This window comes from Muscardinus avellanarius, assembly GCF_963383645.1.
Source record: "Muscardinus avellanarius genome assembly, chromosome: 16".
In the NCBI taxonomy this organism is placed as follows: domain Eukaryota; kingdom Metazoa; phylum Chordata; class Mammalia; order Rodentia; family Gliridae; genus Muscardinus; species Muscardinus avellanarius.
Genome location: NC_137802.1, coordinates 22,467,099 through 22,537,700, shown reverse-complemented (window position 1 = coordinate 22,537,700; position 70,602 = coordinate 22,467,099). Strand labels below are relative to the sequence as shown.

The 70,602-nt window shown below is 50.3% G+C and overlaps 1 protein-coding gene across 3 annotated transcripts; it reads right to left on the bottom strand.

Annotated features, from left to right (window-relative positions):
* Window positions 1–15,923: 15,923 nt before the first annotated feature.
* SLC43A2 (solute carrier family 43 member 2) lies at window positions 15,924–68,493 on the bottom strand (the record flags this gene model as incomplete). Of its 3 annotated transcripts, none has more annotated exons than XM_080712585.1 (14): window positions 15,924–16,085; window positions 16,976–17,099; window positions 18,212–18,285; window positions 20,865–20,997; window positions 22,516–22,654; window positions 28,899–29,045; window positions 29,414–29,616; window positions 29,700–29,833; window positions 31,243–31,335; window positions 49,074–49,150; window positions 49,941–49,996; window positions 52,714–52,921; window positions 67,304–67,507; window positions 68,369–68,493. In XM_080712585.1, 13 exons carry the CDS (start codon window positions 67,461–67,463, stop codon window positions 15,924–15,926), a joined length of 1,710 nt encoding a protein of 569 aa, XP_080568711.1. The 3 variants fall into 3 exon arrangements, with proteins under 3 accessions (XP_080568711.1, XP_080568709.1, XP_080568710.1); XM_080712583.1 differs by lacking the exon at window positions 68,369–68,493 and adding an exon at window positions 67,865–68,013; XM_080712584.1 differs by lacking the exon at window positions 68,369–68,493 and adding an exon at window positions 67,774–67,820 and having other exon boundaries at window positions 67,304–67,497.
* Window positions 68,494–70,602: the final 2,109 nt, after the last annotated feature.

Here is a 70,602-nt window from a genome sequence, read left to right as displayed (position 1 = left end):
AAAGAATTCCTGAGCATGTGCGGCAGGGGCAGTCTACTTTCTGTTCTCTTCTAGGATGTTCTTCCAAAAACCACTTTTCTCGCAGTAACGGGCACCACGCTGCCATCTTGCTTCTAATTCCACCATTTTCCACTCTCTCTCTCTCTCTCATATTTTAGATAGGAAGCCATGACTGGAAATGTCTCTGTATGTTGTCCCAATCAGATATTAACCCAAAATCTCCTGCCTAGGTTTCTCAGAGAAATACATGTCCTATTTGGCCCCTGCCAACTGTTGCTGCTGTGGTCATGGCCGCTGCCATCTTGCTCACCAAATGTTTTTTTTACCTGCTACTTTCTTTCTTTCTTTTTTTGCGGGTCTGGGGATGGAACCCAGGGGCATTTGACCTCCGAGCTACACCCCCTGCCCTAATTTTTATTCTTTATTTTGAAACCGGGTCTCACTGAGTTGCAGAGGGCCTCACTAAGTAGCTGAGGCTGTCCGCGAACCGTGATCCTCCGGTCTCAGCCTCCCGATTGCTGGGATTACAAGCGTGTGCCACCACGCCTGGCTGTCTTTTCTTAAATTTTCTATTGGTTCAATACCTGCTATTTTCTTTTCTTTCTTTCTTTCTTTTTTTTTTTTTTTTTTTTTGGTACCAGGGATGGAACCCAGGGGCCTTCTACCTCAGGCTCCACTCCCAGACCTATTTTATATTTTTATTTGGAAACAGGGTCTCTTAAGCCAGTTGAGGCTGGCTTTGAACCTGCGTGATCCTCCTGTCTCAGCCTCCCAAGTGCGGGGATTACAAGCGTGCGCCACCACGCCCGGCTAACACCTGCTATTTTCTAGTTGAGTATTGTTCCTCTTCATGATGCCGACTGCTTCTTGAATGTTAATTGGCTTCTGGTTAAATCTTTTATTTATTTTTCATTTTGAGACAGAGACTCACTAAGTTGTGAAAGGCCTTGCTAAGATGCTGAAGTTGTCCTCAACCTGAGATCCTCATGTCTCAGCTTCCCAAGTACTGGATTACAGGCCTGAACCGCCACGCCCAGTTCATATATATATATATATATATATATATATATATAATGTTGCTGGGATTACAAGTGTGTGCCACCATGCCTGGCTCCTCTTTTGTTTTTAATTAATTAATTAATTTATCTATTTTGGTGGTCCTAAGCCAGGCGTGGTGGTGCACATTTGTAATTTCAGCATTCAGGAGGCTGAGACCTGAGGATCATGGTTCATGGACAGCCTCAGCTACTTAGTGAGGCCCTCTGCAACTCAGTGAGACCCTGTTTCAGAATAAAGAATAAGCCGGGCGTGGTGGCGCACGCTTGTAATCCCCGCGCTTGGGAGGCAGAGACAGGAGGATCGTGCAGGTTCGAAGCCAGCCGTGCTGGTTTAAGAGACCCTGTTTTCAAATATAAAGTATAAAATAGGTCTGGGAGTGTAGCCTGGAGGTAGAAGGGCTTCCAGGAACTCCAGTACCGCAAAATAAATAAATAAATAAATAAATAAATAAAAACATGGCAGGGGGTGTAGCTTGGAGGTCAAATGCCCCCTGGGCTCCATCCCCAGACCCACAACAAAAAACAAATAAATAAATAAATAATAAATAAATAATATTTTGGTGGACCTGGGGTTTGAACCCAGGGGCATTCTACCTCTGAGATACACCTCTAGCCCTATTTTCTATTCTTTATTTTATTTTTTGCAGTACTGGAGATGAAACCCAGGGGCATTTTACCTCTGAACTACACCCCCAGCCCTATTTTTACATTCTTTATTATTTATTTATTTATTTGGTGGTACTGGGGTTCCTGGAAGCCCTTCTACCTCGGGGCTACACTCCCAGACCTATTTTTACATTTTTCATTTTGGAAACAGGGTCTCCTAAGCCAGCGCGCGGCTGGCTTCGACCCTGTGCGATCCTCCTGTCTCCGCCTCCCAAGCGTGGGGTTTACAAGCGTGCGCCACCATGCCCGGCTATATATATATTCTTTATTTTGAAACAGGTTCTCACTGAGTTGCAAAGGGCCTCACTTAAGTAACTGAGGCTGTTTACAAACCAGGATCCTCCTGTCTCAGCCTTCCAAATGTGATTACAAGCATGCGCCACCACACCTGGGTTTTTACTTTTTATTTTGAAACAGGGTCTTACTACGTTGCAGAGGGCCTCACCAAGTAGCTGAGGATGGCCATGATCCTTCAATCCCCCTGTCTCAGCCTCCCAAGTACTGATATTGCAAGTGTGTGCCACCATGCCTGGCTTCCGGCTTCCTATTTTTTATTTTGAAACAGAGTCTCGCTAAGTTGGGGAGGGCCTCACTAAGTAGCTGAGGCTGGCTCTGAACCTGTGAACCTCCTCTCTCAGGCTCCCAAGTACTGGGAGCATGTACCACCACACCTGGCTTATTTTTTTATTTTGAAACAGAGTCCTGTTAACTTACTGAGGCTGTCCTCACACCTGCAATCCTGTTTCAGGCTCCCAAGTACTGAGGTTCTAGCCGTGACCACCATGCCCAGCTTTGTCTCAGCCTTTGTTAACCGCCCCTCTCCACTGCATCATGTACCTTAGCCCTATTTCTTTCCTCTTATCAGCTGCCCCTCTCCCCTCCCCCTTCTCTCGTCCCTTGTCCTTCCTTTTAGTGTCTGTGGCCCCAGTCCCTGCTGTCTCTCCTGGCTGGCTGGCCCTTGTTACCACCTCAGTTAGAACCACAAGTTAGCGCCGCACCTGTAACCCATCCCTGCGTATCTCAGGGAGACTGTGTTTCACAGTTTCCATCTCCTGCTCTGTCCCCTCCTGGCTGGTGAGAGCCTGCTCCTCTCCTCGTCTCCGTCTCTGTTTCAGCTCTCTCTGTTTATTTCTGGCTGACTCTTTAAATTTCATCCCTATGATATTTATTGAGCCAGGCATATTTATTCATGCCAGGCGCCATTGGAGCCACTGGAGCTTAGTGATGACCAAGGAAGGGATGTGACAGCTTTCAAGGAACATTTGCTCTGGTGGGCAGACAGACATCAGACAAAAGAGCACACTGACGTTGAAATGTGACCCCAGCCGCCCAGCTCGTCCCGCCGGCCACAGAAGTTGGCCAGGGCTGGCTCGGGGTGGGGAGACTTAGGCCTGTGACAGCAACCTGGCTCTGTTCTGAGCTTCCCTGACAACCCACTATCCCTTAACAGGGACTTTCCCACCCAGGAAGCTAGAGTAGACAATTTAGTCCATCTGAGCGCCAACAGCCTTCCTCACTAGCCTCACTGAGGGAGACAAAAGTAAACAGAAAAGGGCCCTGACCACGCAGGACCACAATCTGGTGCAGGAGAGAAGCAAGGGCCATGTCTGCCAGGCAGAGGAACCCCACAGCAGGTACCCCTGTCCTGGAGGAGCCCAGGGGGCCCTCACCTCCTCCTCTTGCTTCTCCCTACCTCCGACAGCTTTGGCCTAGAGAGGGTTAAAAATGATTTGAGCAGCTGTGATGTTTTTCTAAAAATTCTTTTGAACCAGCATTTGAAAAGAGGAATCACCAGCCGTGGTGGAGCACGCTTATAATCCCAGCATTTGGGAGGCTGAGACAGAAGGATCACGGTTCACGGACAACCTCAGCTACTTCGCAAGGTCCTCTGCAACTATAATAGGACAGGGGGTGTAGCTTGGAGGTTGAATGCCCCTGGGTTCCATCCCAGACCCGCAAAAAAAATAAAAATAAAAAATAAAAAATAGGACTGGGCTAGCCGGGCGTGGTAGTGCACACTTATAATCCCAGCATTTGGGAGGCTGAGACAGGAGGATCATGGTTCAAGGGCAGCCTCAGCTACTACTTAGTGAGGCCCTTTGCAACTCAGTGAGACCCTGTTTCAAAATAAAGAATAAGCCCACCCAGAAGGGCCCGGAGGTCCTGGCCGCAAGGCCTAACCCTGGGCGGGTGGGGGGGCTCCAACGGGGCACCCTTAGGTGACCTCCCCCACCCAGAAAGGCCCGGAGGTCCTGGCCGCAAGGCCTGACCCCGGGTGGGTGAGCGGGTGCAGGCGGAGCACCCTTAGGCGACCCCCCCACACCTGGAAAGGCTCGTAGGTCCTGGTCACAAGGCCGGACCCCAGGCAGGTGGGCGGGCGCAGGCAGGGCACCCTTAGGTGACCCCCCCCACCCGGAAAGAAAAAATTTTTTTCATCACTACTGAGTGCCTGATCCCACATCCTCCCAAAACCACACACTTTCTTCTCTTAGTTAAAAAAAAAAAAAAAGAAAAAGGGAGAAGAAAAAAGAAAAATATTCGAGAGGGGTTAAGATGGCCACGGTGGCAGTTAGAATATTGGAGATGTATGCCGGGCGTGGTGGCGCACGCTTGTAATCCCCGCGCTTGGGAGGCGGAGACAGGAGGATCGCGCAGGTTTGAAGCCAGCCGCGCTGGCATAAGAAGAGACCCTGTTTCAAAAAAAAAAAAAAAATAGGTCTGGGAGTGTAGCCCGGAGGAAGAAGGGCTTCCAGGAACCCCAGTACCACCAAAAAAAAAAAAAAAAAAAGAATATTGGAGATGTAGACAAAACGTATCCATCTGAACTGGAACTTTTGGAAAAATTCCCCGCGAAGGAGGACTGCTGCTTCTCTACATCGTTAAGAATCCTGGACATCACCTGTAAGGAGAGAGTCTAGCGGAGACCTAGGAGGAAGGCGGTGGTGGCAGCAGTGGCCGAGGTGGCGGTGGAGACTTGTCTTTGGGAGAGGCAGACAGCTGATCCAACCCACCCTGATCCTCTGAAGAAATTACCCCAAAGGTCGAATGCTACTGTCCCGCATGCTTAGGAACACTGGACATTATGCGATATGGGAAAAAAGCTTGGGAAAGATTTGAAACGGTGGAGGCAGTCGCATTGCCAGTGGCAAGTACTCAGGGGAGGCAGAGATTTGACATAATACACCTGGAACTTCTGAAGAAATTACCTCAGAGGCAGAATACTACCACGACGCACCCTTGAGAACGTGGGACAACCTGCTGGGTGAAGAGGGTGCTTGGATCGGAGCCTGCTGTGAGGTAAGGCAAGTGATGGGGCCTCCGAGGTGGGGACCACAGCCTGCCGAGGGCTTAGGTCGGTGGTGGGGCCAGCGAGGCTGGGATCAGAGCCTGCTGTGAGGAAAGGCCGCTACTGAGGCCTAAGAGGCCAGTATTGGAGCCTGCCGAGGGGTTAGGCAGGTCCCGTGGTCAGCGAGGCCGGGGTCAGAGCCTGCCGTGAGGCAAGGCTGGTGCTGGGGCCTCCGAGGCCGGGATTGGAGCCTGCTGAGTGTTTAGGCTGGTGCTGGGGCCAGCGAGGCCAGGTTTGGAGCCTGCTGCGAGACAAGGCCAGTGCCGGGGCCAACGAGGCTGGGATCTCAAGTCTTGTATTCCAAAGTGATGTATGATTACAAACAAACAAACAAACAAAAACAAACAAACAAAAAATAAAGAAAGAATAAAAATAGGACTGGGGGGTATAGCTCGGAGGTAGAATGCCCGTGGGTTCCATCCCCAATACTGCAAAAGTAAAAAAGAAAAAGAAAGAGGAATATTTTATGTGAAATGCAGGGTTTCCAGTTTCTTTTTTGGGGAAAAAAAGAATCAGGAGTGGTGGCACAGAGCTCATCAACACACAGTGGTAACTGGCTGGAGCCATGTCAAGGCTGTCCACTTGGGTGGGGGCTGTGGTCTCTAGGTCCTCATCAGGTCCCCTTGTGTCCCCAACATGGAGGTCAAGGTCCAACTGCCCCTGTATGACCACCGAGCTTATGCTATATCTCTCCTGGTAGAGGAGAAATAATTTTCTCAGTTGACTCCATCAAAAATGGAGACCAGGTGTGGTGGCACAAGCTTGTAATCTCAGTACTTGGGAGGCTGAGATAGGAGGATTGCAGGTTCAAGGCCAGCGTCAGCTACTTAGTGAGGCCCTCCACAACTTAGTGAAAACCTGTTTCAAAATAAAAGAAAGCTAGGCTGGGAGTGGTAGCGCACGCTTGTAATCCCCGCACTTGGGAGGCAGAGACAGGAGGATCGCGCAGGTTCTAAGCCAGCCGCGCGCGCTGGCTTAGGAGACCCTGTTTCCAAATAAAAATGTAAAAATAGGTCTGGGAGTGTAGCCCGGAGGTAGAAGGGCTTCCAGGAACCTCAGTACCACCAATAAATAAATAAATAAATAAATAAATAAATAAATAAATGATAAAGCTGAGTGTGGTGGCACACGCTTGTAATCCCCGGGCTTGAGAGGCGGAGACAGGAGGATCGGGCTGGTTCAGAGCCAGCCTTGTTGGCTTAAGAGACCCTGTTTCCAAATAAAAAATCTTAAAAAAATAGGTCTGGGAGTGTAGCTCAGAGGTAGAAGGGCTTCCAGGAACTGCAGTACCAAAAAAAAAAAAAAAAAAAAAAAAAGAAAGAAAGAAAAGAAAAGAAAAGAAAAAAAAAAGAGAGAGAGACCCTGTTTCCTGTTTCCAAATAAAACTATAAAAAATGGGTCTGAGAGTGTAGCCCAAAGGTAGAAGGGTTTCCAGGAACCTCAGTACCACCAAAAAATAAAATAAAATAAAATAAAATATTAAAAAACAGGGCTGGTAATGTAACTCAAAGGTAGAATGCCCTTGGGCTCCATTCCTGGTACCACACACACAATAAACTGGGGGAATGAGGCAGATGTTGTGATCCAGCACTTGGCAGGCGGAGACAGGAAGATTGCAGGTTCAAAGCCAGCCTTGGCAACTTAGCAAGACCCTACTTAAAACTGAATAAAAAGGGCTGGGGGTATAGCTCAGAGATAGAGCACCCCTGGGTTCAACCCCAGTACCCCCACCAAAAGAGGGATGTGGCAGAGCTCAGCTTTGGGGGTTGTGGTCCAGACAAGAAGCCAAGAAGCAGCCCCCATACTCATCCATGTAGTACCTCTCCACCTGGGCTCATCCCTTCCTGAGCTGCCTCCTGCCACCCATATTCTCCCCTGGGCCCCAAGCCACCTCTACCCCAGCAGGGTTGGGCCTCAGATAGTCAGGCAGCCCCTCCCATCCCATCCAGCAGAATCTCCCTGGGAGTGCTCTCCCTGTAGCCACTGCTCAGGGCCCTAGTGTGAGGGCGGCCACCTGGTGGGAAGACTGGAGGATGAGGATCAAGGAGGCACTCCCTGTGGAACCGGAGCTCAGCAGCAGCCTTGGCTGTCCACTGGAGACCCCTCACTCTGTCCTGCCTGTGCTCTTAAATTTTTGGCGGTACTGAGGATTGAAGCCAGGTGCATTCTACCTTCGAGCTACACCCCCAGCCCTATTTTTTAGTCTTTTTATTTTTTATTATTTATTTATTATTTTCTTGGTGGTACTAGGGTTCCTGGAAGCCCTTCTACCTCCGGGCTACACTCCCAGATCTATTTTTTATATTTTTGTTTGGAAACAGGGTCTCTTAAGCCAGCGCAGCTGGCTTAGAACCTGCGTGATCCTCCTGTCTCTGCCTCCCAAGCGCGGGGATTACAAGTGTGCACCACCACGCCCGGCTAGTCTTTTTATTTTATTTATTTCTTTATTTCTTTATTTCTTTATTTTTGGTGGTACTGGGGGTGGAACCCAGAGGCTTTCTACCTCTGGGCTATACTCCCAGACCTTTTTTATATTTTATTTGGAAACAGGGTCTCACTAAGCTGCTGAAAGCCTCACTAAGTAGCCGAGGCTGGCTTCGAACCTGTGCGATCCTCCTGTCTCAGCCTCCCAAGCACGGGGATTACAAGCTTGCGCCACCACGCCTGGCTAGTCTTTTTATTTTTGAAACAGGGTCTCACTGAGTTGCAAAGGGCCTCACTAAGTAGTAGCTGAGGCTGTCCACAAACCGAGATCCTCCTGTCTTAGCCTCTCAAATGCTGCGATTACAAGTGTGCGCCACCATGCCCTGCTCCAGCCCTATTTTTTATTCTTTTTTTGGAAACAGGGTACCACTAATTTTCGAAGGGCCTCACTAAGGCTGGCTGCAAACCTGCAATTTTATCTCAGCTTCCCAAGTACTGGGATTACAAGCGTGCACCACCACACCTGGCTCATTTTTTTATTTTGAAACAGGATCTCATGAGTTGCCCAGACTAGCCTTGAGCTGGAGATCCTCTTGCTTCAACCTCCTGAGTTGCTGGGATTTCTGCAAACAGTGCAGAAAGTCAGGCCAGTTAGCACGTGTAGGGGAGGGCGAGGAGCACATTTCAGGCAAGGCACAGGGAGCCTGGGTGAGAGATGTGCGATCCTGGAAGAGACAGTAGCAATAGAGGGAAGGCTGTTCTTAGTCATTCACAGCGTACATTTATTGAATGCTTATGTGTGCCCAGGAGTAAGCCAGGTGCTAGAAACAACAAAAGAACAGGACCGGGTCAGCTGCTAAGTTACCAGTGACACTGTATTGACCGGGAAACAGATTAACCCTTCAGGTACCACCCTGAGGGCCTGGGCTGGGCCATGGACCCTGGACACCACTTGCCTAGAGGATCCTTCTAGTGCTGGAAAGAGATCCACTGAGACAAGGTTCATTTTCTCTGTCCAGGTGGAGAGGCACACAGGCTGTCCCTGCACACTCCTCTAAACATGTACGTACCTGATGTGCCCAGAACACATCCCGGGCTCGCGCACACACCTATGTGCACACACATGCACAGCTAAGCAGTTGTTCGAGGGGAGGTTATGTGGAGGAGCTGCCCCATGGCTGAGACCCAAGCCACTCCACTCCCGATACACCTGCCTACCACTTGATGATCTTGAGATCTTAGACCTTTGACTAAGTCTCGTACCAAAGTGTGAAGCGTGAAAGACATAGAGGAGTGATGAGGGCCGTGTGTGTGTGTGTTACTGGGGATGGGACCCAGGGGCATTCTACCTGTGAGCTATACCCCCAGACCTATTTATTCTTTTATTTTTAAACAGGGTTTCACTCAGTCGCAGATGGACTCACTGAGTTGCTGAGGCTGGCCTCAAACCTGCGATTCCTCCTGTCTCAGCCTCCCAAGTACTGGGATTACAAGTGTGTAACACTATGCTGGCAGGGCTAACTTCTTAAGGCTTTGCTGAGAGGGACCACAAGAGGAGGGCTTGGTAGAATCAGACCTCGCTTTCTTTCTTTACTCGGCCCCAAGTCTGACCTGGTCAGAGCCTTAGCAGGTGTCCTGACCTAATGGCAATGGCGGTGGTGCCTTCTTCCTGTGGTGTCTGCTCTTTTCCAGGGCCATTAAATAATGCTGCTGTGGTCAGGTCCCTGTCCAATGCCAGGCACGCCACTGCACAGGTACCTCACCCAGGCCCAACCAGCAGCACCACAAGGACGACCTTAGCTCCCTTTCACACACAGGGAAACTGAGGCTTGTGATTTGCCTAAGACCACAAAGAGAGCCTGTGGCAGGGCTTCTGGCCTTCACTCTTGCTGACTCCTTGGCACGGGGAGGCCGAGCCACTCTGAGCAGGGTCAGGTCAGGAGCTGTCTGCACAGAGGCCGATTGGATCTCAGGTCTGCTCAGGGGGTGAAAATGACTAACTTCAGAGGCCACTGGGCACAGGTGGTGGCCCCAGGCTGGCAGGGGAGGCCAGAGCCAGGACAGGACATCCTGATGAAGAATGCTGTACCTCTGACGCTTGGGGAGCCAGCCATGCCCCAGGGCTTGGGGTAAGTCAGTGAATGGGGGGACAGTCTCTCAAAACCCTCCTGTTCCACCTGACCTGCCCACCCTAGGGGAGGGCTGTGCCTGAGGAGACACAACTCCCTTATATTGGGAATCCTGGGCCCCTAACCCTCATAAGCCCATGATCTATATTGGGGGATATGGGTTACCACCCTTAAGTTAGGCCCCTGGTAGTGGCACAGTTAAGGCACCTCGCTGCCCAAGAGCCTCTGGGGACCCATCATATTACTCTTCAGGGGCAGGAGGCTGCTGTCGAAATGGCCCGTATTCTGCTCTTGAAGGATCCCCCGCCCCCACAGGCCCCTCAGCACCTGCTCAAATGCACACCAGCTGGCATGCAAGTGTGTCAAAGGCTGTGGTCTGCAGGGCTGGTGGTGGTGTGTGCCTGTAATCCCAGTCCTGGTGGGGGCCAACACAAGAGGATGGCAGGTTTGAGACCAGTGAGCAGTAATTCAGCAATACTATTTCAAAATTAAAAAATAAAACCAGCTGGGCGTGGTGGCGTACGCTTGTAATCCCCGTGCTTGGGAGGCTGAGACAGGAGGATCGCACAGGTTCAAAGCCAGCCTCAGCTACTGAGTGAGGCTCTCAGCAACTTAGTGAGACCCTGTTTCCAAATAAAATATAAAAAAGGTCTGGGAGTATAGCCCAGAGGTAGAAAGCCTTTGGGTTCCACCCCTAGTACCACCAAAAAAATTAAAAAATTAAAAAAAAATCAGTGTGGTGGCACATGCTTGTAATCTTAGTACTTGGGAGGCTGAGACAGGAGGATTGCAGGTTCATAGCCAGTCTCAGCTACTTAGTAAGGCCATCTTCAACTTAGTGAGATCCTGTTTCAAAATAAAGAATAAAAAAACAAGCCAGGCATGTTGGCACATGCTTGTAATCTCAGTACTTGGGAGGCTGAGACAGGAGATCACACAGGTTCAAAGCCAGCCTCAGGTACTTAGGCCCTCAGCAATTTAGTGAGACCCTATTTCCAAAATAAAAATATAAAACAGGTCTGGGAGTGTAGCTCAGAGGTAGAAGGCCTCTGGGTTCTATCCCTAGTACCACAAAAAAAAAAAAAAAAAAGAATAAAAAAAGAATAAAAAACAGAGCAGAGAGTATAGCTCAGAGGTAGAATGCCCACGGGTTGGGTTCCATTTCCAGTTCTGTGAGGGAAAAAGAAAAAAAAGAAAGAAAAAGAAAAAAAAAGCTGAAAAGCTGGGTGTGGTGGTACATACCTGTAATTTTGTAATTTGTTTGTGGGAGGCTGAGAGAAGAGGATTGATGGTTTGAGGCCAGCCCTTGATAACTTAATGAGATCTTGTTTCAAAATAAAAAATAAGCCGGGGGTGGTGGCACACACTTGTAATCCCAGCATTCAGGAGGCCGAGACCGGAAGATCGTGGTTCACGGACAGTCTCAGCTACTTAGCGAGGCCCTTCGCAACTCAGTGAGACCCTATTTCAAAAAGTAAAAAGTCTAGCCGGGCATGGTGGCTCATGCTTGTAATCCCAACGTTTGGAAGGCTAAGACAGGAGGGTCGTGGTTCACAGCCAGCCTCGGCTACTTAGGCTCTTTGCAACTCAGTGAGATCCTGTTTCAAAAGAATTAAAAAATAGAGCTGGGGGTGTAGCTCGGAATTAGAATGCCCCTGGATTCCATCCCCAGTACTGAAAAAAAATAAATAAAAAGTAAAAAACTAAAAAATAGGGCTGGGAGTGTAACTAGTAGGTAGAATGCTCCTGGGTTCCATCACCAGTACTGCACACGCTTGTAATCCCAGCATTTGGGAGGCTGAGACAGGAGGATCGCGGTTCGCGGACAACCTCAACTACTTAGGCCCGCCACAACTTGGACCCTATTTCAAAATAAGGAATAAGCCGGGCATAGTGGTAATCCCCTCACTTGGGATCGTAATCCCCTCACTTGGGAGGCTGAGACAGGAGGATCGCACAAGTTCAAAGCCAGCCTCAGCTACTGAGTGAGGCTCTCAGCAGCTTTGTGAGACCCTGTTTCCAAATAAAGTATAAAATAGGTCTGTGAGTATAGCCTGGAGGTAGAAAAGCCCCTGGGTTCCTCCCCCAGTACCACCAAAGAAAATAAATAAACAAAATAAAGAATAAAAAATAAGGCAAGGGTGTAGCTTGGAGGTCAAATGCCCCTGGGTTTCATCCCCAGACCCGCAAAAAATAAAATAAAATAAAATAAAATGGGTCTGGAGATGTAGCTCAAAAGTAGAACACTCCTGCATCTAATCTCCAGTATCAAAAAATAAAAAATAAAAAGGATTGTAGGCTGGGAAGGGGGGGGGGCGCACGCTTGTAATCCCAGTGCTTGAGAGGCTGAGACAGGAGGATCGCAGAGGTTTGAAGCCAGCCTCAGCTACTTAGTGAGGCTCTCAGCAACTTAGTGAGACCCTGTTTCCAAATAAAGTATAAAATAGGTCTGGGAGTATAGCCCGGAGGTAGAAAGCCCCTGGGTCCCACCCCCAGTACCACCACAACAAAAAAGGACTGGTGTGTAGCTCAGTAGAACACCCTGGGCTCAATCCCCAGCACCACAAACAAAGGTCCGTTTGCTGGAACGTGTATGCTATTGCTGGGGACACCCCTCCATATGACAACAGTACTGAATGTCCCCCTTTCCAGTGTCTTTGAAGCATAAGATGTGATGACCTCCTCAGACTGCCTGGACCATGTGGGCATGTCCAGGAGGGTCTGTGTAGAAACCCTTCTCCTTTTTGTTTTGGGTACTAGAACTAGGAACCCAGGTGTTCTATCGCCAAGCTACACCCTAAGCCCTTTTTATTTTGTATTTTGAAATAGGGTCTAAGTTGCTGCGGCTGGCTTTGAACCTGCCATCCTCCTGTCTCAGCCTTCCAAGTACTGAGATCACAGGTATGCACCACCATGCCCAGCTTCAAAGGTCTTTTGGCTGGGAGGACAAGGGAGAGGAACGGTGCAAGCCAGGAAGGGGTCCACAGGGCCTGCACCTTCTCTTTGGCCTGTATAGGGGTTGGGACCTTCCCCACGTGCAGGCCCTGTGGAGGGTGAGTGAGGGCTTTATGCAGGCAGAGCCCCAGGGGGTTTGGAGAAAGCCAACCATGTAGACACCTGGACCCAAGAGGAAAAATGACAGTGTCTCCAAAGCTAGGCTGCCCTGCCCCATTCTGAAACCACAGGGCTGGGTTCCTCCCCTCCAGGAGCCTAGAGGACAGGGAGGAAAATGGCAGAGCTGTGGCTACTTGGTGCCCATGCCTGTGACCAGTCTGCAGTTCAGCCTCCATCTCAGAGCACTTATCTCGAGTACCCACCGGCCTCCAGGACCCAAATACCCTGAGTAGAGCTCACCCCACTCCTGGTAAAGATCTTATTCTCTAGCTGGGCATGGTGGTACACTCTTGTAATCCCAGCAATCGGGAGGCTGAGACCTGGAGGATCGCGGTTCGCAGACAGCCTCAGCTACTTAGTGAGGCCCTCTGCAACTCAGTGAGACCTGGTTTCAAAATAATAAAAAATAGGGCATGGGGTGTAGCTCGGAGGTCAAATGCCCCTGGGTTTCATCCCCAGACCCGCAAAAAAAAAAAAAAAAAAAAAATCTTATTCTCTAAGAACGGAAGCCCATACCTCAGCTTGCTCCCCTTCCTCAGGCTCTTTCTACCCTGCTCCAGAGGCCCAGGCCCTGGTGCGGCTGCTTCAGGTGCAGCGCCCTGGCATAGGGCACCTCGACTGCTCAGTGGCTTCAGACCCACGTGCAAGTCCTGGTCCTAACCTTGGGCGAGTCCCTCCACCAATCTGGCCTCAATTTTTCCTATTATAAAATAGGGATGATAGTATCTAACTTGAGATTGTTATTCCATAACAGGAAAATATAGAACCTATGAAGCCTGCTTGAAGTCAGGTTAGAATGACTGGCTGCAGCCTGGGGTACTGACCTGCCTGGCTTGCTACCGCCGCCATACATGGCTCCCACGTTCACGCCTTTAGTCCCTACACACGTTGACCTGCTCTTCACCCTTACTTCTAGGCTCTCAATGCCATCTTTCCTCAAAGTGCCATTACCTAAAGGTGTGGGTGCTGGGAGCGGCACCAGCATCACGTCAGAGGCCAGGACCAAAGTCTGTAACTTTAACCACTTCCCAGGGACTTCTGATGCAGGTGGCTATGGACCACACACGGGGGAACCGCTCCCATTCTCATCCGAGAACCTCAGTGATCATGAATGTGGAGGAAGTGCAGTGCTGGTTACAAAGAAACAGGCTTGATTCTAAGCATTTTCCAAATATGACTATAAACTTTTTTTTTTTTTTTTTTGCAGTACTGGGGATGGAACCCAGGGGCAATCTACCTCTGAGCTATACCCCAGCCCTATTTTTTAAATTATTTTGAAACAGGGTCTCACTGAGTTGCAAAGGGCCTAAGTGGCTGAGGAGGCTGTCTACGAACCACAATCCTCCGGTCTCAGCCTCCCAAATGCTGGGATTACAAAGTGTGTCCCACCACACCTAGCGACTATAAACCTCTTAAAATGAGAATAACCATTAACACATCACAAACCAGTGTTCTGGGAAATGCTAATAAAGTTTTCCCTTTATTTTGGTGCTGAGGATGGAACCCAGGCTTGGCACATGCTAAACATGTGCCCTTCCACTGAGTTATACCTCCAAGCCATTGTTTTTGGGGTGTGATTTTTAAAAGTTAAACAGACTGGAACCTAGGAGTCAGCAGCCAGCTGTGACTATGTAGGTCCCACCCGGCCGGCTCTGACCCTCCCTCTTTTCCGTTAGTCCCCCACACCCTAACACCGTCCTCTGAACTGGTGGCTCTCCTGGGGTTACCCCATGTCCTGCAGGAGGAACCCTGGGGGTTGATGTGAAGTTAGGATAGTGTGTTTGGCTGGGGTGGACAGGAAATGAGGGGGTAGCAGTTTGTCTGGGGTGAAGGCGAAAGGTCTGACCATTACCCCTCCCCAGATGGGTCACCCAGAGCGATGAGCAGCAGCCAGGTGCAGCTGGGGCTGGTCAGTGGCAGAACATTTTGTCCTGCCTTTTTTTCTCAGGCTCAAAACAGGCACAGCTGTCAACTGATATGCTCGGAGGGGTGTCCCTTACCAGGAGGAAAATGAATCTATTGCTTTATAAAAAAAAGTCTGATAAAAACCTAAGAGAAAAACAACAAAAGACCTAAAAATTAGCCCACCCTTTAAGCACCCAGACATGTTTCTGGGGGCAGTGACGTTGGGCAGGTTGGCGAGCCAGTCTCCCCATGTAAACAGCTCCAGGGCCCTGGCACCGCCTGCCAGCAGAGGGCGCTGTGGCCCTGGACAAGCTCCGGCCATGACCAGGCTGGCTCCTGTGGCCACCCGGCTGGCAAGTGCCAGGCTGCCTCCTGTCAGGGGAAACAGGGCAGAACTTAGATCCCAACCCCATCTCACACGCATCACGTATACACAGTCCCCACACACCCTCCTAGCAATTCACTTCCCTGCACAGGCCTGGACCTCCACATGTCAGCCACAGCCTTACTTCCTCCCCACAGAGACAGCTGTGTGTGGGGTGCCCTGTGGTACCCTTTAATTCCATTCAGGTCGCAGACTGGACCAGAGGGTGGCAGTAGAAACGTGCTCCCCCTGCACAGAGGGAGGAGGTGGGGGACAACTGTCAGCCTCGCCGCGGCGCCTGAGGCTGTGTGTGACCATCCTGCCCCGGGCCATGCACCGGGGGCTTCTCCACAGGCCTCAAACGAGAGGACAGGCCATGGGGGCTGGGATTACAAAGGGTTAGCACCAACAACAGGAAGCGGGTCCTTCCTTCCTCAGGCAGCCGCAGTCTGGGGGTGGGGGGAGAGGGGCCAGACGAGGGGTGCAGACAGTGCAAGCCTTTGTCCTCAGCAGGCGTGGTCAGTGGGCATGCAGCCAAGGGGCAGGTGGTGGGTAGTGCATGGCAGGCCCCTCTGCTTTGGCAAGAGGCAGAATCCAGACCCTTGAGGGAGAGAGCCCGCGTGCTGGGGTGCCCTCAACTCCTCCTGCAGGCACCATGGAAACTCAAGGCCCCAGCAGCCCTGGGGGTGGCAGAGCAAAGCCAGGGCCTCCCTGCCTCTGGTGGCAGGAAAAATCGCCCATCCCGGGCCCTCCCTTGTGTCCTTCCATTGCAGAACTCAGAGGCAGGGCCAGGCCCTGGCTGGGAGTGTGGGTGGACTCCAATGTGGAGAAGATCCTGGGGCATCTTGTGGGTGGGGAGGAGGGCGTCGGTCAGTCACTGGAGCACAGGCAGGAGGCCGTGGTTCCAGGTGGGGAGGCTACACGAAAGCCTCCCTGTTGGACGAGCCATTGATTTTGAGGAAGAGCTTGTCATCTTCCCGCTTCTGCTGCAGCCGCCTCTCCAGCTGGCGCCGGTAGCAGATCAGGTAGAGGGGCAGGCAGAAGCCCAGCATGCTCATGACGAGCAGCCCCACGTTCACCTGTGGGGGACAACCGTCACAGGGAGCAGGGCCACCCAGTGCCCTCCCTCACACTCAGGTCTGGAGACAGGAGAGGAAAATGGAGACAGCAGGGTTCAAGGGCCTCAGGGCCTGACATACCACAGTCCAGCAACTGAACTCCCTGGGTCTTCAAGGGCCACTGGCAGCCCTTGGGGCCTCCTCCTCATCCTCCTCAGACCTACTGATCCGGACCTCAGGCTGGTACAACTCAGGCACCTGATTGGGAATCTAGACTCTTGGAAAGGGGCACTGGGACAAGAACTTTCTCCTATTTGTCCTGAAATCAGCTCCAGAGAGGCTGTGTGTGTGTGTGTGTGTGTGTGTGTGTGTATGTGGGGGTAACTGAGGATTATCCAGGGGCATTTTTTTTTTTACCCCAGAACTTTTTTACTTTTTGTTTTGAAACAGGGTCTTGCTAGGTTGCTGAAGTTGGTCTTGAACCTGTGATCCTTCTGTTTCAGCCTCCCCAATACTGGGATTGCAGCTGTGTGCCACTATCCCCAACCATTCCCTCCTTCTCTCTTTCTGGTACTAGAGATTGAACCCAAGGGTTCCTACCTCTGAGCTACACTCCCAGGCCTTTTTATTTTTATTTTGAAACACAGTCTCACTATGCTGAGACTGGCCTCAAACCTGTGATTCTCCTGACTCAGCCTCCCAAATACTGGGATTGCAGGCACGCACCACCGTGCCTGGCTCCAGCAAGGCCATTCTCCTCCTTCCTTCTTCCACCATTCATAAGGGGGACCCTTAGTCCCAACCAGAGTTCCCAAACGACCTGACCTTAGTGCCTTGAAGCCCCCATAAGACACCTCCCAGATCCTCGTCAACAGAGTGGGGCAGATGCCCATGACCCCAACTCTTCTTACCCACAGAGGGTCTCCTTGTAGAGGACCCATCATGGCCAGAAACAGTGGCTGCTGCAGGAGAGCGAAGAGTGCGCTGACCAGGGACTGCAGGCCTGTGAGGCTGCCGAACTGCGTGGAGGGGTACCTGTCGGGATCAGACCTATCAGTGCCATCTCGGGCTTCCCGACCCCGCCTTGGCCGGGCCAGGTGTGCTGTCCCAAGGCTGCAGCTTTGGCGCCTGGAGGGCGAGGCAGGGCAGCCTCAGAGAATGACTGGGTGCTGGCCCAGGAATTACTTTCTGCTGAGCAGTGCTTTCAGATCAGTCCAGCTCCAGGCTCACCCCCTCCCCACCCAGAAGCACTCGGGCCTGTGGGCAAGAGGCTGGGCCCGGTGGAAAGCGCAGTGCTAGCGAGAGTCTGCGGCTTAGAAGGCCCAGGGCGCAGGCTGGAGCTGGGCCTGGCTCTGCCATCCGGCCTCTGGAGGACCATTGCGTAATCACGGAAACTCGGCATCACAGTCTTGCCTCACGCCCTGCCAGGGCAGCCACAACTTCCTCTAGGCCTGGGGAGCCAGGCAGGGGCCAGGCAGACCTGGAATGACCCCCGAGGGATGCTGCCGGGAGAGGGAGGGAGTGCTGAATTAAATCTCAACAAACCTAGGGAGGGGCTCCGACAAGAAAGGTGCTGTTCTCAGGGCAGAGACAGTGGATGACAACGTCTGGGGTGGAATTGGGGGGCCAAGCCCTGGGCCATAAAAAAGGGAACAGCTGTGTAGCCTCTTGGAAAAAAAGATGCAAGTCTCATTTTAGCCAGAGCCTGAGGATCTGCATAAGCCCATTCTGGGCCCAGGTATCTAAATCAGGCCCCTGTTGAGGGCTTTTTGAATTGCAACATTTAGCTTTAGGCAGTCCAAACCCAACCCTGTTCTTCCCAGCAAGTGGCCATGATCTGGCTGAGCAGTGGCCCCTGAGGCCCTAAGGGGCAACACAGGTGCACTGGCCCTGGACACAGGGACCGACTTCATGCTAAATGCCTAGGCCTGTGGGCAGCCAACTGACTGCTTATTGACTCAGCTCCCGCCAGGCATGGCTTTCCCTGACATTCCCAGCAGAAACCCTGGTACCTGTCTCCTGATGCAAGAAGACAAACCTTGCCAGGGTGGGCTGGCCCAGCTTCAGGGTCTCAATCCTATCAGCAACCTCCTCAGGTCATCCCTTCCCCACCGACCACCAAACTACCCGTGGTTCCCAGGACTTACACGGCAGCATACAGGCCCCCGACGGCAGAGTGGATGAATCCTCGAACAATTGTGTGCAGAATAAAGGAGACGATCTGAGGGAGGGAGGCCACAGCATGAGCCGGACACCAGGGCCCTTGCCTTGGCCCCTCCTCTGTTCCTGGCTTCCTGAGTCACGGGAGTAGTGGGCTTGTACCAGCTCTCCAGAGCTGACTACTGAACTTTCAGAAATTCTGCAGCCAGTTATTAATCAGAGTCATAAGGAAAAATTAAATCAAACCGGGTGTGGTGGTGCACGCCAGTATGCCCAATAACTGGGAGGCTTAGATAGGAGGACTGAAGGCTCAAGGCCAGCATGTGTTAACTAGTGAGACTGTCATTTAAAAATAAAAAACAAGCCAAGCATGGTGGCGCACGCTTGTAATCCCAGCATTTATTTGAGAGGCTGAGACAGGAGGATCCAGGTTCACGGATAGCCGGACAGCCTCAGCTATTTAGTGAGGCCCTCTGCAACTCAGTGAGACCCTGTTTCAAATAAAGAATTAAAAAAAATATATATAGGGCAGGGGGTGTGGCTCGGAGCTCAAATGCCCCTGGGTTCCACCCCCAGAGCCGCAAAAAAAAAAAAAAAAAAAAAAAGTAATGAATACTCAAAACTTCTCACTTCCTCATTCATTTACTATGTTTCACTATGGTGCTCCAATGCTGTCTTATATCTATTTTAGGTGTTGGGTGGGAATACTGTATGATGGCGGGTATTGTAAATCTCTTCCCAGATCCACCTCCAGTGACATCATCTGAAGAGCTAAAGTCTGCCATGATGAGAGCATTCACACCATGAACATAGGCCAATGCTACAAGCAGGATCCTTCGTCCAGGCCTCCGTGCCCCCAAGGGCCTATGGGTAGATAGGTACCCCATGGCATGGAGTGGGAGATTACTAACCATTACCTTGTTCTCCTATCTTTTCCCAGCTGAGGACTTGGCTGGAGGTCTCCCTGCCCTCTTGGCAGATGGCTGTCCTTCTCACCTTCCTGGCAAAGCTTGAACGTAGTCTCTGGGAGGGCCTCTTCCCAGAAGGGCCGCTACCAGCAGGCTTAGCCAGCTCCGAGAACCCTTGTCACTTACTGATTCCTGAGGGGCGCCAGAGCCAGCTGCTTTGCCACGAGTACACGGTGTTGGTCCTCTGTTCCTTTTGTATACTACCCTGCCATCTTTCTCTGAAGCTAGGACCTGCTCCCAGGAATGTGGGTGGTAAAGGGGCAGAAGCTGCTTTTGGCAGGTTTAAAAGAGGCTGTGTCCAAGGGGGCAGGTGCGCATGTGCTTCTGTATGCTCCCCTCTCCTCCAGAGCCTCACTGCCTTTCCACAACTTGTCCTTTAAAGAGAACTTAGTGAAACAAAAACCAGACGTTGCTCCCACCCGTTGGTGAGGCAAGATGACCAGGGCAAGGGTCTGCCAGTCTTGTAGACAGGGCAGCCCAGGAGGCCAGGAAGGACGCCCAGGACCTGAGAATACTCCTGCCTGCAACTGGTATAAGTCTCCTGTGGCTTACTCTGGCCTACACCCCAGCGTTGGCGCAGACACGTGAGAGTATGTGTGGGTGTGCACACCTGTGTTCAACGTACTTCCACACCTGGCCACTTGTAAACAGGGAGGGCCTCTTGCTTTCCTCCTGTACTTGGCCCAGATACCATCTGGACTTGGGCCATGCCCATCCAGAAACAATCTCATCACTGGATCCTTTAAAGTTTATAAACTTGGGGACTGGGGCCAAAATCTGCTAAACCATTTTAACAGATCAAAGGATAGAGCCAGGAAGGTGACAAAGTCTACCCTGCTTGCACTCTCTGACAAAAGTCAGGTTTCAGCCGGGCGTGGTGGCGCACGCTTGTAATCCCCGCGCTTGGGAGGCTGAGACAGGAGGATAGCATGGGTTTGAAGCCAGCCTCAGCTACTGAGTGAGGTTCTCAGCAACTTAGTGAGACCCTGTTTCCAAATAAAATATAAAAAAAGGTCTGGGAGTACAACCTGGAGGTAGAAAGACCCTGGGTTCCACCCCCAGTACCACCACCAAAAAAAAAAAAAAGGTCAGGTTTCAAAACCACCAGAAATCTTGTGCAAAGGAATTAAGCCTGTGAACCCAGACACCGAGCATCCATGATCACAGTCTTTCTCCTCTCCAGGGTAGGGGCCTTGTGGGCATTCTTGTACCAGGGAGGCAGATGGTCTTACCAATACCACAGATTGGCCAGAATTTTTGGATAGCAGATTCCAGCTTTTTTTTTTTTAATGGTACGGGGGATGCAACCCAGGGACATTCTACCTCTGAGCTATATCCCCAGCCCTATTTTTATTCTTTATTTTGAAACAGGGTCTCACTGAGTTGCAAAGGACCTAAGTAGCTGAGGCTGTCCATGAAACTGGGATCCTCCTTATTGATTCCAACTATTTGAACACATGCAGAACAGTAACCACGCAACTATCCAACACAGCTCCAGGAAATGCACGAGCCTGGCAGGTCGAAGGCCCTCTATAGATAACTGTGGCTGGCTGGCTAAATTGAATGAAACGTCACGTTGGCTCTACTGCTGGCTTCCATGATATGCCACACACCTTTTGGTCTCTAAACTCCTCCAAATCCCTACCTGGTCTCTCCCTCTCTGCATACCCACCTGTAGAGGCAGACTGGGGATGAGGCAGGTCACCCCAAAGCCCACAAGAAGCAAATTTGTAAAGGCGAAGGCCCGCATCGCATTAGTGATCTTCTGGATCTGCCGGTCTCGCTTCTTTTTCTTCTTCTCGCCTCTGTGGAGAGAAAGCACACACTGGAGCTGGAGAACTCCTGAAGGAACGTGGGCTCTACCTAGAAGTCAGGCCTTGGAAGCCCCAGCATATGGCCTGGTGCAAGACCCACAGCTCACCCAAGAGTGTCTTAGGGACTGTCAGGGCCAGACCAGCATGAGGGACACTCCTTGGTCTCCTTTCTCCAATGAGCACAGAATGTGAACCTCAGTGGAGCATCTCAAACCAAGAAGGCAGCTCCAAAACACCACCCTGCTTCACTAAAGACAGCTCTACACGGGCAGGGATGCATCTTCCTTTGCACAAGATTTGCCCTGCACCATGGGCTTTGAGTTCGCCCGGCCTCACATGAAGCTGATGATAAGCCAGATCATAGGCCAAATACGGGAGTAAGTGGATTTCCCCTCGGGGGGGAGGAGCGGGTGCAGGCGAAATAAACATGCAGCAGATGGAACCAGGAGAGGCACAAATAACCTCCTGGCTGTAGGACCTGACCTAGATAAGAGTATTCTCTATAATTATTTCCTTGTGAATTTAACTATTCCTGCGTCTGGTTTCACCACCCACACCGACACCCTGTGGGCAATCAGACAACACTGAAGGACAAACGCCAACTGCTCAAGACGTGCACGGAGCCCCAGGCCCACTGCCGCCGAGCTGGGCCCCCAGGCACACACCCTAAACCCCTGGCTTCAGTTCCCTCGTTTGTAAAATGGGCACGACTCCAGCATACACCTCTTCATGGTGACACGAGGCTTAAGTGAGTGAGGTAATGGGTGTTAAGTGCTTGGCGCTGGGCCTAATACAACAAATAACAGCTTATTATATTAAGGTGGAGTTAGAGAAGATAGCATTGAACTCATCCTCTGATATTAGGGCCCAACCCTTTCATAAAGTAGGGCTCCAGCACTTTGTTTAATCTTCATAATTATCAACTCTATTTTTTAATTATTTTGGTACTGGGCTGGAATCCTCTGGGCTACACCCCAGACTTATATTATTTCTTATCTGGAAACAGGGTCTCACTAAGTTGCTGAGAGCCTCACAAGTAGCTGAGGCTGGCTTTGAACCTGTAATCCTCTGTCTCGGCCTCTCAAGTACTGGGATTATAAGCGCGCGCCACCACGCTCAACTAAACCAACCTATTAATACAGATGGTTATAGCAGTTTACTACTCAAATTAAGTGAAAGAAGCCCTGTGGACAAGTGACTCAGACTGCCCTGCCGCTGCCATGCCAAAGACCTGAGAGCCAGCCTGGGGCCCGATGGTCCTCCCTCTGCTTTCTTCCCTGCTCCCACCTAGCTCAGTGCCTCCCAAACTTCTTCACATCCAATAATTTCCATGAAGAGGTGGGAGACCTGTGCACGCACCGAGCTGGACACACAAGTGTCTTCAAGGACTTATGAGACTACTGAGCAGGCTCCACTGCCTGTTAAATTGACCCCGCCCCATCCCCGCTTCACACGTGGCTGGGAGGTCCTTCTCCAGGGCTCAGGAGCAGGTGCGGCCGGCCTACGCACTGGGTGGCGTCTTTGTCCTCAGGCTCCTCAGAGGCATCCTCGCACTCCTTCAGTCTCCAGTCCATGATGTAGCCGATGACGGGGGCCGTCAGCAGGCAAAGCAACTGGAGCGCACCGAAAATGGAGGTGTAGAGGGCGACTGGGGAGGAAGATGGTGTGTTATGTCACAGGGGTCTCTGTACAGCCCTAGGGGACAAGCTGGTGGAATCTGGAAAGGGCTAGTACCGCAGGCCCTTCTAAGGTCTGAGTCTTCTTGTCACTGTGGGTCTTGAGGGGAGCCCAGAGACCTTCACCTCTAAAATAAAAGCTGGAGCAAGAGGTAGGTCACTCAATTTTCTGCTCCAAATCCTCGACTTGTTTCCCAGAAGCAGCTAATGAAATCCAGTATGTCACAATGACTCCCCTACCAGAAGTTCCAGGAAGTTACCCTGACTCGGGAACCACAAAATTACCAATGCCAATGATTGAGGCTTTGTGTGTGACTGGCCATTAGTTTCTCTGCCTCTAGGAGTGCACCAGGAAGGCACCATTAGCAAAAACTCTGATGTAGGGTCTTCCATCAGCAAAGAGGCTTCAAATTATGGGAGCCTGGGAAATAGCTGAAAGCTGGCTGCCCTCTGCCCCACGCCCCAGCAGTTCCAGCCAAGGGGGACCTTTGGAGTTCAAGGTGAGAGATATGGTTTGAACAGAAATTGGCTGGGAGGGATGTTGCAGTGTTCCCGGACAGTCGCTCCTGCTTACCCGAGGCCATCACTGCATCGAGAAGGCAAAGATGGAAAAGTAGAGAGGAGAGAGGTTAGTGGCAGAAACTGCAACAGCCATTTTGAAGAGATGGGGAAAGGAGGCAGGTTAGCTCAGGTTCCAGCACCCATACTACTTCCTTCCGAGACTCCAGTGCTCATGGGGAGCTAAGCTTGATCCCACCCCAACCCCAGGATCTGGGAGAGGCCCAACCCAGGACCTGCTGACATTCTGCTCTCTACTGATGCCTCATCACAGGCAGGTTAGCAAGCCAGGCCCAGGGGGCTGGGCACAGCTATGGGGACGTCGTGTGTGTGTGTGTGTGTGTGTGTGTGTGTGTGTGTGTGTGTGTGTGTGTGAGAGAGAGAGAGAGAGAGACAGACAGACAGACAGACAGACAGACAGACACACCTGGCAGAATCAGAGTCACCCACTACCATGTGGCCTGGGAATGCTGCTCTGTTACAGTTAAGAGAAAGGTCAAGGAACTGGCCCTGGCCCACCTGCCAAGCCATTTGACACCATGGGTCTCCCAGAGACTGCTGCAGCTGGTCCTTAAGCCTGTCCCTCTGGGAAGAGCCAGGGCTGAGGATGTCAGGTGCCAGAGGAGCAGGATGGGGAAAACCCATGCCCTGCCAGCCACAGACCCAACTTCTTGGCCTGATTTCCTCTGTGTCTTCCTTGTTAGGGGAGATAATACAATTGAACCAAGGGCCTTATATGTGTTAGGCAAGCACTCTACCACTGAGCTATATCCCCAGTCCTTTTTATTTTGAGACAGGGCCTCATTAAGTTGTCTAGGCTGGCCTCAAACTGGTGATCCTCTTGCCTCAGCCTCCTGAGTAGCTAAGATCATAAGCATGTGCTACCTCACACAGATTATTTTCTTCTCCTTTTTTGGGGGGGGGGTACTAGGGATGAACCCAGGGGCATTCTACCCCCAAGCTACACCCCTAGCTCCTTCCTCCTTTTCTCCCTTCCTTCGTTCCTTCCTTTCTCTCTTTCCCCAGGGGCATTCTACCTCTGAGCTACACCCCCAGCCCAATTTTTTTTCTTTTTTCTTTTTTTTGCAGTACTGGGGATGGAATCTAGGGGCATTCTATCTCCAAGTGACACCCCTAGCTTGCTCTCTTTCTCTCTTTCTTTCGTACTGGGGTTCCTGGAAGCCCTTCTACCTCCACTCCCAGACCTATTTTATATTTTTGAAACAGGGTCTCTTAAGCTACCGTGGCTGGCTTTGGACCTGTCCTCCTGTCTCCGCCTCCCAAGCGCAGGGATTACAAGCATGCGCCACCACGCCTGGCTTTTCTTTATTTTGAAAAAGGGTCTCACTGAGTTGCAAAGGCCCTCACTAAGTAGCTGAGGCTGGCTTTGAACCTGCTTTGAACCTCCTGTCTCAGCTTCTTAAATGCTAGAATTACAAGCATGTGCTGCCACACCCGGCTCTGATTTTTTTATTCTTTATTTTGAAACATGGTCTCACTGAGTTGCAAATGCCCTAAGTAGTAGCTGAGACTGTCCTTGAACTGTGATGCTTCTGTCTCAGCCTCTCAAATGTTAGGATTACAAGCTTGTGTGCTACTACGCCCGGCTTTTTTTCCTTTATTTTGAAACAGGATCTCACTAAATTGCAGAGGGCCTAAGTAGCTGAAGCTGGCTAAAAACTTGTGACCTTTTTCAGGTTCCCCAAATACTGGGATTACAAGCATGTGCCATCACTTACGGTTCCTCTGCTTTTTATTTTATTTTTTTGTGGCACTGGGGATTGAACCCAGAGACATTCTACATCTGAGCTATATACCCAGCCCAATTTTATTTCTTATTTGGAAACAAGGTCTCACTAAGTTGCAGAGGGCCTCCCTAAATTGTTGGGGCTGGCTTCGAACCTGTAATCCTCCTGTCTCAGCCTCCCAAGTACTGGTATTACAAGCATGCACCACCATGCCCAGCTTTCCTGTTTTTTTTTTTTTTTTTTCAGTACTGGGGATGGAACCCAGGGACATTCTACCTCCAAACAACACCCTCAGCCCTATTATTTTATGATTTATTTATTTGGTACTGGGGGTGGAACCCAGGGGCTTTTCTATCTTCAGGCTTTACTCCCAGACCTATTTTATATTTTATTTGGAAACAGGGTCTCACTAAGTTGCTGAGAGCTTAAGTAGCTGAGGCTGGCTTCGAACCTGTGCAATTCTCCTATCTCAGCCTCCCAAGCACTAAGCATGCACCACCACGTCCGTCTCTATTCTTTATTTTTGAAACAGGGTCTCATTGAGTTGCAAAGGGCCTCACTAAGTAGCTGAGACTGTCTGTGAACTGCAATCCTCCTGTCTCAGCCTCCTAATGCTGGGATTATAAGCATGTTCCACCATCCCTGGCTCCTCTGCATTTTAAACATAAGAAATAGCTGAGCCGGGCGTGGTAATCCCAGCATTTGGGAGGCTGAGACAGGAGGATCGTGGTTAATAGACAGCCTCAGCTACTTAGTGAGGCCTCTGCAACTCGGTGAGACTGTTTCAAAATAAAGAGTAAAAAATAGGGCTGGGAAGCCAGGCATGGTGGTGCACGCTTTAATTCCAGCCCTTGGGAGGCTGAGACAGGAGGATCGCACAGGTTTGAAGCCAGCCTCAGCTACTTAGTGAGGTTCTCAGCAACTTAGTGAGACCCTGTTTCCAAATAAAAAATATAAAATAGGTCTGGGAGTATAGCCTGGAGGTAGAAAAGCCCCTGGGTTCCACCCCCAGTACCCCCCAAAAAAAAATGGGGCTGGGGGTATTGCTCGGAGGTTGAATGCTCTTGGGTTCCATCCCCAGTACTGAAAAAAAAAAAAAAAAAAAAAAAAAAAAAAGGCTAGGCTTTGATGGCTATAGTACTTTGGGAGTCTGAAGTAAGGTAGGAAGATGGCAAGTTTGATGCCAGCCTGGGCAACTTAGAATAACCCTGTTTCAAAATTAAAACTAAACAGGCCGGGCGTGGTGGTACATGCTTGTAATCCCCGCGCTTGAGAGGTGGAGACAGGAGGATCGCACAGGTTCAAAGCCAGCCGTGCTGGCTTAAGAGACCCTGTTTTCAAATAAAATATAAAATAGGTCTGGAAGTGTAGCCCAGAGGTAGAAGGGTTCCATCCCCAGTACCAACAACAACAACAAAATTAAAGAGCCAGGCATGGTGTGCATGCCTGTAGTTCTAGTACTTGGGAGGCCAGGCAGGAGGATCGCAGGTGTGCAGCCAGCCTTAGCAAGTAGTGAGACCCTGTTTCAGAAATAAAAAATAAAATTGAGCTGGGGTGTGGCTCGGAGATAGAATGCCCATGGTTTCAATCCCCAGCACCATAAAAAATACATAAATAAAAATAAAAATAGTCTGGTGTGGTGGCACACATTTGTAATCCCAGCATTTGGGAGGCTACGCAGGAGGATCACGTTTCATAGCCAGCCTCAGCTACTTAGTGAGGCCTTCTGCAACTTAGACCCTGTTTCAAAATAAAGAATAAAAAATAGCCGGGCGTGGTGGCGCACGCTTGTAATCCCCGCGCTTGGGAGGCAGAGACAGGAGGATCGCGCAGGTCTGAACCCTGCCTCGCTGGCTTAAGAGACCCTGTTTCCATATAAAATATAAAATAGGTCTGGAAGTGTAGCCCAGAGATAGAAGTGTTCCATCCCCAGTACCACCAAAATAAATAAATAAATAAATAAATAAATAAATAAATAAAAATTAAAAAATTAAAAAATAAAAAGGGCCAGGGGGGTGTAACTGAGAGCATCCCTGGGTTCAACCCCCAGCAGCCCAGCCTATGCCAAAGGCTGAGGCAGGAGGATCACTTCAGCCCAGAAGTCTGAGTCTAGCCCAAACCTACTCCAAAACACTGTCTCAAAACACAAAACCAAAGTCTTCTTTTTCTTCTTCTTTTTTCCCCCCCAGTACTGGGGATGAAACCCAGGGGCATTCTACTTTCAAGCTACACCCCCACCCTATTTTTTATTTTTTATTTTGAAACAGGGTCTCACTGAATTGCAGAGGGCCTCACTAAGTAGTAGCTGAGGCTGTCCGTGAACCGTGATCCTGTTTCAGCCTCCCAAATGCTGGAATTACAAGAAGCACCTGGGCTAGTCTTTTTATTTCATTATATTTATTTATTTATTTGGTGGTACTGGGGTTCCTGGAAACCCTTCTACCTCCGGGCTACACTCCCAGAACTTTTTTTAAAATACTTTTTTATTTGGAAACGGGGTCTCTTAAGCCAGTAAGGCTGGCTTCGAGCCTACGTGATCCTCCTATCTCCGCATCCCAAGTACGGGGATTACAAGCGTGCACCACCACGCTTGTAATCAGGATCTCAAGGGTCTGGCTAAGTAGCTGAGGCTGTCCGGGAACCGCAAGTCCCTGTCTCTGCCTCCCAAATGCTGGGATTACAAGCGTGTGCCACCACGCCCAGCCTCATTGTATCTTTTTGCACAAGCTCTCCAGCTTTTCTAGGCTTTGCGCCACTACCAGTCTCCCACTTTTACCAGCAGAACCAGTGTCCTGTGCTTCCCTTTGCTATATTTTCCCTTTGTTAAAGCAGGATTTCTTTCCTTTTTTTGTGGTACTGCGGATGAAACCCAGGGGCATCCTACCTCTGAGCTACACCCCCAGCCCGATTTTTCATTTTGAAACGGCCTCAAGGAGTTGCAGAGGGCCTCACTAAGTACCTGAGGCTGTCCATGAACCACGATCCTCCTGTCTCAGCCTCCCAAATGCTGGGATTACAAGAATTGTGCACCACCAAACCCGGCTCTTAAAGCAGGCTTTCTTACCCATTAAAAACTGATACTGAAAGCCGGGCGTGTTGGCGCATGCTTGTAATCCCAGCATACGGGATTTCCATGCGTTCCATCCCCAGTACTGAGGGAAAAAAAAAACAAACCAGTATCTTCCCTTCAGTAAAAACAAGCAAACTAACAAAAGAGAGTTGCGCTCCAGTGGGCCAGCCACTAAAGGCCTTGCGAGTGCGTGCCCAGCTGACTCAGCCAGAGCTCGGGAAGTGCTGACTCTCCTTGTGAAGCAAGACCTCTCATTAGCTGTGCCCTCCCCACTGTTTTCACCTGGGCTATCAGTTCTGTTTCCCGGAGTTAACAAGCCTCAACTGGATGCCACGCTTCCAGGAAGCCTCTGCTTTCCCCACTTCGCAGTGTGGGTTAGGAGCCCAGTGGTCCCGGGCTTCCACCCAGGACACCTGGGTCTCCATGTGCCCAGCCTGCGAGGGCCTGTGTGGGGCTGGGTCTGCCATCTCTCAGTGGAACTCAGATGGAGGACTCTGCTTTGTGCAGTGTTTTCATATATAGGCACAGTCCCCAGTCCTCCCACTCTGGCACTGGAAACATACACCCCACACCCTAAACACGTAGCTATTTTTGTCTTTCCCTCCCTCCTAGACCGGGAAACCCTGACCTGGGCTTCAAGGAAGAGTCTGCACTGGTAGTGATGAAACAACTCCAATAAGCAAACGGCCTGGGCTGCTGCTACTGAGGGCCCTGCTGGCCCAGCTCAGCCCAACACACTGCAGCCAGTGGCTGGGGCCTCGACCTCAGCTGGCAGGAGCAACTGGCACTCTTGGGGCGCCCTCCCTGGGCACTGTGTGCTGAGGTACAGGGAACACCCACCTGTCTTCTGGTCGCCGCTGACCAGGAACTCCAGGATGCTGTTCATGGCCCCCATGTAGAAGATGAGCCGCAGCTGCGTGACGCACATGGTGACCAGGCTGAGCAGAAGAATGGGGCTGAACACGCTGTGCATGAACGAGGGGGCAGCTGTGGGGGGAAGGTGCGGGGCTCAGGGCTGCGGTGCACAGCCCAGTGTGCTGACCGCATCACTCCACACTGGAGGCTAAGACAGGGAACTAAGGTCCCAAGACGTTCACGATGCTGGTGCTGGTGCTGAGCTGGGCAAGCCCTGAGCTCTGAGCTTCAGTGCGCTCACAGGACAGGTGAGCACATGCCCTTCCAGGATGCCCACCAGAGCTGGCCCCAGGCAAGGGGGCACTTGGGCTGTCGCCTCTAGATCTGGCTGCAGGCTCCTCCCAGCCACCCAGGGCACTGGGTGACCTCTCGGACAGACCAGGGAGATAAGGGCAGAGGTGTGCATGCCTGTGGGGGAGGTGAGGGTGAAGGGGCGGTACCTGTGGTGTCCGGTTGGCACTTCACCTCCAGGTCCACCGTGGACAGGCACAGCTTGTGGCCCTCCTGCAGGGCTGCCTGCTCCTTGGTGCTCCTCATGGAGCTGCCCACGCTCAGGCGACGCCCCACCGTGGTCACCTGCTTATAGAACTGCTTCCCTGTGATCTTGTGGTCAAAGCCCAGCCAGCTGAACTTGATCTTCACCCTGGAGACCACAGGAGAGTGTCTGCTGCTGCTGCTCGGGGCCCCGGCTGGAGCGAGGGCAGGCGAGCGGGCACGCTGACTTACGAGTAGTCCATGTCCTCTGGCCCCGGGAAGGGCTCCAGCGGCCAGTTGAAGAAGCAGTTGAAGAAAACCAGCCCGGAGCAGGCAGCCCAGACCACAAGAATGATGATGAAGGAGACACCCGTGTCGTAGATGAGCTGATAGGTGCGATGGGACAGGGCAGAGCCAAAGGGCAGAGTTAGGGTCCGCAGGGGCACCAGCAGCCCTTTGTGCTGAGGTGTGTGAGGAGGTGCAGCCCTATCACCCTGGATGTAGGGTCGCCAGAAGCCCTGAGCACCAATAACCCAACTTGCCTGGCCCTCGCATGTATGGACCAAACTTGGACCAGATGCCACTGTGCGGGAGAGGTCCCTGCTGGCTACCCCATCACTGCCACGCCTGTCCACTGGCTGGCAATGAATGGCCCTGGTTGGGATCACTGTGCTGCTTAGTTCCTGGACTTGTCTTGAACTTGTCTATCTCTCTGGGACAGGAACCTGCTGGCCCTGCCCAGATGCTTCTCCAGCACCTTGCAGAGTGCACACGGGAGGTGCCCCAAACACTCCAGGATGCACAGAACAGTGTGCCTCCTTTTGTTCCTCTGAAATGGGTGTGACACATGTCTGAAATCCCAGGATTAGGGAGGCTGAGACAGGAGGATTGCTTAGCAAGACTACCCAATGTAACCCTGTTTGCAAACAAGAAGTAAAAAGGGCAAGGGGTATAGCTCAGTGATAGAACATCTCTGGGTTCAAGCCCTAGTATCTCACACACACACAAAAGGTGCCACATGCCTTTGGGGAGTAGTGGGGAGGGTGATCCTGGCACAGTGCTGAGCAGGTGGGCAGCAGTTTTTGTCCTAAGTGCTGCCACATGGCTGCCCAGATGCCAGGTTCCTTAGGGAGGAGGCTGGCAGTTAGACACTGAGAAGACGATGAGGAGGAACTTGCAGGCTCCTCCACAACCAAGGAGCGGAGAACCTACACGGTCCACAGGAAGGCCGGTGCCCATTCCTACCTCCTACCACCTCAGCTCCCGGGAGCTCGCCCCTGGGGTGATGCCTTGCCTCGCTGGCAGCATCCCCCGCATCCCTGAGGAGCCCAGCTTTGGCTTGGTGCCTTGGAGAGGGAGCCTGGGCTGGTGAACTGTGAGGCTGTATCCTGACCCAGTGTGACTTCTACAGGCTAAGAATCCTGCCAGGGAGGGAAACAGCCGAACCAACTTGGCCAAAGGCAGCACTCTGGCTACTGGGAGCAGGAGCCCAACGACAAGCAGCCGGGCACTGGGCACGGAGGAGATCGCCCACCCTCCCTTTCCTACCCAGCCTGAGCTCACATGCCTCAGCAACCTGCTGTAGTTTCTGGCCCCATGGCCCAGTGGTTTTCTTTTCTTCCTCCTGTGGTGGCAGGTGCATCCTGCTTAGGTGTGAGGGTGGGGAGAGGCTCCCCCGCCACCAACAATTAGGTCCTCTCTTCTGAGAGGGTTGAAGGAGCCTTGGGGGAGGGGACGCTCTGCACACACCCTCGCACAAAGTGACGATGCTCTGGGCAGCTGCTGCCGCTCTCACCTTGATTCCAGGGAAGGTGACTGCCGAGGAGGCGTAGGATCCAATCATCAAGGCAATAAACGTGGACCGAAGGTCACCAAACATGTTGGGCAGCTGAAGGGATGAACAGAGGCAAGGTTTAGGAGGAGCAGAATAGAGAATCAAGGTACTGCCAGGCTCCATTCCTCACCTGTCCGTTCACAGGGTAGGAGTCCAGAGTAATTACAGTTCAGTGCAAGTTTTCCCTTTCTGGACTGCGATGGATAAGGGGAAGGAGAATAAGGAAGAAATCAGGGGTTGGGTTGGGCTGTAACTCAGTGGTAGAGCACTTGCCACTGGTAAACCACATGTGTGAAGTCCCAAGGTCAATCCTCATCACAGAAAAAAAAAAAAAGTATGAATTACTGTTTGACAGGCATGGTGGTACACACCCGTAATCCCAGTACTTGGGAGGCTGAGATAGAAAAATCACAGGTTCAAGGCCAGTCTCAGCAACTTAGACCCTGTTAACAAAAAATAGGGGGCTACAGATACAGCTTGGAGTTAGAATGCCCAGCACCAGAAAAAGAAAGGGAGAGAAAGGAAGGAGGGAAGGTAGAAGGAAGAAAGGAAGGAACTGGCTCCAATTTACAGAGAGGACTTTTTGACTTTCTGGAGGACAAGAATCCCCCACTCTTGGCATGGGCTGCAGGCTTTCCTTTCAGGGCTACATTGAGATGCCAGAGAGCAAATTTATGAGACTCAGGTAGTCCTCAAAAGGAGAAAGCCTGTTAAAAATAATCTATTTGAGCCAGGTGTGGTGGCGCACACTTGTAATCCCAGCATTCGGGAGGCTGAGACAGGAGGATTGCACCTGTTCGCAGCCAGCCTCTGCTACTTAGTGAGGCCCTTGCAACTCAGTGAGACCCTGTTTCAAAATAAGGCTGGGGGTGTAGCTTGGAGGTAGAATGTCCCTGGGTTCCATCCCCAGTACTGCAGGAAAAAAAAAAGTAATCTATTTAGGAATGAGTGTTATTTTATAAATAAAAAAATCAGAGTCCCAGAAGGAACAGCTGTCAGCAAAAGCTGCTTTTGGCTTTGAGAGAGTAGGCTTTGGAAGGTAACAATCAGAAGTCTACAGTTCCCTCAGAGTTGACAAGAGAGCCAGTCAAGGTTCCTACTTCTGTATCTCAAAGTGCAATCACCTACCACAACACTCCGCTCCAGTGATGGGCACCTGGGAAGACTAATAGTTAGAAAGGCTCAGACTCAGCTTGGAATGGTGGTGCATGCCTATAATCCTAGTATTTGGAAGACAGAAAGATCACAGGTTCAAGGACAGCTTCAGCAACTTATATAAAGGAGACTCTCAGAAACCTAGTGAGACCCTGTTTCAAAATAAAAAATAAAAAGCCGGGCGTGGTGGCGCACGCTTGTAATCCCTGCATTTGGGAGGCTGAGACAGGAGGATCACACAGGTTCGAAGCCAGCCTCAGCTACTTAGTGAGGCTCTCAGTAACTTAGTGAGACCCTGTTTCCAAAAATAGGTCTGGGAGTATAGCCCGGAGGTAGAAAGCCTCTGGGTTCCACCCTCAGTACCACAAAAAAATAAATAAATAAAACAAATAAATAAAAATAAAAAATAAAAAGTGCTCAGGTATAGCCAGGAAGAAGAATGCCCCTGGACCCCCAGCACCATTAAAAATAATAATAATAAAAGAGCTGGGCATGATGGTTCCCACCTGTGTTCCTGAGGCTGTGACAGTAGAATTGTAGGTTAGTGGCCAGCCTCAGCAACTTAGTGAGACCCTGTTTCAAAATATAAAAAATAAAATAGGGCTGGGGGTGTGATTACAGGGATGTACGACTGCACCTGGCCTCTCCAAAGAATGTCTAGCACACAAAAAGCTTTCCCCTGTAGAGTGGGCCCTCTGTCTTTCTCGACTTCTCAGGTAGAGGCCAAGGGGGAGAATGGATGGGCACAGAGGTAAACAAAGGAAACGTATTTTCAAATATGCCAGACACACCCAGGAGTACACTAAAGGTATCCCCTGTATTCTCTGCACACCTGCCTCCCAGGTATGCTGCGGTTCAAAGGACATTCTCAGTTCCTGAGCTCACATATTTGGGCTGCCCCATGCCTGTCACACCAGCAAAACAGCTTTGTAAAGGAGACACCCCTGGGGCCCTATCCATCCCAGGGAAAACCCAAAGCTTAGCTCTGTCTTGGGAGCTGTTCCCGTCTGGGTTTCCACTCCAGCCAAGGCAAGTCAAGAAAGAAGGGGATCAAAGAAGGCTTAGAACTCACAGAAGACCAGATGGAAGCCAAAAGCCAAGACTCGCTGATCCGGCGTTAAGCCAGGTGACCAATCTTGCCCTTGAGAATGAACCTCTGTGCACACGGCCATTATTTCCTTAAGGCAAATTCTCCCAAGTACAATCACCTCTGGGCACAAATTTTTTTTTTTTTCAACAGGGCTGGAGAAAGCTCCAGAAAGGCAGCTAGCTAGCCCTTTCCTTTCCACTCGCTTAATCTCCAGCCTGCCTTAACCTTCACCCAGGCTAGGCGCCAACAGAAAAACAGGGCCTGAGGCCAACACCCAGCCCTGCCCTGATCCTGCGCCCTCTGCAGTACTAGCGCAGGACAGGGAAGAACTGGAACCTGTGAGAGAGCACTGATTCCCACCTGTGCAGGATGAAGCCACTGCCCCGAGCTGAATAAAGGCAGCAGTCTTCCAGCTGCCTTTCCTGCGGGCAGCCTTTCCCGGTCTGGAGCACTCTTATCAACGCCCAGAAAATTCTTCTCCCCAGAAAGTTATTTTGGTCAACAGGGCCATTCCTAGGGCAGTACAGAGCCACAAGCCACACCTCACAGCTTCCCAAATTTTTTTTTTTTTTTTTACAGTACTGGGGATGGAATCCAGGGGCATTCTACCTCTGAGCTACACCCCCAGCCCTATTTTTTATTCTTTATTTTGAAACAGGCTCTCACTGAGTTGCAAAGGGCCTTGCTAAGTAGCTGAGGCTGTCTAAGAACCACGATCATCTGGTCTCAGCCTCTCAAATGCTGGGATTACATGCGTGTGCCACCACGCCCAGCAGCTTCCCACATTTTATGCTTCAAATTACGATTTTTTTTTTCTGATTAGAAAATCAATGGCTGAGCCAGGCGTGGTGGCGCACGCTTATAATCCCCACGCTTGGGAGGCTCAGACAGGATCACACAGGTTCGAAGCCAGCCTCAGCTACTTAGGGAGGCTCTCAGCAACTTAGTGCGACCCTGTTTCCAAATAAAATATAAAAATAGGTCTGGGAGTATAGCTCGGAGGTAGAAAGCCTCTGGGTTCCACCCTCAGTACCACCAAAAAAAAAAAATCAATAGCCGGAGCCGGGTGTGGTGGCGCACGCTTGTAATCTCAGCATTTGAGAGGCTGAGACTGGAGGATCGCAGTTCTTGGACAGCCTCAGCTAATTAGGCCCTTCGCAATTCAGTGAGACCCTGTTTCAAAATAAAGAATAAAAAATAGGGCAGGGGGTGTAGCTCGGAGGTCAAATGCCCCTGGGTTCCATCCCCAGACCTGCAAAAAAAAAAAGGAAAAGCAATGGCCGGCAGGCATGGTGGTGCATGTCTGTAATCCCAATACTTGGGAAGCTGAAACAGGAGGATCCCAGATGAGACCCTGTTTCAAAATAAAAAAATAAAATAGGTCTGGAGATGTAGAGGTAAAACACCTCTAGGGTCAATCTTCAATACCCCAAAAGAAAGAAAGAAAGAAAGGAGAAGCAATATATGTTTGTTATGAAACATTTAGAACAGGGCTGGGTGTGGTGGCGCACGCTTGTAATCCCAGCATTCGGGAGGCGGAGACCAGAGGATGGCGGTTTGCAGACGGCCTCAGCTACTTGGTGAGGCCTTTGGCAACTCAGTGAGACCCTGTTTCAAAAGTAAAGAGACTAAAATAGGGCTGGGGATGTAGCTCAGAGGTAGAATGCCCCTGGGTTCCAACCCTAGTACCAGAAAAATTAAAAAATTAGAACAAAGAACAAAATTTAGATAAAATAGGGTGAGTCAGGTATAGTGGTACATCCAGTATGTGAGAGACTAAGACAGGAGGAGCATAGGTTTGAGACCAGCCCCAGCAATCAGCAAGACCCTATTTCAAAATAAAAATAAGGCTGGAGGTATGGGTCAGGGTAGAATGCCCTTAGGTTCAATCCCCAGCACCAATAAATAAATAAATGATAAAGTAAAAACTACTCTCACATGGCCATGTTATCATTTTTCTTTTCTTTCGTATTTACTTGTGGTACTGGGGATAGAACCTAGGGGCATTCTACCTCCAAGCTACACTCTCCAGCCCTATTTTATTATTATTATTATTATTTTTTTTTGCAGGTCTGGGGATGGAACCCAGGGGCATTTGACCTCCGAGCTACACCCCCTGCCCTATTTTTTATTCTTTATTTTGAAACCGGGTCTCACTGAGTTGCAGAGGGCCTCACTAAGTAGCCGAGGCTGTCCAGGAACCGTGATCCTCCAGGTCTCAGCCTCCCAAATGCTGGGATTACAAGTGTGCACCACCACGCCCAGCTATTCTTTTTTTTTTTTTAATTTTGAAACTGGGTCAATTGGGTGTGGTGACACACACTTGTAATCCCAGCATTTGGGAGGCTGAGACAGGAGGATCACAGGTTCATGGCCAGCCTCAACTACTTAGTGAGGTCCTCTGCAACTAACTGAGACCCTGTTTCCAAATAAGAAATAAAATCTGGCTTGCAGATAGAATGCCTCTGGGTTCAATCCCCAGAATCCCCCCAAAGAAAATTTTAAAAAAGGGCTGGGGACGTAACTCAGAGGTAGAATGCCTGAGTTCACTTCCCAGTACCACAAAAAAAAAAAAAAAAAAAAAAAAGAAAAGAAAAAAAAGGGAAGAAAGAAACAGGGTCTTAGGAGTGGTGGTATATGCTTGTAATCCTAGCACTTGGGAAGCTGAGACAAGAGGATCACAGATTCACAGCCAGCCTCAGCTACTTAGTGAGGCCCTGTTTCAAAATAAACAATAAAAGCTGGGCATGGTGGCGCACACTTGTAATCCCAGCACTTGGGAGGCTGAGACAGGAGGATTGTAGTTTCAAAGCCAGCCTCAGCTACTTAGTGAGGCTCCCAGAAACTTAGTGAGACCCTGTTTCCAAATAAAGCATAAAAAAATAAGTCTGGGAGTATAGCCCAGAGGTAGAAAAGTCCCTGGGTTCCAGCCCCAGTGTCACACACACACAAAAAAAAGAAACAAAATGAATAAATAAATAAATAAATAAAAATAAAAAACAGAGCAGAGGGTGTAGCTCAGAGGTAGAATGTCCCTTGGTTCAATCTCTAGTACTGCAAAGAAAGAAAGAAAGAAAGAAAGAAAGAAAGAAAGAAAGAAAGAAAGAGAGAAAGAAAGAAAGAGTCTCACTAAGTTGTAGAGTCTCATTAAGTTGCTGAGAGGGACTTCCATCCCGCAATCCTCCTGTCTCAGCCTCCCAAGTACTGGGATTACAGGTGTGCGCCACCATACCCAGTTTAAGAACAACTATTTTGTTTACTTACTTATTTTGCGGTACTGAGGATGGAACCCTGGGGCTTTCTACCTCCTAGCTACACCCCCAGCACTTATTTTTTATTTTGAAACAGGGTAGCTAGGAGTGGTGGCATGCACTTGTAATCCCAGCATTTGGGAGGCTAAAACAGGAGGATCGCAGTTCATGGATAGCCTCAGCTACTTAGTGAGGCCCTTTGCAACTCAGTGAGACCCTGTGTAGCATGGAGGTAGAAGGCTATTGGGTTTTATCTTCAGTCCTGCAAAAAATAAATAAATAAACAAACAAAAAGGGTCTCACTGAGTTGCAAAGTGCCTCACTAAGTAGCTCAGGTTGGCCACGAACCCAGATCCTCCTGTTTCAGCCTCCTAAATGCTGGGATTACAAGCATGTAACACCATGCCCGGCAAGAACAGCCATTTTATTTATTTATTTATTTATTTCGGCTCTGAGGATAAAACCCAGGGACATTCGACCTCTGAGCTACACCCTCAGCCCTATCTTTTATTTGAAACAGGGTCTCACTAAGTTTTGGAGGGCCTCACTAAGTAGCTGAGGCTCCCTGCAAACCGCCATCCTCTGGTCTCAGCCTCCCGAACACTGGGATTGTACCACCATGCCCTGCTTAAGAACAACTATTTTTAATACTTACTGTCATTATCTTTATTTTATTTTTTATTTTTTGTGGTACTGGGGGTGGAACCCAGAGGCTTTCTACCTCCGGGCTATACTCCCAGACCTATTTTTGGAAAGAGGGTCTTACTAAGTTACTGAGAGCCTCACTAAGTAGCTGAGGCTGGCTTCGAACCTGTGTGATCCGCCTGTCTCAGCCTCCCAAGTGCGGGGATTACAAGCCTGTGCCACCCCGCCCGGCTTTTACTGTCATTATCTTTATTTTTTTATTTATTTATTTATTTTTTTTTGGTGGTACTGGGGTTCCTGGAAGCCCTTCTACCTCCGGGCTACACTCCCAGACCTATTTTATTTTTTGGAAACAGGGTCTCACTATATTGCCGAGAGCCTCACTAAGTAGCTGAAGCTGGCTTCGAACCTGCGCGATCCTCCTGTCTCCGCCTCCCAAGCGCAGGGATTACAAGCGTGCGCCACCACGCCCGGCTACTGTCATTATCTTTAAAACCTCAAAGCAACCCCTTAAGGCGTCACTTATTTAGTGGGTACAAAAGTTAAGAGCCAGGGCATGCCTCTGTATTCCTAAAGGCCAAATTTGGGCCAAAGTATGTGTGGGCACAGCCACCAGCTATTCTTCCTTGTAGGAGCCTTGTCTGGCCCTGTCTGACAACACCCTCCGGCTCAGACCTTCATGCTGAGTGAGTTCCCTCACTTCTCAGGATTCTTACAATTCTTACATGCTCCTGACTAAGCATCCTTTCTGATTCCCATCCACTGTAGATTTCACATGCCTTAAATGTTCCCTTAAGCTGGGCGTGGTGGCGCACGCTTGTCATCCCCCCCCCCCCCCCCCCCGCTTGGGAGGCAGAGACAGGAGGATCTAGCAGGTTCAAAGCCAGCCATGCTGGTTTAAGAGACCCTGTTTCCCAAATTTAAAAAAGTATAAAAATAGGTCTGGGAGTGTAGCCCGGAGGTAGAAGAGTTTCCAGGAACCCCAGTACCAACAACAACAAAAAAAATGTTCCCTCAGACCCACTGGCCCCTGCCTTCTCTGCCTGTGGCCTTCCCGGCTGACCACCGTGGTCCAGGGCCACGTCACTGAGCGATCTGCATCTGCCTGCAGACTCTCTGTCCTTCCTCTTCAGGCCCAGGTCTCCTCTCCACTGCTACCGCCCCTCCCTGCCCACTCCTGCCCCAGCCTCTGCTGCAGAGAGTGGCTGCTCGGAACAGCAGTGACAGGGCTGGCTGAGTGCTGAGCAGTGGCCTAGTGCGGCCTTGAAAGAAGAACCAGCCCTGCTGCCAAGGAGGAAGCCAGAGCCGTGCCACAGTGACAGATGCTGGGGGAACTCTTGCAGAGCTGTTTCCTGACTCACAACCACACTGGCAGGTGGGCAGAGCAGGCCCTTGGTCCTCCTCATGGCTGCCCTGCCACCTCTACTCTGCTGGGCAAAACCTATCCTCCTGGCCTGGGCTGCTGGGCATCCTCGCTGGCTTACCGGGAAGCCTGGGATGACTCAGTCTCTCAGCCCTGTGGATGCACCATAAACAGACCCAGCTGTGTGACCTTCCCAGAGGGGAAAACAGCAGCTGCAGGCAGCCCCTTCCTGGCACTCTGGACTCAAAGCGAGGCCACTGGTCAGAGTCTCCAGAGGCCAGGGCCCTGGGACGGACAGAATGCACCGTACTTCTCCAGAGGGTCCCGAAATGCTCAAGTTGTGTTCTTCTCTTCCCGGGGTCCCATAGAGCAAGCTGTGAGGTTGGTGTCAGGCAAGGACAGAGGACTGCTGTGTAGTGCCCGTGATGCTGACTTTCCAAATCCATGGCCTCTAGAGCCTATCCGCCAGATGTCGCATACAGCCCCACTGGGAACCAAGGGGTTCTGACCCTCGGGTCCCTTGCAGAGGGGGCCTCATCCTCAGGTGGCTGGGCTACACACCCAGGGCTCTGCACAGCCTGTGCAGGCCTCTGTCCAGCACGTGTGAACAGGACAAGTGGATCAACAAAGCTGGGCTGCTTCCTAACCCAAACAACCAGGTGCCTCTCAACACAAATGGCCCTGAGGAGAAGGTCCTTGGGGTCACCTTGGGGTCACGCTCCACTGCTGACTGGTGGGAAGGGGAACCGCCTTCCCACAGCCACCTCCCCACCTGCCATGCCTGGCCCAGGTGCACTGCACTTTCTGTCCGCCCCTGTGCGTGTCGTGTGTCATATGCTGAGCAAATTCATGAACCGGAACCTTCTGATGGGCAAGTTTTTCTCACACCAGTCACACCAGGCAATCAGCTGACTGCTCTGGGCTCTCAAGGCAGGGACAAAAACAGGAAAGTGCAAAGGCCCAACGGGCTTCAGACACCGGCAGAGTCGTGCCCACCTGACACCCGGGCTCCCAGAGGGGTCTGGAGCATCACAGGCCCCTGACCTGCCCAAGGGTCTGGTCAAGCCCTCTCTGGGGCCATTCATTTCCCTTCCCTGCTCTCAGGTATTTGAAGAGGGATGTTTACTCTGCTCTCTTCAAATTCCCATCCAATTCCTATGGGATTGTTTCTTCCTCAGATTTAAAGTGAGACGTCAATGTATCAAATAGGAGAAGCCCACAGAGGCATTTTTCCTGACGGAGCCTGACAGTAGTTTGTAACCCCTTTTCTGAGAGGGCTTTGGCTCAGGACTCACGGTCCCGCCCACTGACAAGGGTCAGAATAATGAAGTGGAAAAGATATGCTCACAATTTTGGCTGCATCCGCTCTCATCTCTAAGCAACCCAGGCTCTGAGTTGCAGGGTGGTGGCCCAGAGACGCCGCTCGGCCACCGGCCGGTGTTTGTGCTTCAGCCAGTGAAGCGAGTTAAAGGGCTGAACAAACGCAAGGCATTGAGCAAACAGACCAGAGTGTGCTGACCAGATGTCCGGGGGCGGCTGAGGTGCCCCTCCACTGGGGGCACCCCTGGCCTGTCAGGACACCCTCCCTCCAGGATGCCACATGCTGGTCCTGGGCCATGCATGCTCCAGCAACCTGAAGAGCCAGCCCTGTGGGGTGGCCAACTGAGCTTCTGTTCCCTCTGAGCTTCTACCCTGTAGGAAGAATCACCCAAGAGCTGGGAGCAGTGGCACACACTATAATCCCATTTTAGGAGGCTGAGGCAGAAGGATTCCAAGTTTGAGACCCTGTCTCTAAATAAAAAAGGGCTGAGAGTGTAAGCCATGTATGGCTGTAATCCCTATACTTGAGAGGCTAAGACAGGAGGATGGCAGGTTCTTGGCCAGCTTCAAGAATTTAGACCTTCACAACTCAGTGAGAGCCTGCTTCAAAATAAAGAATAAAAACCAGGACAGGGGGTAGAGCTCAGAGATAAAATACCCCTGGGTTCAATCCCCAGTACTGAAAAGAAAAGAAAAAAAAGAAAGAAAGAAAGAAAGAAGAAAAAAGGACTCGGGGTGTAGTTTAGTGGTAGGGCACTCCTGGGTACAATCCTCAGTACCCTCATACACACACATACATACACAGATTCACCCATGAGCACAGCTTTCTCAGGCTCTGTGGGGGAGGACTATAGGCCATCTATTCCTGGACCACGAGGAAGAAGCATTTGCCAAACTTGGGGCTTCCTCCCCAGCAATGAGGATAACAGCCCACAGCCCATAGCCCATACACACAAAACCCCTTGGGATTCTGAAAGTCCCTAAATTAGGATTTCCATGGCAACACATCTCTCCCACACTCCTAGGTTTATCAAGGAGAAATTATCCATGACCCTAAGGCAACTGTAGGAAATTTAATTCAGGAAGTTCCTAAAGGTGACCTTCAAGACTCATTCGTTGAACACGAGACAAACAGAAATTGTCATTGTGTTGCTAGCTCAGGCATCTCTGGGTGCTGCTCCTGACAGTTCTGCTTTTTAAAGGCCTGGACTCTCAGAGTGAGGTTCAGCTCTGCTCAGCAGAAGCCATGGCCAGGCCAAGAATGTTACAGCAGCCCCAGCCTGTCCTCAGTGACCTGCTTCCCATTCATCCCTTTAGGGGTCTAGTTCTATGAGAGATGAGGTGAGAGGTCTAATAGGACAGGGCAGGGGGCTGAGTGCCCAACGGGATCCCTTGGGAAGAGGGATGATTTTAAAAGTGCTTAGAGAACTGGGCATGGTGGAGCAACTTAGTGAGACCCGTCTCAAAATAACTGATAAAAAAGGCTGTGGATGCTGGGTGTGGTGGCACACACTTTTAATCCCTGTACTTGGGAGGCTGAGACAGGAGGATCACACAGGTTTGAAGCCAGCCTCAGCAGTTTAGTGAGGCTATCAGTAACTTAATGAGACCCTGTTTCCAAATAAAATATAAAATAGGTCTGTGAGTATGGCCTGGAAGTAGAAAGCCCCTGGGTTCTACCAAAAAAAAAAAAAAAAAAAAAAAAAAAAAAAAAGGCTGGGGATGTAGCTCAGAGGTAGAATGGCCAGGGGTTTAATCTCCAGACACAGACACACACAGACACACACAGACACACACACACATACACAGCTTAGAGAGCTGACCCTGTGCTTCTTGGAGCCTCTAGACCAAAGGCAGGCAAACTTTTTTCGGAGAGGGCCAGGCAGTAAACGTTTCAGGCCATATGGTCTCTGTCACGAATGCTCAGTTGCCAGTACAGCATAAAAGCAGCCACAGACGTTGAGACTGAGATATGTGTAAACAGGCAATGCGCAGTTCCAGCAAAACTTCATTTACAAAAACAGGCAGTGGTCTGGCTTTGGCCTGGGGATGCCTTCTGCTATCAGTCCAAGAGTGGGAACCTTCAGGAACAAGCCGGCTGCGTCACGCACACAGAGCTCTGGTCAAAAATGCTTTAAATGACTATCTCAAAGTGTCTTGTCTGCCAGATACCTCGCCTAGGTAGGTGACCTTTTACCTCCTCCCTGTGGGAGAGCCAAGGGCTAAACCACAGGATGATGAAAGCAGGGGTACTCCCCAGCAAATGCCCCTAGGCCACACACACACCACCTGCAAGCGTGCAGCTCTCCCAAAGCTCCTTCAGGGACCATTTCCAGGCCGAAAACCCCCACTGTCAGCCCCCGGCTCACTCAGAAAGGGAGCTAGCTTCTTTGTATTTGAAAGAGCTCTTACAAAACATTAAAAAAAAAAAGATAACTGCAGAAAATTGATAAACGACACAAAGAAGTAATTTACAGAAGAGTTACAAATGACCAATAAAGAGGTGAAAGGATACTTTGTCTCACTCCTAATTAAAGAAATTTAAAGCAGGTGTGGTGGCACACACTTGTAATCCCAGCATTCGGGAGGCTGAGACAGGAGGTTAATGGTTCACGAACATCCTCAGCTACTTAGGCCCTCTGCAACTCAATAAGACCCTGTTTCAAAAGAACAAAAACACCAGGCATGGTGGCGCAGGCTTGTAATCCCCACACTTGGGAGGCAGAGACAAGAGGATTGCGCAGGTTCGAAGCCAGCCGCGCTGGCTTAAGAGACCCTGTTTCAAAAAAAAAAAAAAAAAAAAAAAAAAAAAAAATATATATATATATATATATATATATATATATATGTATATAAAATAGGTGTCTGGCAGTATAGCTCAGAGGTAGAAGGGTTTCCAGGAAACCCAGTACCACCAAAACCAAAAAACAAAAAATAGGGCTGGGGTGCAGCTCAAATGCCCCTGGGTTCCATCCCCAGAAAGAACCCCTTTAAAAAAAATAAGCTAAGAATAAAGTGATCCTGAAATAACATGAGAAATGGTTCAAAGTAGATTTGTGGAATTTTATGGTCTACACTTTATATTTCTCAATTTTGTTGTTGTTCTTGTTCTTGGGGATTGAAGCCACAGACATTCTACCTCCAAGCTATACCCTTAGTCTAATATTTCTTATTTGGAAAGAGGGTCTCACTAGGCTGCTGAGAGCCCAAGTTTTTGAGGCTAGCTTTGAACCTCAGATCCTCCTGTCTCAGCCTCTCAAATACTGGGATTACAAGCATGCCCTGTCACTCCTCGCTAAAATGTTGAATTTTATTTTTATTTATTTATTTTTGGTGCTGGGGATTGAGCCGACAGGCCTTCTACCTCCAAGCTACAACCCCAGCCACTTTCATTGCCTTTTTGGAAACAGGGTCTCACTAGGCTGCTGAGAACCTCACTAAGTAGCCAAGACTGGCTTTGAACCTGTGATCATCCATCCTGTCTTAGCCTCCCAAGTACTTTGATACAAGCATGTGCTACCACACCCAGCTTTGAAAAAAAAATTTTTTTTTCTGTACTAGGAATGGAACCCAGGGGCATTCTACCTCTGAGCTATACCCCAAGTCCTATTATTCTTTATTTTGAAACAAGTTCTCACTGCATTGCAAAGGGCATAAGTAGCTGAGGCTGTCCATGAACCAGGATCCTCCTGTCTCAGCCTACCAAATACTGGGATAACAAGAGTGCTGCACCACGCCCGGGCTAGCTTTGAATTTTTTTTTTTTTTTTTTTTTGGTGGTACTGGGGATGGAACCCAGGCGCTTTCTACCTCCAGGCTATACTCCCAGACCTATTTTATATTTTATTTGGAAACAGGGTCTAAGTTGCTGAGAGCCACACTAAGTAGCTGAGGCTGGCTTCGAACTTGTGTGATTCTCCTGTCTCGGCCTCCCAAGTGGGGGGAATTACAAGTGTGCACCACCAAGCCCGGCACTAGCTTTGAATTTTAAAAATAAAAACATTTTTATTTGATAACCATAATAAATACGAAGTGATTACGCTTGTAATCCCAGCATTTTAGGCTGAGACAGAAGGATCTTGGTTTACAGACAGCCTCAGCTACTTAGTGAGGCCCTTTGCAACTCAGTGAGACCCTGTTTTCAAATAAAGAATAAAAATAGGGCTAGGGGTATAGCTCAGAGGTAGAATGCCCCTGGTTCCATCCTCAGTACCTCAAAAAATAAATAAATAAAATATAAATAAATAAATAAATAAATAAATAGGGATGGGGCTATAGTTCAGTTTCACCACAAAAAAAAAAAGCCTTTCTTATTTCTTAAAGGAGACTGACACTCACAATATGGTGCTTTTTATCTTTCTTTCTTTCTTTTTTTTTTTTTTTGCCATACTAGGATTGAATCCTGGACTATAAACACTACCACCAAACTCTATTCCCAGTTCCCATTTATTATGCTTTATTATGACAATGTATTTTTCTGCATTTCAGAGCTAAAGTCAAGTCCCAGGACCATGTTTTTTTTATCCCTGAAATTCAGACCTGTCATAACAGAGGCCCAGCATGACTGAAACAACAGGGCAATGCTAGGTTATTTTTCGTTTTGATGAAAGGGCTGGGGTTTTCACGCTACCCAAGAACAAACAAAACCAGGACTCCTGTTTCACAATTTACAACTCGGTGGAATATGGGTCCCTTTGACAATGTGAACTATTTCTCAGTTTCAACATTTGTTTTCCTCTGGGAATTTGAGAGGAATGGTAATTATTCTTTTAAGTCTACCTGGTTAAAAAAAAAAGTTAAAAATGCCTAAAAGAGTAGAAAGTAAGTATTCCTGGCATTAAAGAGGCAAAGCCACAGAAGACCCAGATTTGTATGTGACACCCACACCCAGAACATGCCACACACTGCCTTTTCTCACCTAACCGACTGCGATGGACCTTCCACGTCCACGGACCCGAGCCCACACATTAATCCTCCCAGCCAGGACGAAGCTGGCAGGGCAAAGCAGAGGAGGGGATGCAAGGGCCTCTGACCATAGCCTGCAGGTCAAAGAGAGGCCACATGCCTCCCACCTCCTCACCCAAGGACTAGAAGCCCTCAGAATTCCCTCAAAGCAAAACAAAGGCCTTCAACAACATTATTACTGACTCACTGGCGGAAAGAAAAATCTGAGACTAGAATGTACTACAAATAGAAATGGGAGGTATCACATCTAAACGCTTTTCCATGGGTAAATTGAGAGGGTAAGACTTGAAGAGCCCATTATTACTATTATAGTGTGTGTGTGTGTGTGTGTGTGTGTGTGTGTTGTAGTGGGGATTGAACCCAGGGGTATTTCTTTGTGTGTGGGTCTGGGGATGGAACCCAGGGGCATTTGACCTCTGAGCTACCCCCGCCCTATTTTTTATTGTTTATTTTATTTTACTTATTTATTATTATTATTTTTGGTGGTACTGGAGGTGGAACCCAGAGGCTTTCTACCTCTGGGCTATACTCCCAGACCGTTTTTATATTTTATTTGGAAACAGGGTCTCACTAAGTTGCTGAGAGCCTCAGTAAGTAGCTGAGGCTGGCTTCGAACCCATGCGATCCTCCTTTCTCAGCCTCCCAAACTCAGGGATTACAAGCGTGTGCCACCATGCCTGGCTTATTTTATTTTATTTTATTTTATTTTGCGGGTCTGGGGATGGAACCCAGAGGCATTTGACCTCCGAGTTACGCCTGCTGCCCCATTTTTTTTATTCTTTATTTTAAAATAGGGTCTCAGGCTGGGCGTGGTGGCGCACACTTGTAATCCCCGCGCTTGGGAGGCTGAGACAGGAAGATCGCACAGGTTCAAAGCTAGCCTCAGCTACTTAGTGAGGCTCTCAGCAACTTAGTTAGACCCTGTTTCCAAATAAAATATAAAGTAGGTCTGAGAGTATAACCCAAGGTAGAAAGCCTCTGGGTTCCACCCCCAGTACCACCAAAAAATAAAAATAAAAAAATAAAAATAAAATAAAATAGGGTCTCATTGAGTTGCGAAGGGCCTCACTAAGTATCTGAGGCTGTCCGCAAACCGCGACCCTCCGGTCTCAGCCTCCCGAATGCTGGGATTACAAGCATGCACCACCATGCCCAGCTTATTCTTTCTTTCTTTCTTTATTTTTTTTAAAGAGAAAGGATTTTATTTATTTATTTATTTATTTTGGTGGTACTGGGGGTGGAACCCAGAGGCTTTCTACCTCCGGATTATACTCCCAGACCTATTTTATATTTTATTTGGAAACAGGGCCTTACTAAGTTGCTGAGAGCCTCACTAAGTAGCTGAGGCTGGCTTCGAACCTGCGCGATCTTCCTGTCTCAGCCTCCCAAGCACGGGGATTACAAGCGTGCGCCACCACGCCCAGTATTATTCTTTATTTTATTTTATTTTATTTTATTTTGGTACTGGGGTTCCTGGAAGCCCTTCTACCTCTGGGCTACACTCCCAGACCTATTTTTATATTTTTATTTGGAAACAGGGTCTCCTAAGCCAGCGCGCGGGGCTGGCTTCGAACCTGCGTGATCCTCCTGTCTCTGCCTCCCAAGCGCGGGGATTACAAGCATGCGCCACCACGCCCGGCTTTATTCTTTATTTTAAAACAGGGTCTCACTAGGTTGCAGAGGACCTCACTAAGTAGCTGAGGCTGTCTGTGAATTGTGATCCTCCGGTCTCAGCCTCCTGAATGCTGGGATTACAAGCCTGCACCACCACGCCTGGCGGCTAACCCGGGAGTATTTTACCTCGGACCTACAGCCCCCAGTCCTATTTTATTCTTTATTTGGAAACAGAGCTCACTAAGTTGGAGAGGACCTCACAAGTTGCTGAGGCTGGCTGAGAACTTGCGATCCTCCTGCCTCAGCCTCCCAAGCACTGGGATTCCAGTCACCTGCCACAATACTCAGCTTTCCTTTTATTTTTTGAAACCAGAGTCTTGCTAAATTGCCGAGGCTAGCCCTGAGCTTGCAATCCTCCTGTCTCAGCCTCCAAAATACTGGGATTACAAGCATGTGCCACCAGGCCCAGCACCATTATTCTTACTTTTTTCTCAATGTCCAGCTCTAAAAAGTACCCTTGCCTGACGAGGTGGGCCTGCAGAGAGCTCCCTGCTTCCCTCTGGGGAAGACGTTTTTGTTCACTCTCTGCCTGCCTGCCAGCCTTCTCTCCTGCGCTTTCCTTAGCTCCCCCACCTCAAAGAGTTTTTTTTTTTTTTTATCCTTTTGCTCCTGAGAAGGGGCTGCTCAGCATCCCAAGGAAACATCTCTTCCTCCAGCTGGGCTGTCTGTGCCTGGCACTTAAAAAACTAAGAAGAGAAGCTGGGCGTAGTGGTGTGCACCTGAAATTCCCAGTACTTGGGAGGCTGAGACAAGAGGATTGCAGGTTCAAGGCCAGCCTGAGCAATGTAGTGAGACCTTCAGCAATTCAGCAAGACACTATTTCAAAATAAAAATAAAAAGGGCTGGGGGTGTGGCTTGTAGGTAGAATGCCCCTGAGTCCAATCCCCAATATTACAAAAAAAAAAAAAAAAAAGAAGAAGAAGGTGATGAAGAAGAAAAGGCCAGGCATGGTGGCACAAGCTTGTAATCCCAGCATTCGGGAGGTTGAGACGAGAGGATCGCAGTTCATGGACAGCCACAGCTACTTAGTGAGGCCCTTTGCAACTCGGTGAGATACTGATTCAAAATAAAGAATAAAAAATAGGGCAGGGGGTGTAGCTCGGAGGTCAAATGCCCCTGGGTTCCATCCCCAGACCCGCAAAAAAAAAAAAGAAGAAGAAGAAGAAGAAGAAGAAGAAGAAGAAGAAGAAGAAGAAGAAGAAGAAGAAGAAGAAGAGGAGGAGGAGGAGGAGGAGGAGGAGGAGGAGGAGGAGGAGGAGGAGGAGGAGGAGGAGGAGAAGAAAGGAAGAAAACTGGGAAGAGAGCCTGCACGGGCGCGCCTCTGAGTCTCCACTCGTTCTGGGGAGAGGCAAACATTGGGGCTGGGACAATTCCTAGGATGTTTGATATTGGTTGCTGTTAGCCAGAGCTCCTGGAGACCCTGCTGATGGTAGCCATGAGAAAATAAGGGAGGAAAAATTGGCAGTAGCCTTTGTTTCTCCCTGCTCCTGTCTTCCCTGGGCACTTGGCTAATAAGCTACTTCCTCAGCGTCGAAGCCTTGGCCAAAACACAGAGGAGCTGTGCCCTGTGGCCCGCAGGACCTCCCGTGTGGGATGTGGTGGAGGCTGTGCTATCAGGCCGCTGCCCCTCCCCTGCGTTGGAAGCCCAGGCATATGTAGGTGAACAGAAGGCAAGGAAGCAGAAACCAGCCAAAGCTGCCTGGAAACCCAAGCAGGGCTGGGGAGGTAGCTCAGCGAGAGGGCGCTGACCTCGCAGGCAAGAGGTAATGGGTTCAATCCCCGTAAAAAAATAAATAAACTCACAGGCAGATTACAGAACTAGAAAGCTTTTTTTTCTTTTCCCCCCATACTGGGGATGGGACCCAGGGGCATTCTACTTCTGAGCTATACCACCAGCCATGTTTTTTATTCTTTATTTTGAAACAGGGTCTGAGTTGCAAAGGGTCTAAGTATACAAGGCTGTCCTCAAACTGTGATCTTCCTGTCTCAGCCTCCCACTAGAGATCTTTTTAAAAGTAACCAAGCCTGGCCAGGCATGGTGGCGCACGCTTGTAATCCCCGCGCTTGGGAGGCTGAGACAGGAGGATCACACAGGTTTGAAGCCAGCCTCAGCTACTGAGTGAGGCTCTCAGCAACTTAGTGAGACCCTGTTTCCAAATAAAATATAAAATAGGTCTGGGAGTATAGCCCGGAGGTAGAAAAGTCCCTGGGTTCCACCCCTAGTACCACCCCTAGTACCACATAATCAATAATAATAATAATAATAATAATAATAATAATAAGAAGAAGAAGAAGAAGAAGAAGAAGAAAGAATAAAAATAAACACTTACTGTTAATGAAGTGAAGGTCATACACATCCCACCAAAGCCGTTCAGAGCCAGGGCGATGAAGATGAGCACAGAGAGCGCTGGAGGAAACGGTCTCATGAGCGGCGGCCACATGAGGCCAGGCTGGGCCTCAGGGAGGCTCCGGCCTGGCCCAGTGCTCTGCACAAAGCAGGCTCCCCGCAAAGGAAAGCTGGATGAAGGACTAAAATACCTGGGGAGCTGGGATGGCCTCTGCCGCCCCTCGCCCTCCCCCTCCTGTCTACCTCACTGAATTTGAGCACTTGCAAAAGGTCCATCCAACTTTCCCCATTGATGAAGCAGCAACCCAGAGGCCTAAAGGAGGCCTTCACTGAAACCAAAACCCTAGGTTCCAAAAATCCAGTAGATGAGCCTAGCTAAGATTCTGGTGAAATCGATTTTGGTGTTCATTCTAAAAATCTTTGATTCAATGGCTTCATCTGAACAGGATGGTGACCAGGGGCTTCCAAGCCATCAGAGTACTAGCCTGGGCTGCGTCAAGAGGGCTCAGTTGATGACTTCTGTACATGGAGGACCATGTGCCTGGAGCTGGCCTGGTTCTTAGACCTCATCTCTCAGGCTGGCATCAATGAGATTGTCAGAGACTAGCGTGGCTGGTGATGGCACGGTATACCCTGGAAGCTCCTCTCCAACTTCTGTTTGGCTGTTTACTTTCTTACCTGGCCACCCATTTGAAACAAATAACTGAGTAGGGGTCTAACAGATATCTCCTCTAACTTGAGCAGGGAGCACTTGGTGTGGTACTGCGTCCAGGAACAGGTAGGGCAGGGAGCACCTCTAGGTGTTCTTTCCCCAGTCTCTGACACAAAGGAGGAGGAAAGGCATACTTACAGTTTGGGTTACTTGCTCCATAGGCAATCAGCAAACAGGAGACAGCAAAGCAAGCACTAAAATCAAGTAGAAACAGTAGATCAGATTATTATCACATTACTAACTGTTGTTATTTATACATTGTTATCATTAGAGGGCATTTACTATGTATCTTTTTTTCTTTTTCTTTCTCTCTCTCTCTTTTTTTTTTTTTTTTGGTGGTACTGGGAAGGAACCCTTTCTACCTCAGGGCGACACTCCCAGACCTATTTTATATTTTATTTGGAAAAAGGGTCTCTTAGGCCAGGGAGGCTGGCTTCAAACCAGTGTGATTAGCCGGGCATGGTGGCGCACGCTTGTAATACCCACGCTTGGGAGGCTGAGACAGGAGGATCGCACAGATTCCAAGCCAGCCTCAGCTACTTAGTGAGGCTCTCAGCAAGTTAGTGAGAGCCTGTTTCCAAATAAAATATAAAATAGGTCTGGGAGTATAGCCCGGAGGTAGAAAAGCCCCTGGGTTCCACCCCCAGTACCACCAAACCAGTGTGATCCTCCTGTCTCCGCCTCCCAAGCACAGGGATTACAAGCTTGTGCCACCATGCCTGGCTACTATGTATCATTTTAGAATACTTATACTCATTATTTTACTTGAATTAAAAATCTTGGGAGCTGGGTGTGGTGGGGCATGCTTGCAATCCCAGCATTTGGGAGGCTGGGACAGGAGGAATGCGGTTCAGTTCGTAGACAGCCTCAGCTATTTAGTGAGGCCTCCTGCAATATGCAACTTAGTGAAACCCTGTTTCAAAATAAAGAATAAAAAGCTGGGTGTGGTGGCATACGCTTGTAATTCCAGCTCTTGGGAATCTGAGACAGGAGGATTGCACAGGTTCCAAGCCAGCCTCAGCTACTTAGTGAGGCTCTCAGCAACTTAGTGAGACCCTGTTTCCAAATTTAAAAAATATAAAATAGGTCTGGGAGTATAGTCCGGAGGTAGAAGAGTCCCTGGGTTCCACCCCCAGTACAATAAAAAAATAAAGAAAGAAAGAATAAAGAATAAAAAATAGGGCAAGGGGTGTAGCTCAGAGGTTGAATGCCCTTGGGTTCCATCCCCAGACCCTCAAAAAACAAAACAAAACAAAACAAACAAAAATCTTGGAAGCCGGGTGTGGTGACACACATTTGTAATCCCAGCATTTGGGAGGCTGAGATAGAAGGATTGTGGTTTGTGGCCACCCTCAGCTACTTAGTGAGCCCCTTTGCAAACTCAGTGAAACTCTGTTTCCAAATAAAGAATAAAAAATAGAAGCCGGGCGTGGTGACACACGCTTATAATCCCAGCATTCGAGAAGCTAAAACCAGAGGATCGTGGTTCGCAGACAGCCTCAGCTACTTAGTGAGGTTCTCTGCAAATCAGTGAGACCGTGTTTCAAAATAAAGAATAAAAAAATTGGGCAAGGGGTGTATATCGGAGGTCAAATGCCTTTGGGTTCCATCCCCAGACCCACAAAAAAAAAAAAAAAAAAAAAAAAAAATAGAGCTGGGCATGTAGCTCGGAGGTAGAATGTCCCTGGGTTCCATCCCCGGTACTGCCAAAAAAATATCTTGGGGGCTGGCAATTGAGGTCAGAGGTAGGGTACATGCTTAGCATACACAATGCCCTAGGTTCAATCCCCAAGGCAGAAAAATACAATTCCAAAGAGAATAATAGGGCCCAGTTTATTGATGAAAATAATCTCATTTAAAAAAATGAAAAAGCCAGGCATGTTGGCGTACGCTTGTAATCCCCGCGCTTGGGAGGCAGAGACGGGAGGATCACATAGGTTCAAAGCCAGCCTCGCTGGCTTAAGACTACCCTGTTTCCAAATAAAAATATAAAATAGGTCTGGGAGTGTAGCCCGGAGGTAGAAGGGTTTCCAGGAACCCCAGTATACCAAAATAAATAAATAAAATTAAATAAATAAATAAATAAATGAAAAAATGAAAAAGATTAATTTCTGAAGACAGACTCCATGAATACCTCACTAACCTGCCCTTTGCACACCCAGACTGGGGAGGGCTGAGGCTCCAAAACAGGAGAGAACACAGCGCATTCCTTGGGTCCCTGAGCCACCCAGCCAGGGATGGAGGGATGGACAGAGTGCAGTGGACAGGGGGAAGGACTGAATGCTCACACCCACGTCCCCTCCACGTGACTCTGTCCTGACAACCAGTGTCTTTCAGCTCTGAAGAGCAAATGGAACAACTCTCCCAGCTCTTCCCATCACGGCACAGGTCCTGCTCTTTGCACACCTGTGCCTGCGTGGTGAGCATTCCCAGTGAGAACTGGGTTGGAGAGGACCCTGGCCTGAGAGGGCCAGATAACGGTGAGCCCCCCCGAGACCCCTGAGACCCAGGGCACCACACCTCTGGCCTACAGCCTAAGCCCTTTTGTGTTGTTGTTATTTGAAACAGGGTCTTGCCAAGTTGCTGAGGATGGCTTTAAACCTGCGATCCCCCTGTCTTAGCCTTACAGGAATTACAGGCGTGCTCTACCACGCCCTGCTTGAAAACCCGTGTTCTTAGTGACAAGCGACTCTAGATCCCCCAGGCTGGCCTGGGTTACATGTCTGCTTTACGTAGAACATCGTGAGGATCGCAGCACTTCAGATGCCAGGTTGGGTAGGAACCCTACTCTGGGCAGGCATTTAGGGAGCCCCATAGTGCACCTGAGAGCACATTCAGGATTCCCTCCAGCAGGGAATGCAGCCCTGGAGGTCTACCTGCCCACCCCTCGCCCCCCAAACCCCACACTGACCTGCCCAGCAGCCTGAGCTTCCTTGGGCCATACTTGTCCATGATGATGCCCAGGGGCAGGGTGATGGCACTGAGCAGGAAGGAGCCCACAGTGAAGGCCAAGTTGAGAATCTCCTCCTGGGCCTTGCAGCTGAGCCAGCCATTCATCCAGCTCACCTCCTCGTGCTCGGGCTCTGCGGTGCCCCCCACTGTGCCATTGGTGACATTTTCTGTGTGCATAGAGGAGGGAAATGTGACAGGGATTCCCAGAGATCAGAGAGGCAGGTGCATGTTCAGTCACCCCTCTGGCAATGCCAGAGCTGGCTTTGGTCCCGAGAGCCTCCAGTGGCCGACTTAGATGTTCATGGGGCCCGAGCCCCCTCAAGCAGCAATGCAGAGGTGCTTAACTTTTTTTTTGGTGGTACTGGGATTCCTGGAAGCCCTTCTACCTCCGGGCTACACTCCCAGACCTATTTTATACTTTTTTTTAAATTTGGAAACAGGGTCTTTTAAGCCAGCGCGGCTGGTTTCAAACCTGCGCGATCCTCCTGTCTCTGCCTCCCAAGTGCAGAGATTACAAGCGTGCGCCACCACGCCCAGCATGGTGCTTAACTTTTGTTGGGGCCATGGGCCATTCAGAGAAACCAATAAAGAAAGCTGTGTTCCTCAGAGAATACAAACTGCAATGGCTTCCTAGGTCCCTGGAAAACCCCACAAACCCCAGGTTAGCATTCCCACTCTAAACGTGTCCTATGCGCTCTGGCAGTAGACCTCAGAATGTAGCCTCGGCTACGGCATCCCTGACTGGCTAGAACCTTCTCAGAGATTCTCAATGGAGCCACAGTCATCATGGACTGCTGGGGAAGGCAAGCTGCCCACCTCACCACGACGCCCATGTTCTCCTCGGTTGGCGTGGGGAGAGTGAGCAGGCTGCTTTACTGGTAAGAACAGCTGGCATCAATGAGAACTGGCTCAGGCCATCGCCTCCCTGGGCTTGTCAGAGCATCAGCCACCTCGTTCACTGCATCCTAGAACACCTTTGGAAAGGTGTTTGTTTTTGTGATACTGGAGCTAGAACCCAGGGGCATTCTACCTATAAGCTACACCCCAGCCCTATTTTTTCCCTTTATTTTGGAACAGGGCCTCAGTAAGTTGCAGAGGGCCTCACTAAGTAGCTGAGGCTGCCTGTGAACCTGCGATCTTCCCGTCTCAGCCTCCCAAATGCTGGGATTACAAGTGTGTGCCACCACGCCCCGGCTGTTTGTTTTTAAGTAGTCCACACTTACATGCTTTTACCTGGTGTGATGCTGGCCTTTCTTATTTTTCTCAATGGGGCATTACTGTATTTCTGTCCCCTAAGGCCACACCCAGACCCTGTTGTGTGCTGGGCCTCTGAGCCTGGTGTGCCAGCCACGCCTGCGCTGTTACTTCAACCCTAAGGTCCCCTCCAAAGCCCACCCAGCACCAAAACAACACAACAAAGGAGGAGAAAGTGCCGCAGCAGCTTAGACAAGCCGGGGCCAGGGGACAAGCTGGGCGTGAGGCTAGGAGGTCTCTCCCGGCCTGGCCTGTCGGAGATGCTGACTAATCCTGAAGAGACAGGCAGGCCGGTGAGATGCGAGGTTCCACGGGAGTCCAGGGAGAACTCTCATATAAATGCCTGTCTCCCAGCTGCAGCCCTCTGGCGCCAGGGCCGTAAAGCTGAGGTCTGCACAGGCTTGCCAGGGCTCTTGGGGCTGTCCCAAGGTCACTGAAAGGAAAGTGCTTGGGGTGATTCGTGCCACATGCCCGCCTCTGACCTGCTGGGGGCACGCTGAAATTGTGCTGTCAGAACCCGCACTCTGGGTTCCAGTTTTGGTTCCTCTACTTCCCCCTTGTGTAACCTTGGGAAAGTGGCTTTTTTTTCTATCTTGGTTTCCTTAACTGTAAAATAGCCATACTATGATAAGAGCACCCACTACTCTAGAGGGTTTTTTTCTATATGTATGATATTGGGGATTGGACCCCAAGGGTATTCTGGCTCTAAGTCATACCTCAGCCTTCTCCTCTTCCTCCTTCTCCTTCTTCTTTTTCTGCAGTATTGAGGATTGAACTCAGGGGCATTCTATCTCCAAGCTACACCCCCAGCCCTATTTTTTATTCTTTATTTTGAAACAGTATCTCACTGAGTTGCACTGTCTCACTAAATAGTTGAGGCTGGCTTCGAAACTATGATCCTTTTGTCTCAGCCTCCCACATAGTAGGATTACAAGCGTGTACAACCCCACTGGCTTTTTTTTCCCCCGGGTCTGGGGATGGAACCCAGGGGCATTCGACCTCCGAGCTACATTTCCTGCCCTATTTTTTATTCTTTATTTTGAAACAGGGTCTCACTGAGTTGTGAGGGCCTCACTAAGTAGCTGAGGCTATCTGCAAACTGCAATCCTCGGGTCTCAGCCTCCCGAATGCTGGGATTACAAGCGTGTACCACCACGCCCAGCTCCCACTGGCTTATAGTTTTTATCTTGAAACAGGATCTCAGTAAGTTGTGGAGGGATCCAATAAGTAGCTGAGGCTTGCTGCAAACCTATGATCCTCTTGTCTCAACCACCCAAGTACTAGGATTACAGGTGTGTACCACCACACCCAGAATCAGTAGATTTTGTGCGTGCGTTGTGTGTGTGTGTGTGTGTGTGTGTGTGTGTGTGTGGTGTGGGGGATTGAACCATTGAACCCAGGGGCATTCTACCTCTGAGCTACACCTCCAGCCCAATTTTTTTTTTTTTTTTTAGGTAGTAGGGATGGGACCCAGGGACATTCTACATACGAGCTACATCCCTAGCCCCATTTTTAACTCTATTTTGAAACGGGATCTCACTGAGTTGCAAAGAGCCTCACTAAGAAGCTGAGGCTGCCCACAAACAACGATCCTCCTGTCTCAGCCTTCCAAATGCTGGGATTACAAGTGTGCACCACCATGCCCAGTTTCGATTTTTTATTCCTTTTGAAACAGGGTCTCACTAAGTTGCAGAAGGCCTCACCAAGTAGGTGAGGCTAGCCACAAACCCAGACCCTCCTCTCTCAGCCTTCCAAATGCTGGGATTACAAGCATGCGTCACCATGCCCAGCTCAGTAGAGTTTTAAGATCAATGGAAGACTCATTGGCACTTAGGGTTTGGGATATAGCTCACTGTAGTGTGCTTGCTTAGTTACCATGTACAAGGCTCTGGCTTTAATCACGAGCATATTTATAGATATTGTGTATGTATATAGTATATGTATATGTATACACATGTGTATATTTTAGAACTCATGCAAACATAGAAAGCATGCAATAAATAATAGCTACAAAAGCCAGGCGTGGTGGCGCACACTTGTAATCCCAGCATTGGGGAGGCTAAGACTGGAGGATCGCAGTTCGCAGACAGCTTCAGCTATTTAGTGAGGCCCTCAGCAATTTAGTGAGACCCTGTTTCAAAATAAAAATACAAAATAGGGGAGGGGGTGTAGCTGGAGGTCAAATGCCCCTGGCCAGACCCACAAAAGAAATAACAGCTGCAAGTTATTATTATTGTTTTTGTTATCGGAGGCTGAGGGCGGGGTCGTGGTGTAAGAAGAGGTGGTCAGGAGGCAGGGAGCACAGTCCTGTAACTGTGTGTGGTGGTGGTAATGAGTAAGTAAGTGTCTAGCCTCCCACTGGGCCGGGAGCCCCGAGGGCAGGGATGGTATTCTGGTTACTCCTGTGTCCCAATACCTCACCAAGGCCTGGCCACAACAGCTGTTTACTGAATGAATAAAACCAAAGGAACTGGATCCCAACCACTAAAAGGATCAAGAGAAAGGAAGGGAGACAGGGTGTGCAGAATCAAGTTGAAGAGAGAGGGGATGCACAGAGATTAGAGGCACCAAGTTAACTGCCTGAAACCACAGAAGCAAAACCCAACAAGCCAGAGTGCTGCCCTTGCCACTTTCTGCCCTTGCCACTTTCTCTCAATTCTCTAAGAGTCAACCACCCTGTCAAACACATGGCAAAGCCGTTAGGGTACAGCTCAGAACCGTTAGTTCCATGCTGCGCCCGGCAGCAGGCTCCACTCCGGCAGCTCCTGGAAAGTCAGGGGTGCTTCACAGGCGCCGTGGGTTTCAGGGGTCAGTTCTGTTACAGGGATAGGACCTGGAGGAGAGGGGGTGCTCCCCACGGCAAAGGGCATTTCCAGGTGGGTGTGCAGGTCTGAGCAAGCCAGCACACTCGTGACAGAGTGAATGGTGGAGAGGGCACTCAAGACCTGGACAGAAGCCTGTGAGACCTGATCACGTCCATGCAGGGGCTGGGCCAGGCACTGCTCTAAGGACATGGGAAAGCCCAGGGCCTGAAGTGCTGCAGCCGTGGGGGGCAGGGGTGGAGACGCCAGGCAGCAGTGCCCACGAGGAAAGGCACCAGCCCCACACCCCGGCCGGGTCCCTACGTCCATGCTTTTCTCATCGAGTCTAAAGATAAAACCCCAAGGCAATGCTGGGGTGGTGGAGATCCATGGTACATTGCTGGTCTACCATGCACGGCCATAGGTTCCATCCTCAGCAAATTAAAAAAAAAATCCCATAAGGCCATGGTGGCATAGACCCTTAATTCCAATATCTGAGAGGCTGGGATAGGAAGACTACAGGTCCAAGCGTAGCCTCTGCAACGTAGACCCTGTTTCAAAGTAAAAAAATACAGTTGGGCTAGGGGTGTAGAGCAGAGGTCAAACATCCTGGATTCAACTTCCAGTACCAAAAAAAAGTCCCCATGTGTACCCTCTAGGCAGTCTTCCTGCCATGCCAGAAGTAGTATAGGAGTGGAAATGCCTTAAATTGTTTGGCAATCTGTTCACCCTGGTAAGCAGACCCCCCACATGCTCAGGATGACTAGGGTGGAAGTGTTGATATCTGTCGCTCCCTTTTTCATCCTACAGACCCTGCACAGAACAGGGACCCACACTTTAGGCCACCAGCCTGCTCTCCTTAAACAAATCAGCCCCTGCCCCTGCCCCCAGGAGTGGAGTCCAGCAACAGATGAGCCTGGGGGAGGCTGGATGGCCTTTCTCGTCTGCCCAGGGAGCCATTCCAGCGCCCTTGCTCCTGCAGGGCATTAAACCCAGAAGCTTTGTTGGCAGTAAACACCCCACATAAGTAACCTCAGCCCCAGCAGATGCCCAAACACAGTCCTGCTCAGGCCGCTCCTCTCCATCCGTTCCATGTGGCCATGGCGGGCCAGGAGGCAGACAAACAGATAAGCACCCAGGAAATGTCAAGTCCCAGGGAGCCCTGGCTCAGCGCTCGGCCCTCGCCAGCTCCCCACATCACCTGCACCTGTATTAAACAGTTGTCCCCACAGTGGGCGGCCGGTGCAGCCTGAGGAGGGTGAACCACGGAAACAGGCCGGCGAGCAAGTGGTGTGGCCAGAGTGTCAGAAGCAGGAAGGGCTAAGGGTGTTTAGGAGACCCAGGGTCAGGGATGAGAGAATGGCCCCCTGCACTGTGGAGTGCCACTTACAAGACACACAAAATCTTCAGAGAGAGAGAGAAAGCAAGGGAGCTTTCTCTCCACTTGGGCTCCCTGACCTCCCCCGAGGTCAAGAGCTGCCTCCCCTCCCCAGAGAAACAGCACGAGTGGCAAGCCTCTGGAGCAGTTCACAGATGATGCTTGAGGGAGCCATGAGGCTCGAGGCTGGTGGCCCCTCCAAACTCCTGAGGTGTCCCTTCTCTGAGCCCCCTCCAGCCCAGGGTGCAGATCACTGAGCTCTGCTGAGGGCACCTGCCCAGAGATCTCCTGTCTCTCCGATCTTGCCTTAGTCTATCCGGCAACAGGAAGCAGCATCTCTGTCCAGCCTAGAAGATGTGGGTGAGAGGTCAGCTCGGCTGCAGCGCAGAGCAAACAAGAGGCAGGACACACAGCCAGAAGGCCAAGTCCCTCGTCATGGCTCCGGCAGCAGCAGTGTGCGCCACTCAAGGTATTCAGTCCTCCACTGAGTGCCCTCCTGCCGCTACTCAATAGCCCTTCCATACACCATGTGGGGTTGCAGAGAAGGTCACTTGCTGTCAGACCCAAAGCTCCTGCTTTTAACTGTTGGGCTGTGCCTTATGTCAGAGAGAAAACACTGAGAGAATATAGCCAGCAAATGGTTGTCACACAGTGTCAGGGCAACACCAGGTATGCCATCATATTTGCTAGTGAGGCTAGACACGTGGTGGCACATGGCTATAATGCCAGCTACTCGGAAGGCTGAGGCAGGAGGACTGTAAGGTCAAGGCCAGCCTGGGGAACTTAGCCAGGTGCTGCCTCAAAATGAAAGAGTAAGGGCTAGGCAAAGTGAGGCACGTTTGTAATCCTAGTATTTGGGAGGTAGAGACAGGAGGATCACAGGTTCAAGGACAGCCTCAGCTACTTAGCAAGTCCCTCTGCAACTTAGTGAGACCCTGTTTCAAAATAAAGAATAAGCCAGGCATGGTGGTGCACACTTGTAATCCCAGTACTTGGGGGGCTAAGACAGGAGAATCACAGGTTCGAGAACAGTCTCAGCAAGTAGTGAGATTCTCATTACCTAATGAGACTGTTTCCATATTAAAAAAAAAAAAAAAAAAAAAGCCAGGCGTGGTGATGTATGTTTGTAAACCCTGCATTCAGAAGGCTGAGACCAAATGATCACGGGTCACAGACAGCTCAGGTATGTAGTGAGGCCCTCAGCAATTTAGTGAGACCCTTTTTCAAAATAAAGAATAAGCCGGGCGTGGTGGCGCACACTTGTAATCCCAGCATTCGGGAGGCTGAAACCTGAGGATCGTGGTTCGCAGACAGCCTCAACTACTTAGTGAGGCCCTCTGCAACTCAGTGAGACCCAGTTTCAAAATAAAGAATAAAAAATAGGGCAGGGGGTAGCTCGGAGGTCAAATGCCCCTGGGTTCCATCCCCAAAGGAAAAAAGAAAGAAAGAAAGAAAGAAAGAAAGAAAGAAAGAAAGAAAGAAAGAAAGAAAGAAAAGCCGGGCGTGGTGGCGCATGCTTGTCATCCCAGCGCTTGGGAGGCTGAGACAGGAGGATCGCACAGGTTCGAAGGCAGCCTCAGCTACTTAGTGAGGCTCTCAGCAACTTAGTGAGACCCTGTTTCCAAATAAAATATAAAATAGGTCTGGGAGTATAGCCGGAGGTAGAAAGCCTCTGGGTTCCACCCCCAGTACCACCAAAAAAAAAAAAAAAAAAAAGGCTACGGGTATGGGTATGGCTTGGAGGTAATGCCTCTGTGTTCAATCTTCAGTGCCACAAAAAAAATTTTTTTAAATAAAATAAAATAGGACACCAAAAAGGGAAAAAAGTAAAAAGTGCTGGGGATGGAGCTCAGCGGTAAGCCATTTGCCTAGCATGCACAAAGCCCTGGATTCAATCCTCAGTACTGGGGGTTAAAAAACAAACCAGTGAGAACAGGGCCTCTGAGACTCCTGAGAGGTGTCTGAAAGTCCCACGCCTTCATGGAGCACCAAGGAGCCAGAGAAGGCCAACAAAGACGGGGAGGGAGGCAGGTGATGAGTTGGGAAGGGGTGAGTAGGGTTGGTACTAGGGGCTAGCTCTTCTCTCTGACATCCTGAGGCTGTAGGCACCAGCTTAAGGCCCATTATTTTACTCATTCCTTTGGACTTTTTATTATTGTTGTTGTTGTTATTATTATTATTATTATTATTATTTTGGACTGGGGACTGAACCCAGGGGCATTCTACCTGTGAGCTACACTGCCAGCCCTTGTTTTATTTTATTTTTTAGATTTTAAAACAGGGTCTCACTAAATTGCTGAGGGTCTAAGTTACAGAGCCCAACCTCAAACCTATGCTCCTCCTGTCTCAACCTCCCCAGTGCTGAGATTACAGGCAGCACTATGCCCAGCTGGACTTTTTTTTTTTTTTTGGGGGGGGGGTAATGGGGATGGAACCCAGGGACATCTGCCTCCAAGCTACACTCTCAGCCCTGTTTTTATTCTTTATTTTGAAACAGGGTCTCACTGAGTTGCAAAGGGCCTCTAAAGTAGCTGGCTGGCCATGAACTGCAATCCTCCTGTCTCAGCCTCCCAGCTGCTGGGATTACAAGACTGTGCCACACCCAGCCTTTTTTTTTTTTTTTTTTAATTCAGAATAAACTGGGAATGGCTAGGGACTGGGACACATTTGCTATACAAGCACATGTGAAACCCTAGATTTGCTCCTCAGCACCACAAAAATAAATAAGTAAGCCGGGCGTGGTGGCCCACACTTATAATCCCTGCGATTGGGAGGCTGAGACAGGAGGATCACACAGGTTCGAAGCCAGCCTCAGCTACTTAGTGAGGCTCTCAGCAACTTAGTGAGACCCTGTTTTCAAATAAAGTGTGTATATATATATATATATATATATATATATATATATATATATGTATGTCTGGGAGTATAGCCTGGAGGGAGAAAAGCCCCTGGGTTCCACCCTCAGCACCACAAAAAAAAATAAATAAATAAGTAAGTAAAACTAGTCATATTTGTAGCAATAAAAGAAAAGGGCTGGGCGAGGTGGCACACAGCTCTAATCCCAGTGAGTCAGAAGGCTGAGGCGGCCTCCCAAGCACTAGGACTACAGGGGTGCACCGCCACTGAGAAGAACAAGATTTTGCCATCTGCAGGAAGATGGAAGGACCTGGAGAACAGGATGCTAAGTGAGTTCAGCCAGGCACAGAGCGCGAAGAGGCGAGTGTGTTTGTTCTCTAATACGCAGAAGCGAGGGAGTAACCCGGATACCAGAGGGACTCCAGAGAATGGAGGAGAAACCTCAGAGGAGCCAGACAGGTGTCTGAGGGAGGGGAGAGGAGAGAGTGAGGATGAGTGAAGGAATGACTACCATTAGCTCTACGGAGGTGAGAGTACCGATGTCAATCTCAGTACCCTTTGGGGAAGGGAGGAATGGGGAGGGAACCAGGGGAAAGCTCACCAAGTGCTGTGTGCATGCACGTCACTATCGACATGATTTAAATTATGATGTTAAGACCAATGCACTAATAAAAGTATATTAAAAAAAAAAGAAGCTGGGCGTGGCGGTGGTGGCCCACGCTTGTAATCCTAGCATTTGGGAGGCTAAGACAGGAGGAATCTGGTTTGAGGACAGCCTCAGCTACTTAGTGAGGACCTTTGCATTTGCAACTCAGTGAGACCGTTTCAAAATAAGGAATAAAAAATAAGGCTGGGAGTATAGCTCAGAGGAAGAATGCCCCTGGGTTCCATCTCCAGTACCGAGAAAAGAAAAAAATGGCTGAGACAGGAGAGGGTTGTAAATTCAGGCCAGCCTGGGGAATTTAGTAAGACACTATCTCAAAATGAAATTGAAGCCAGATATGGTAGCACACACTTGTAATACCAGTACTTGGGAGGCTGAGACAGGAAAATCGCAGGTTCACCTCCAGCCTCAGCAATTTAGTGAGGCCATCTGCAACTTAGTGAGACACTGTTTCAAAATAAAAGAAATAATTTTTTTTTTCCAGTACTAGAGATAGAACCCAGGGGCATTCTAACTCCAAGCTACAATTCCAGCCCTATTCTTTACCCCCCCCCCCTTTTTTGCAGTACTGGAGATGGAACTCAGGGGCATTCTACCTCCGAGCTACAGCCCCAACCCTATTTTATTCCTTTTTTTTTTTTTTTTTTTTTTGGTGGTACTGGGGATGGAACCCTTCTACCTCCAGGTTACACTCTCAGACTTATTTTATATATATATATATATATATATATTTTTTTTTTTTTTTTTTTTTTTTGAAACAGGGTCTCTTAAGCCAGCGCGGCTGGCTTTGAACCTGTGCGATCCTCCTGTCTCTGCCTCCCAAGCGCAGGGATTACAAGCGTGCGCCACCACACCCGGTTTATTCCTTATTTTGAAACAGGGTCTCACTGAGTTGCAAAGTAGCTGAGGCTGTCCTCGAACCATGATCCTCCTGTCTCATCCTCCCAAATGCTTGGATGACAAGCGTGTGCCACCATACCCAGCTTAAGAAATAAAATTTAAAAACAGCTAGTACCCCCAAACACACAAAAGTAGAGAGTTCAGCTTGCTTGCTTTTTTTGTGGTACAAAGGATGGAACCCAAGGGTTTTCTACTTCTGGGCTACACTCCCAGCCCAATTTTATTTTTTATTTGGAAACAGCATCTTGCTTAGTTGCTGAGGCTAAGTTCCTGAGGCTGGCTTCAAACTTGAGATCCTCCTGTCTCAGCCTCCCAAGTACTAGGATTACAGGTATGCGGTGCCACAACTGGCTCTTCTTTTTTCTCTTGTAGGGTTGAATTTTCTAAAGCTATCAACCAGTATGGAAAGACCCCATAATATGGGGGGACTCTGAAGCATCGGGGACCTCTCCTGTCCACCCTGGTGTGGCCTGGTGGGGACCAGGGTTGGCCCTGTTTCCCTGAGGGATGGCAGCCCCTCTGCCCTCTCAGGGAGCCTGCTCTATCAGTGGGGGAGATCTGATCCCCACCACCACAGGCACAGTGACCGTAATTATGGCTGGGCTGGAACTAGACTTCCTCTAGCCGAGGTGGCGAGGATTTCCACCCTCATAGCCCTCAACCTGCCCAAGGCCAGCATGTGGCCAGCCCTCCACTGTTTATAAACACCTCTAGGAGGAAAACCAGATCATGGGATCATGGCCCTGCTCTGCTTCCATTAGTCCCTCCTGCCTTGAAAATAAAAGCCAGAGCAGGGCGTGGTGGCTCACGCTTGTAATTCCTCCATTTGGGAGGCTGAGACAGGAGGATTACGGTTCACAGACAGCCTCAGCTACTTAGTGAGGCCCTTTGCAACTCAGTGAGACCCTGTTTCAAAAATAAAATAAAAGAAAGAAAAAAAAGAAAAGCCAGTCTCCTCAAGTGGCCTCTCTAGCCCTACATGCCCCATTCCACCTCCCCAGTCTTCTGCTGCGCCAGCCTTTTCTCTCCTCTCCTCCAGGATGTGGTCTCCTGACTCATCCCTCCTCACCCTCCCAGCTTCTGCATTAACATCAGAAAAGCCACCCTCCCAGTCTCAACCAGACCCCACAGCTGGTCTCCCCTGGTGCTCTGTGGAAGCTCATATGATGACTTGTTTGTTTGGTACTCCCCATATAGCACCTCAATAGATGCTTTCCGACCATGTGGGTTAGATGGAAGAGGACACTGAACATCCGCAGGTAACCGCACCCCCCTGAGCTGACCCTGTCCGAGTGGGCCACTAAACAGCAGAGCACAAGTTAAGAGGTCAACTGGAGATGGCTACTGTGGCCACACAGAGGCCAAAAGGACACAGCCCTTGGGAAAGGCCCGCTCTTCCCAAGCTGGAAACCCCATGGTGTCTTGTCTGTACCAAGGGGACAAGGGAGGTATCGCTGCCAGAACCTGGTAGGTATCATGCAAAGCTCATCAAATGCCCAGCCCCACCTCCTGCCTCCTGTCCTGACCTTCTGGTGGGCAAGGCCAGACACTGCCCCTGGCAGGGGATTGGAGAAACCACTGCTTCTTTCCTTCCACCATCTCACCAAGCTGGAACCCAATACCCAATCTGTCCATAGGCAGATTCTGGCTGGAGTCCCAACAGAGTTCTGGCAATCTTTCAACAGGTTCAGGCAAATTTTCTTTATAGAACAAATTCAAGCATTAGTCCCAAGAGCAATAAAAAGCTGAAAGATGTGCATCTCAATCAACTCTATACCGGTCAGCTCTTCAAAAGTCTAATTCAATACATCTGGCAAATGGCCTAACTGCTTCTCCACAATTCAGCCATCCACCAAGGCTAAACATGTTAGGCCTGAGTAGAAACCTTGACCCTAACTTTGCCAGTCACTCCCAGTCAGAGAAGCACAGAGGCTTCTGGCTCCCAAAGGTTATTTGGACTCCCAGAAGCAAGGAGCAGGGAGGCCAAAGAGATAAGCTGAGTGGAATCTCAGCCCTTCCCGCCCAGGATGCTGGATCAGCAGGTTTGCCAGATAACCAGAAAAACCAAAATCAGACACAGGAGCAGCATGGGATAAGGAGTTGATGTTCAACCCACATCCTGACCCTTCACCTTCACTTCGGTTTGTATGAATGACCTGTCAAGTCTCTCAAGGCACTAAATACCAACTCAGCACTGTGTTGGCACAATCTTTGAGGCTACTCCCACAGTGAAAGGAAGAAGTCAAGGTTGAGGGCAGAAATGAAGTGACTAGCCCCATGCTGCCAATGCCATAAAATAAGTGAAATCAGTGAACAATCTTAAAAACAAACTAGAATCTGACCTTCCTGACACCATGGGGGTAGGGAGATTCTGACTGTATCAGTCCTTTGGTCTAGATGACACACTAAAAGCTAAAAGCATTGTCTGGGGATAATTTTTTTTTTTTTTTTTTTTTTTTAAGGAACGGGGATTGATTAAACCCAGGGGCATTTCACCTCTGAGCTATACTAGCCCTATTTTTTTATTTTTATTTGGAAATAGGGTCTCTCTAAGGTTGATGAGTCTCAATACTTTCTGAGGCTCTCCTTTGGATCTGTGATCCTCCGGTCTCAGCCTCCCAAGTGCTGAGATTACAAGCGTGCGCCACCACACCCAACTTCCTTCTGTTTTTTAAACCCTCTGAGCTGGGTGTGGTGGCGCACGCTTGTAATCTCAGCACTTGGGAGGCTGAGACAGGAGGATAGTACATGGTTCAAAGCCCCCCTCAGCCTCAGCTACTGAGTGAGGCTGTCAGCAACTTAGTGAGACCCTGTTTCCAAATGAAACACAAAATAGGTCTGGGAGTAGAGCCAGGAGGTAGAAAAGCCCCTGGGTTCCACCCCTAATACCACAAACACACACACACACACACACACACACACAGTCCCTGTGTGTACCCTCTGAGAAAGGAAAAGCCAAATAGTCCAACCTGTTCTTTCCAGAAGACTCATTAATCTAACATCTCTAGGGCAAAACAGAAAGCCTGTTCAGGGAACAAGGTCTGACTCTCCCATCTCCCAAGATTTCTTGCTGATGTGGGGAAAGGCTTGCCAAGAACCCTTAGGCTATTAGGAAATATTTTTTAGTAGCTAAAGGCTAAAGGTTGGTTATAAATGATATACTTTCTGCCCTTCCCCAGGCGACCTCCACATTCCCTCTATTTCTCCTGCCCTTAACCTTTCCTGCTAAGTCTCCCTAGGCAAGGAGACACTCAGAGGATCTTCTGGGCAACTCAGAGAAGGGAAACAGGGAGGATCTGACTCAGGGTCACAGGTAGTGTGAACTGGACCAAAACTTTTTTTTTTTTCTTGCTAAGGACTCTAGAAAGAAAAGGCATGCTGGTAATGATCCAGGGACTCAGATCTGGGCTACCTCCAATCAAAGGGGACTCAAGCACAGGGGACAGAGATTATGTGAGTTCAACTATTATGCAGCCGCTGTTGGGGGTAGGGAGAAGGCAGAGGAAAGCATTTCCTACCAAGGTTGCCTAAGATGCCGAAGAAGGAGCTTAGAAGTTGGGAACTCCAGTACTTAGGAGGCTGAGACAGGAGGATTGCAGGTTTGAGGACAGCATCAGCAAGTAGTGAGACTCTCATCCACCTAGTGAGGTCCTGTTTCAAAAATAAAATAAAGTAGAGCTAGGGGTGTAGCTCGGAGATAGAATGCCCCTGGGTCCAATCCCAGTACTAGAAAAGAAGTTGGGAGTTGCTTTGGTCCTATGTTGAGTGGAACCCATGGACCTGCAGCAGTTAGGGTGGGAAGACTGGAGAGCAGGATGGGGGCAGGGCAGCTTCCACATGCACGAGCAACACCCATGGTGGGGCAAACAAAACTATCACCCTTCCTCCCCCCATAGGGCTGGAAGGCCACTGAGACGTTCTCAGCCCCTGAAAGGAAATGGCCTTTGGAGAATCATAGAGCAGCAAAAATAGACAATCTGCATCCGGCAGGCCCTAAGGAGACTCTATAATAGACTGAAAAACAAATCTAGATTCTAGATGAAACCTTCTTGGGGTGGAGGCCACACCACTTCCGGCTTCTTGAGGAACCCTAGGGCCTGGATCAAGAGTTCCTCTTTCTCACAACCAGGGAGCATCAATGATATTGCAGCCACTGAGAGGACATGAGTCCACCAATGTGCCTCGTTGGTAGAAAAAGCTGAATGTGAGAATTTGGGGTTTCCTGCAGTCTCCAGCTTGAGCTTTGGTCCAAGCCGGGCATGGTGCACACACTTGTAATCCCAGTATTTAGGAGGCCGAGACAAGAGGATCACAGGTTCCAGGGCAGTCTCAGCAAGTAATAAGACTTTCATAAACCTAGCAAGATCCTGTTTCAGAATAAAAATATAAGGGTTTGGGATGTAGCTCGGAGATGGAATGCCCCTGGGTTCAAGCCCTAGTTACACACACACACACACAAAAAAAAAAAAAAAGCAGAAAGATTAGTCCATGCCTCAGTTTATTCATTCACTAAACTGGGACTATGATAAATGATGCGCGTCCAGCAGAGCCGGGAGAGGGTAAAACAGGCCTCTGAACACCCGGGAGGCGCTGTGCTGTCAGGAGGCATTGCTGGCTAGGTCTTCATGGCCATCCACCCTCCCCTCCCAGTGCTCGGACTCCAGGAACCACCCCCAGCCTGAGCTGCCCGTCTCACCTGGTTCAGTACACAGGTAGGAGTAAAAACCCTCCGACTTGAGCATGATGAGCAAGGAGCCCCAGCCCAGAAGGACTGCGGAGAAGAGGAGGTTTTCCAACACAGCGGTGCAGGCCATCCACCAACGGCGCCGATGGGCTGTGGCCAGGGTGGGCGCCATGGTGCGGTGCAGCGGCCCGGCTCCGGCTCCGGCTCTGCAACCACCTGCGCACAGACCTCGGCGTCAGCGCCAGCCCTGCCGAGCTCGTCTGGCTGCCTCCGCGGGATGCGGAGCTTGTCACCCTTCGGAACCCCCGGCCGGGAAGGCGCGCGGCGAAGAAGCCGGCCCAGCCCTGCAAGGCCCCGGGCCACCCCCAAACCCGCGGCTGGCCCTCCGCTATGCCGGAGCCGCCCTTGGCCAGGCCGGGAGCACTCTCCCTCAGCTTACTCCGAGGTAAACTGAGGCATGGAAGCAGGAAAGGGACTGACACCTGCTCAAGGACGTGGAACTACTTCTGGCCCCCAGAAGGGTTGACATAACTAGGCTGGGGCCGGAAGGGGGGCAGCTTGAGGTATGGCCACCTGCGCGGGGGCATACCTGAGAGATGCCACTCCCAGGGACCCTGGCGGGCTCGTGCCCGCCCGCAGTCAAGACCCTTCCTCAGAGCTGGTTCCTTCAACCACAAAATCAGCGCACGGAGCCCCGGAACGGCCTCCCACGGCGCGCTCATTGGCCAGGCAGAACAGGAACTGCCGCGCCATTGGCCGCCGTCTAGGTCGCTAGGCGCTGCGGCCACGCGAACCTCGCACGGCAGAAGCGAAGCCGGTTCAAACCGGCGGCGCGAGCCGCCCGCAGACACCCCCGCCCCGTCCCGGGGAGGCATCGCCGCGACGACCCCGTGTCCGTGGAGGCGGACCCCCTCGCTTCTCCCCAGCTCCGTCGCCTATTGGGCATCTCTTTCCTGACCGCGCCTCCTCCGTCCGGCCTCTTTCCTCTCCGATTCACATGACAGCCCCGCGCCCTTTCTTGGGCAGCTTCTGTACCCCGCACCCTCGTCCGGGACCCCGACCCCGGGCCCAGCTCACCCGGCTCCTACTGGTGTGTCTCGGGCCCGCCCGGCTCTTTTTCTGCCTCCTTTTATTCCAGCCCTTTTATTCCGACCCTAAGATGAAAACACTGCTGCCCGCTGATTGGCTGAGTGGGGGCTGGAAACAGGCGTCGACCAATCAGCAGCCACCCGCCCGCCCCCCGGCGGGCAGAAGCCGGTTCCGGCCGGACTTGAAGACAAACAAGAGGGGTGGGGGGCGGGGGCCGGGGCAGCTGCGGGCCTTTTCTGGGCTCCGCCGCCTCGGACTGGAGTCGCCGTGGGCCGCGAGTCCCGGGAGCGCCGCGCTCCCGCCCTCCTAGAGCCCCGCCCGGAGCCCGGCCCTGGGCTGGGGCCCCGGCTCGCCGCCCCGCGCCCCTTGGACCTCCCCAGTCGCACCGCAGTCCCCTCCGCGCTCAGCTGGGCTCCCGCACCCTTCTCTCCTAGGGCCCGCTACGAAGTCTCCAACACCCTGCGCCCCGGGCACCGCGCCTGGACGCTGCAGCCCCGAGCGGGTCGTCCCATCTGGACGCCCCGTGGCCGCGGGGCGCAGCGCTGCAGCCCCGGGTTCTCCCGGCCTTGTCTTCTGCCCCGCTCTCCTCGGTGGTCCCCATCCAGGCGCAGCCCCCAGGGCTCCAGTCCCGGACTCCAGTCCCACGCAGCGCGCGTCTTCCCTGCTCTCCTGATGTATCGACCCCTTACCCTCTCCTAAGGTACTGTGTGTGTGCGCGCACTGGGAAGGGAACTCAGAGGCATTCTGCTTAGCGTTACACCCCCCAGCCCAATTTTATTTCTTATTTGAAAATAAGGTCTCACCAGGTTAATGAGTCTCACTACTTGCTGAGGTTGTCCTGGAACCTGCGATCCTCCTGTCTCAGCCTCCCAAGTAGTGGGACTACAGGCGTGCACAACCATACCCGGCTGAGGTGCCTTCTGCCTGGTCCGTGAAAAGTGGCCCTTGAGGGTCTGCAAGGAGGAGTTCGGTCTTGTCTGCCCCCCATTAGGACGATGTCTCCTCCCGAGCTCCTCAGTCCCGGGGTGGGGGGGAGGACATTCAGCCTGGTGGTCTTGGGGCTCCCTGCCCTTCTTTCCTGTTCTGGAACGTCTCTTTCTGGCAGCACCAAGCTGCTAGTGTGTCTGGCTTCGGAGAGAGCCAGGGGTCCAGAGGGCTCCCGGCTCCCTTTGTGAACAGCACAGCTGGACCTGCCCCCAGGAATTGCTGGGGTACGGGATGGAGCCGAGGCCCTTGAGGTTCGCTGCCCGGCAGCGTCGCCCTGATCAGAGACACTAGACTGATCTCGGAAGACCCTCAGGCTTCCTCAGCTCAGCATCCCTAGCTCAACATCCCAGGACTACAGGATCCCCAGCTCCACTTCCCCCCAGGGCTGGCGCGCCCCCTGCTGTTGTGAACGGTTGCCGGCCACCCAGGCTGTGCGCCGCTTTTGCTTTGGGGATCTGGGCTGCTTACCTCCTTCATTACCCAGCCTATAGAACTGTCACCTTCATCCCTCTCCACTGAGTCACCTGCCTGAGGACCCTCTCTAGGCCTCGAACACACCTCTAAAATAATTCAGTTTGACCGGGCCTGATGGCACATGCCTGTAATCCCAGTCCTTGGGAGGCTGAGACAGGAGGATCACAGGTTTGAGGCCAGCCTAAGCAATTTAGTAAGACTCTGTTAAAAAAAAAAAAAAATAGCGCTAGGGTGTAACTGAAAGGTAGAACAAACACCCTAGGGTTCAAGTCTCAGCACAGAATACTAATGATAATTCACTTTGTCCCACAAAACTGTCCCCCCTCCCATGTTCCTCCAGATAATAGCACCATTGTCTGCTGAAGTTAGATATGGTGAATAATCCTTTCAACAAATGTTTGTTAGGCACCTGCTGTGACCAAACCAATACAGTCATATCTTTTTTGCGTATGTGGTACTGGGGATTGAACTCGGGGACAGTCTAACCTCTGAGCTACACCCCCAGCCCAATTTTATTTTTCATTTGGAAACATAGACTCACGAAGTTGCTGAGGCTCATCTCAAACCTGTGATCCTCCTGTCTCAGCCTTCCAAGGACTGGGATTATACGCATGCTCCACACTGCCCGGTCAGTACTGGAAGATCGAACCCAGGGCATTCTACCTCCAAGCTACACCTCCAGTCCTATTTTTGATTATTTTGAAACAGAGGTCTCAGCAAGTTGCAGAGGGCCTCATTAAATAGCAAAGGCTGGCTGCGAG